This window comes from Oryza sativa, chromosome 9 (assembly GCF_034140825.1).
Source record: "Oryza sativa Japonica Group chromosome 9, ASM3414082v1".
NCBI classification, from domain to species: Eukaryota; Viridiplantae; Streptophyta; class Magnoliopsida; order Poales; family Poaceae; genus Oryza; species Oryza sativa.
In genome coordinates, this window is record NC_089043.1 from 17,584,949 (window position 1) to 17,640,007 (window position 55,059).

Sequence of the window (55,059 nt, forward strand, 5' to 3'; positions counted from 1 at the left end):
CTCCTTGGCGACTAGTCGGTGCCGGGACTGGTGCCTCGCGACCTGGAGGCGCAGTTACACCTTGCGTGCGACGATGGTGAGCCTCGGTCTTTCGTAGAGGCCGAGAGACATGCGGAATGGCGTGCCGCGATGCAGTCGGAGATGGACGCGGTTCAGGAGAACCGCACCTGGGAGCTTGCTGACCTCCCTCGTGGTCACCGCGCGATCACCCTTAAGTGGGTGTTCAAGCTAAAGAGGGATGAAGCCGGAGCCATCGCCAAGCACAAGGCTCACTTGGTGGCACGTGGTTTCGTGCAGCAGGAGGGGATCGACTTTGGTGGCACGGATGGAATCCGTGCGACTCCTTGCGCTAGCTGCTCAGGAAGGCTGGTGCGTCCATCACATGGACGTCAAGTCAGCGTTTCTAAACGGTGACTTGAAGGAGGAGGTCTACGTGCACCAGCCGCCGGGATTTGCGATCCCCGGCAAGGAGGACAAGGTGCTACGCCTGCACAAGGCCCTCTACGGCTTGCGGCAGGCACCAAGGGCGTGGAATGCCAAGTTGGATTCCACGCTCAAGGGGATGTGCTTCGAGCAAAGCCCGCACGAGGCGGCCATCTACCAACGGGGCAATGGAAGAAATGCCTTGCTGGTGGGTGTCTACGTTGATGACTTGGTGATCACCGGCACCAAGGATGCGGAGGTGGCAGCGTTCAAAGAAGAGATGAAGGCCACCTTCCAGATGAGTGATCTGGGGCCTCTGTTTCTACCTGGGGATCGAGGTGCACCAGGACGAATTCGGGATCACGCTTCGACAGACCGCCTATGCCAAGCGCGTCGTTGAGCTGGCTAGGCTCACCGATTGCAACCCAGCTCTCACTCCGATGGAGGAGAGACTGAAGCTGAGCCGCGACAGCACGACGGAGGAGGTGGACGCCACGCAGTACCGACGTCTTGTGGGGAGCCTTCGCTACCTCACCCACACACGGTCGGACTTGGCATTCTCCGTCGGCTACGTTAGTCGGTTCATGCAGCGACCGACGATGGATCACCAGCACGCCGTGAAGAGGATCATCCGCTACGTTGCGTGGACTCTCGACCACGGTCTCTACTATCCGAGGTGTCCTGGCAAGGCAAACTTCATCGGGTACAGCGACAGCGACCATGCCGGCGACATCGACACCATCAAGAGCACGAGTGGGATTCTCTTCTTCCTCGGCGAGTGCCTCGTTAGCTGGCAGTCGGTCAAGCAGCAGGTGGTGGCCCTATCCAGCTGCGAGGCCAAGTACATAGCGGCCTCCACCGCTTCGACCCAGGCACTCTGGCTGTAGGAATAAGTCTTGTAGGAATAAGTCTTGGCAGGTTGGTCTTGGTCTTGTGGTGTTCTTTCTTGCTTTTCAGCTTTCTAGGACAACATCTCTACTTTTCAGCTTTCAGTTTGGATGTTCTAGGACAGCTAGGACAACAGTTTGTTGAGATGCTCTAGGACAGTTTGTTGGGATGCTCTAGGACAGCCCCCCTCTCAGACTAGCAAGCAGCTATAAATATGTATACAATACCCCTTTGGGAGGATATGGCTTTGAGTTTGTGAATGGAAGAAAACCAGAAAATTGCCCCATCTAGAGTGCCATCCTTTTGTCAATGAGAGTAACCATTGAGATACTAACATCTGGTATCAGAGCTACACTTTCCTGTAGGCTGTACATTTCTTGCTCCTCCCCTTCCCAAGCTCGAGTGAGCACTCAGCCATCTGCAGCAGTAGCACCGGCTGTTCCTCCATCCCCTTTCCCTTTCCCTTCTCCACACAGCAGCCCCCCAGAGGCGTGCCATGTCCGATGTACGGTCTTGGCGTTCGGTCGCCTCGAGCACACGGCGTCAGCAGGATGCCGAGCTCGCCGCAGCAGAAGAGCGCAGGCGAGCAACAGCTCAGACCGCTGCAGCAGCAGCGAGGGCGGCCAGACTAGCGGCAGCAGAGTTAGCAGCGGCCAGGGCAGAGGCGGAATCAGAGCACGTGCGGCGGAGGTAGAGGTTGAGACCTTGCGCAGCAGCATCAACGGCTCCATTGCCGACGACATCACCGCTGACAGGGAGCTTGAGGAACTGGCAAGAGGGAGGGTGCGGGAGCGGGCAGAGCGGTGGGCAGCAGCCCACCCCCACGGCGGCGGTGGCCCAAGGGACCGTGCGCTCGCCGACGGGAACCCAGACGGGCGCGGGCGTGCCGGCAGCAGCCCAGAGCGCGCGCGTGGCGGCGGTGCTCCCGGTGGAGGTGGCTGGTTCGACGGAGAGCGCGGCCCTCGCAGGCAGCGCGGCTCTCCCTCCCCTGACCGGCGCCATGGCCACCACGGCGTCCAGATGGTGGTCAGGGACTTTGGTCCCGGCGGTGGGTGGCCTACCCTCTGTTAGCATAATCCTTGCTGCTGCAGTCCTTTACAGGTTCCTTAGCTAGTAAGAACGTACAGTTGCTTAACAGCTGGTAGTAGTAGTAAATTTTACTTTAGCTGTAAACAGCAAGATGAATAGTATGTCCGTTACTGTAGTATACTGTAGCACCGACTTAAAATCCGATAAAAGGACATGTACCCCTCTTGAGTTAAGTAAGCTTTTCAGCTCATTTTCAGTTTCAGTTTCAGCTAGACTATTGAGTGTAGTTCAGAAGTGATCCTACCAATAATTGGTATCAGAGCTAGGTGAAAGAAGTAAGAGAGAGATGGAGGGAGTACCAGCTGCTGGAGCCAATGCTTCCAGGTCGCCACAACACCGAGGCCGCCGTCACTCGTTATCGCCAACACCACGGCGAGGACGAGGTCGAGGCGCTGCTGTTCGAGAGGTCATTGTGCAGCGGACTGTCAGGGAGGTTGGCAGCTCTGCTGCTTTCCCCACCCTCACGCGAACCAACTACACCGAGTGGTCGCTGCTGATGAAGGTGATGCTGCAAGCCCGTGGCCTTTGGGACGCGGTGGAGTATGGTGATTGCGACGAGCAAGAGGACAGGATGGCAATGGAGGCCATCCTGCACGCTGTCCCCAGCCAGATGATCCCGCTGCTCGTCACCAAGGACTCCGCGAAGGACGCCTGGGATGCCATCATAGTGATGCGTGTCGGCGTGGACCGCGTGAGTAAGGCGAAGGCGCAACAGCTGCGCCAGGAGTATGAATCCATCTCGTTCCGTGATGGTGAATCGATTGACGATTTCGCCCCACGGCTTACAAGTCTAGTGTCTCAGCTTGGGACATTAGGAGACCGAATCGAGGAGCAGAACGTCATCGAGAAGTTCCTGTGCATCGTCCCAGTGCGATTTTCCCAAATCGATGTGTCAATTGAGACCCTGTTGGATCTCCCGACACTCACCATCGAGGACGTCACTGGGCGTCTCAAGGTGGCGGAGGAACGGCGACCAGCTCCAATGTCGTCGACTACTCTAGCTGGAGGCCAGCTCCTCCTCACGGAGGAGCAGTGGCTCGCACGGCAGAAGGAGCAACAGAAGGGGGAGGAATCCTCCAAGCAGTCGCAAGACGGAGCTCGCCAGCGACCTCGCTCCCACCGAAAGAAAAAAGGCGCTGGTGGCGGCGTACAAGGCGAGAAAGGGAACAACAATCAGGACACGGCACCAAACAGATGCCACAATTGTGGCCGTCTTGGCCATTGGGCCAAGGACTGTCGCCAGCCCAAGAAAGAAGCCGCTCATCTAGCCCAAGGTGATGACGATGACGACGTCCTGCTGCTTTCACGGGCCTGCGAGCTTGAAGATGACGATGCCGCTTTGTTGATGGCCCACGCTTGCGAGCTCAATGATGATCCCATCATCACGCCATCTCCTGTCTCCCTCGTTGAACCGCGAGTGCAGGTGAGCCTAGGAGCCACAGACGTTGAGGACAAGGAGGAGGCGTGGTACCTTGCACAGGAGCCACCAACCACATGACGGGCCGTGGCGACGTCTTTGCTGAGCTCGACCGAAGCGTCACCGGCACCATCAAATTTGGAGATAGCTCCATCATTGACATCAAGGGTGCCGGTAACGTCATCTTCACTGGCAAGAATGGCGAGCACAAGGTTCTCAGCGGCGTCTACTACATTCCACGCCTCAAGAGCTCGATCATCAGCATCGGTCAGCTTGATGAAAGCGGGACGCGTGTGCTGGTCGAGGACGGCATCATGCGCATCTGGGACCGCCGCCGCCGTCTCCTCGCCAAGATCAAGCGGGGACGAAACCATCTGTACGTCCTACGCCTCGAGGTTGCTAGGCCGATTTGCTTGGCTACGTGACATGATGATGTTGCCTGGCGTTGGCACGAGCGCTTTGGGCACATCCACTTCAGCTTGCTAGAGAAGATGGGCCGACAAGAGCTTGTGTGCGGCCTGCCTCGACTTGAGCATGTCAACAGCTTTGCGATACGTGTGTCATCACCAAGCATCGGCATGCTGCCTTTCCAAAGGCAGCCAAGTACCACGCTCAGGAGCCGCTAGATCTCGTCCATGGCGACATCTGTGGTCCCATCGCGCCGGCAACACCAGGTGGCCGCCGTCACTTCTTGCTGCTGGTCAACGACACCACACGATACATGTGGGTGGCGCTCCTAGCAGCCAAGAGCAATGCACCTAACGCCATCAAGAAGATTCAGATGGCAGCCGAGACTCGTTGCGGGTGCAAGTTGCGTGTGTTCCGCACGGACAACGGCGGCGAGTTCACGTCGCTTGAGTTCGCCGCCTACTGCACTGATGAGGGTATCCAACGTCATTTCTCCGCGCCCTACGCCCCACAACAAAATGGCGTGGTCGAGCGGCAGAATCAGACAGTGGTGTCCATGGCGCGCGCCCTTCTCAGACAGAGGGGAATGCCTGCGGAGTTTTGAGGGGAGGCTGTCAGCACGGCTGTCTTCCTCCTTAGTTGCACACCAACCAAGAGCCTCATTGGCAAGATACCATATGAAGCTTGGCACGGCAAGAAGCCGATGGTCAGCTTCCTACGCACCTTCGGGTGCCTGGCGTTCGTGAAGGAGTTAAACAATATGCGCAAGCTCGACGACCGCAGCACACACGGCGTCTTCATCGGCTATGAAGAAGGGATGAAGGCATATCGTGTCCTGGATCCAAGGACACGACGTGTACGTCTCGCCCGTGATGTCATCTTTGATGAGAGTCGTGGGTGGGACTGGATGGCAGCAAGCGGCACAGGTGCGCCACCGAGCAGCGATTTTTCCATCGAGTACCATGTTGAGAAGATCATGGGGCATCCTATGCCTGGTTTGGGGGGAGGAGCGGTGACCCCATCAACATCCCCAATGCCACTGCAGGAGACTTCACCGGCAACCCCTCCCACACCAGCACCAAGTCCTAGCACAGCCCCAATAGAGTTCGTGTCACCTCGCTCACACGACGAGGAGAGGATCGTCGCGGCGCACTCCAACACCCCTGTCCGCTACTACATCATCGACAACTTGATCGAGGAGAATGCCCCGACACCAGGGCTTGCACAACGGGAGGTCGAGGAGGCGTCTTTGCTCCTCGCTGGGCCTGGTGAGCCGTGCTCGTTAGCAGAAGTTGAGCGTGACGAGACATGGCGGGCCGAGATGCAAGAAGAGATGGACGCGGTGAATCGCAATGGGACTTGGGAGCTTGTTGATCTCCCACATGGCCATCGCCCAATTGGACTCAAATGGGTCTATAAATTGAAGAAGAACAAGGCCGGGAAGGTGGTCAAGCACAAAGCTCGTCTTGTCGCTAGGGGATTTGTCCGGCAACCTGGGATTGATTTCGACGAGGTATTTGCGCCCGTTGCGCGCATGGAGTCAATTCGTCTCCTACTTGCGCTCACCGCCCAAAAAGGGTGGCGCGTCCATAACATGGATGTGAAGTCTGCCTTTCTCAATGGAGATTTGGCAGAGGAGGTGTATGTGAAGCAACCCCCTAGTTTTGTCGTCGCCGGAGAAGAAGACAAGGTACTTCACTTACGCAAGGCTCTTTATGGCCTGCGGCAGGCGCCAAGAGCCTGGAATGCGAAGCTTGATCACATTCTGAAGGAGCTGGGCTTTGACCAGAGCAAGCGTGAGCACGCCATGTACCGGCGAAACAATGGTGGCTCTGCTCTACTCGTCGGGGTCTATGTAGATGACCTTGTGATCACCGGGCCATCGACAAGAGCAATTGAACAATTCAAGGAAGAAATGAAGGCAAAGTTTCAGATGAGTGATCTTGGCTTGCTCTCTTTCTACCTTGGAATTGAGGTGAAGCAAGGAGATGATGGAATCTCCCTGAACCAGGTCGCTATGCTCAGCGCATTGTGGAGTCGGCTGGCCTCAAGGACTACAATCCTTGCGCCACTCCAATGGAAGAAAGGCTCAAGCTGAGCCGTGATAGCACGGCACCTCCCATTGATGCGACAGTATATTGATGGCTGGTTGCTAGCCTTCGCTATCTTGTGCACACACGGTTAGACATAGCATTTACTATTGGGTTCGTGAGTCGCTTCATGGAGCGGCCAACTGAGGAGCACATGTTGGCCGTGAAGCGCATTTTGCGCTATGTCGCTGGTACGATGAAGTATGGTCTTCATTACAAAAGGGAGAAAGAGGAGCAGCGGTTGATTGGTTACAGCAACAGCGACCTCACCGGCGACATTGATACAAGGAGAAGCACAAGTGGCATGTTGTTTTTCCTTGGTTCAAGCTTGGTGAGTTGGCAATCCATCAAGCAAAGAGTGGTGGCTCTATCTTCCTGTGAAGCAGAATATGTTGCAGCCACCAATGCTGCCACACAAGGAATCTGGTTGGCTCGATTGCTCAGCGAACTCCTTGGGAAGCAACCTAAAGCGATCGATCTAAAGGTGGATAGCAAGTCCGCCTTGGCGCTGGCAAAGAACCCTGTCTTCCATGAGCGCAGCAAGCATATTGATTTGCGCTATCACTTCATCAGAGGCTGCTTGGAGGAAGGAAGCATCAACGCCAGCTTCATCACCACCATGGACCAGCTCGCTGACATTCTAACGAAGGCATTAGGGCGGGTGAAATTCCATGAACTGCGAACTAGGATTGGAATGGTCCAAATCAATCCAAGTCTGATGTGCAAGGATTAGGGGGAGAATTGTTAGCATAATCCTTGCTGCTGCAGTCCTTTACAGGTTCCTTAGCTAGTAAGAATGTACAGCTGCTTAACAGCTGGTAGTAGTAGTAAATTTAGATTTTACTTTAGCTGTAAACAGCAAGATGAATAGTATGTCGGTTACTGTAGCATACTGTAACACCGACTTAAAATCCTATAAAAGGACATGTACCCCTCTTGAGTTAAGTAAGCTTTTCAGCTCATTTTCAGTTTCAGTTTCAGCTAGACTATTGAGTGTAGTTCGGAAGTGATCCAACCAACACCCTCACCAAAACCAACTACATCGAGTGGGTTGCGGTCATGAGGGTGAGGCTCCAGGTGCGGCACATGTGGGAAGTAGTTCGGTACGCGCGACGTCGACTATGACGAGGATCGACGGGCGCTGGATGCCCTCATCGCTGCAGTCCCGCCCGAGATGCAGTTCTCGTTTTCCCAGAAGTGAACTGCCAAGGAGGCCTGGGACGGCATTGCTGCGGCACGCATCGGCAGCGACCGCGCTCGCAAGTCCACACTGCAGGCACTCCACGAGGAGTGGGAGAACCTGGCCTTCAAGCCAGGTAAGGATGCTGATGACTTTGCCTTCCATCTCAACACTCTTTTGCAGAAGATGGTGTAGTACGGCGACGACACCTACGACAAGGAGAGAGCCGTCGAGAAGCTCTTCCGCTGCGTCCCAGAGAAGTATAGGTAGATCGCTCGCTTGATCGAGTCTCTGCTGGACCTCTCCACGATGTCGATCGAGGAGGCGATAGGTCGCCTCAGGGTCGTCGACGGCGATGAGCCACAACCTCTCTCGGGGCCTATCACCATTGGCGGGAAGCTTCATCTCACTCGGGAACAGTGGGAGGCTAGCCAGGGTGACCGGAGGAAGGAGGAGTCCTCCTCCTCGACGGGCGACCGCAAAGCAGCGCAAGGCGCGCGGAGGCGTGCAGCTGCGGTGTGCGTGAAGACACGCCGAGGGTGGCGCTCGCAGAGGCACCTAGGGCGGCGCCGCCGGCAACCACAAGCCGGCACAAGACGACGCCTGCCGCAACTGTGGCAAGCATGGCCATTGGGCCACAGACTGTCGACAGGCTCGACGCAGCCAGGCCCACGTTGCACGGGTGGAGGAGGAAGAGCCGGCTCTGCTCCTGGCACACGCAAGCATCGAGCTATCTCCAGCGGCACCGGCCACAGCAGTTTTCCTCCACCTCGACGAGCCGAAGGTACACGCCTTCCTTGGCAACAGCTCCAGCAACGACAAGGCTGATGGGCGGTACCTCGACACCGGCACCACCCATCACATGACTGGCCGATGGGAGTTCTTCACCGAGCTTGACTCCAGCGTCCGAGGCTCCGTCAAGTTTGGGGATGCCTCCGGCGTGGAGATCAAGGGCGTCGGCTCCGTCACCTTCACCGCCAAGTCCGGTGAGCACAGGCTGCTCACCGGAGTCTACTACATCCCCGCGTTGAGAAACTCTATCATCAGCGTGGGGAAGCTGGATGAAAACGGCTCACGCGTGTTGGTCGAGCACGGAGTCATGAGAATTTGGGATCGTCGTCGTCGCTTTCTTGCCAAGGTAACCAGAGGCACTAATCGACTCTACATCCTCAGTGCGCAGTTGGCACAACCAGTTTGCCTCGCCGCTCGTCGGGACGACGAGGCGTGGAAGTGGCACGAGCGCTTCGGGCACCTCCTCTTCAAGGCCCTGAAGCGGCTCAGTGCCAAGGAGATGGTGCGAGGTCTGCCGTGCCTTGACCATGTGGAGCAGCTCTGTGACGTCTACGTGGTAACGAAGCAGAGGCGGCTCCCCTTTCCCAAGCAGACGAGCTTCCGAGCCAAGGAGCGGCTCGAGCTCGTGCACGGGGACTTGTGTGGCCCAGTGACACCGGCCACACCAGGAGGACGACGTTACTTCCTGCTACTCGTTGACGACCTCTCCCGCTACATGTGGGTGATGGTCCTCGGCAGCAAGGAAGAGGCTACGGACGCCATCAGGTGCGCGCAGGCTGCTGCGGAGGCAGAGTGTGGCCGCAAGTTGCGCGTGCTGCGCACCGACAACAGCGGCGAATTCACGGCGGTTGAATTTGTGTCGTACTGCGCTGATGAGTCCATTCAGCGCCACTACACCGCGCCATACAGCCCGCGGCAGAACGGTGTCGTCGAGCGGCGCAACCAGACGGTTCTGGGGATGGCTCGGCTCTCCTCAAGCAGAGGGGGATGCTGGTCATCTTCTGGGGAGAGGCGGTAGTGACGGCCGTCTACATCCTCAACCACTCGCCTACCAAGGCCCTCGACGGCAGGACACCGTACGAGGCTTGGCATGGGCGCAAGCCGGCGGTCTCCCACCTGCGGGTCTTCAACTGCCTCGTGTTCACCAAGGATCTTGGCCACATCGGCAAGCTCGACGACAAGAGCACCCCAGGGGTGTTCATCGGCTACGCGGAGGGCCCGAAGGCCGACTGCATTCTCGACCCGGAGACACAGCGTGTGCGCACGGCGCGCGACATAGTGTTCGACGAAGGGCGAGGGTGGGCATGGGAGAAGGCGGTAGACGACGGTTCGACTCCGATGTATGACGACTTCACTGTCGAGTACGTCCACTTCAAGGGAGCTGGGGGAGTAGGCAATTCTCCTTCACCGAGCGTGCCTACCCCAGTCCCCGAACCTCCACCAACCCCGACAGCGACACACTTTCGAGCTACGACCTCGGCTGCAATGAGTTATTCACCGACACCACCACAGTCGGCGACCCAACGCACTCCAGAGCCAGCAGCCACCCCTCTGGGCACGTCCATTCCGACGCCAGCTCGTGATGAGCACAGCCCGGTGGAGTTCGCTACTCCGCTCTCCCACGACAAGGAGCGCATCGACGCGTACCACGACGACGAGCCGTTGAGGTACCGTACGATGGAAGACCTTCTCGGTGGCCAGCCACTGCCAGGCTGGTGCCTCGTGACTTGGAGGCGCAGTTGCACCTTGCGTGCGACGACGGTGAGCCTCGGTCTTTCGCAGAGGCTGAGGGACACGCGGCATGGCGTGCCGCAATGCAGTGAGAGATGGACGTGGTTGAGGAGAACCGCACCTGGGAGCTTGCTGACCTCCCTCGTGGTCACCGCGCAATCACCCTTAAGTGGGTGTTCAAGCTGAAGAGGGATGAAGCTGGAGCCATCGTCAAGCACAAGGCTCGCTTGGTGGCACACGGTTTCGTGCAGCAGGAGGGTATCGACTTCGACGATGCCTTCGCCCCCGTGGCACAGATGGAATCCGTGCGACTCCTCCTTGCGCTGGCTGCACAGGAAGGCTGGTGCGTCCATCACATGGACGTCAAGTCGGCGTTTCTGAATGGCGACTTGAAGGAGGAGGTCTACGTGCACCAGCCACCGGGTTTTGTGATCCCCAGCAAGGAGGGTAATGTGCTACGCCTGCACAAGGCCCTCTACGGCTTGCAGCAGGCACCACGGGCATGGAACGCCAAGTTGGATTCCACGCTCAAGGGGATGGGCTTCGAGCAAAGCCCGCACGAGGTGGCCATCTACCGGCGAGGCAATGGAGGAAATGCCTTGCTGGTGGGTGTCTACGTCGACGACTTGGTGATCACCGGCACCAAGGATGCGAAGGTGGCGGTGTTCAAGGAAGAGATGAAGGCCGCCTTCCAGATGAGTGATTTGGGGCCTCTATCCTTCTACCTGGGGATCGAGGTGCACCAGGACGACTCCGGGATCACACTTCGACAGACCGCCTACGCCAAGCGGGTCGTGGAGTTGGCTGGGCTCACCGACTGCAACCCAGCTCTCACTCTGATGGAGGAGAGACTAAAGCTGAGCCGCGACAGCACGACGGAGAATGTAGACGCTACACAGTACCGGCGTCTTGTGGGGAGCCTTCGCTACCTCACCCACACACGGCCAGACTTGGCATTCTCCGTTAGCTACGTTAGTCGGTTCATGCAACGACCGACGACGGAGCACCAGCAGGCTGTGAAGAGGATCATCCGCTACGTTGAGGGGACTCTCGACCACGGTCTTTACTACCCGAGGTGTCCTGGCAAGGCACACTTCGTCGGGTACAGCGACAGCGACCACGCCGGCGACATCGACACCAGCAAGAGCATGAGTGGGATTCTCTTCTTCCTCGGCGAGTGCCTGGTTAGCTGGCAGTCAGTCAAGCAGCAGGTGGTGGCCCTGTCCAGCTGTGAGGCCGAGTACATTGCGGCCCCCACCGCTTCGACCTAGGCGCTCTGGCTTGCTCGATTGCTCAGTGATCTGCTCGGCAGAGACACTGGAGCGGTGGAGCTCGGGGTGGACAGTAAGTCCGCTCTGGCCCTGGCAAAGAACCCCGTTTTTCACGAACGGAGCAAGCACATCCGGGTGAGGTACCACTTCATCCGAGGCTACTTAGAGGAAGGGAGCATCAAGGCGAGCTACATCAACATCAAGGACCAGCTTGCGGATTTGCTCACCAAGCCCCTTGGGAGGATCAAGTTCCTTGAGTTTTGCTCCCGGATCGGGATGGCTCAACTTTCCCACAAGACGGCGCACAAGACTTAGGGGGATGTCACGACCGGAAATAACCCAACGAGCGTTCCTTACGTGCGTGTATTATTCCTTGTCCCAGGAGGCAAGGTACACCAAAAGTTGATACAATTCAGAGTTTAACAAGCGGAAGCGTAAATAGTTAATTATTACATGGGCAGCGACGGCCCAGCACACTCAAAGACAACGGAGAACAGCGGAAGACTAGGGCGACGACCACAGGCACTTGACGGCAGGCACGAGCTAGACACCAAAGACTTGAACGGTCCAATTCCGAGTTCAAATGGCCAAGTTATAGCCATTTGAAGTTTATATGCTCTTTAAATGAATATTTGCGAATTTCCTTCATTTAAATTTTAATTTAAAATCAGATTTATTGCGTCAGCCGAGGGGAGAGGGCGCGCGGACCGGGTCCACGGGAGTGGGGCCCACGCGGCAGCCTCACGGTCCACGGTGGACCGGGCGCACGCGGATCACGCCGACCGGCGCCGTGGGCCCCAGGCGTCAGCTGCACCCGAGGGCGTGGGCGGCTGACGGCCGGGCCATACGTGGCAGCCGCTCGGTGCGCCCGGGGGAGGGGCGGCCATTGCGGCTCGACCGGCGGGAGGCGGCGCCCTCGCCCCGATGGTCGCCGCCGGCGACCACCGGCACGGCGGAGCAGTGGCCGAGGGAGGGGAGGGAAAGGGGAAAACGAACGGCGGTCCACGGATCACCCCGAGTTGACGGCGACGACGAAAACGGCGGCCGGAGCGGAGGAAGGCGACGGCGCGGGTCGGGTCGACGGGGTCGACGACGTTCCGGCGGTCGGTGAGCGAAGCGGAGGGGTGGCCGAGGTCGGCGGGGACGCGGCGAAGCCGAAGGAGGCGGCGTCGGGGCGGGAGACGGTCCGGAGCGACGACGGCAGCTGACCGGAGCTCGGCGGCGACGGCGGAGAGAGGGTGCGACGGCGCGGGCTCGATTCCGACGGGGAGGAGAGGCGGCGAGTGGCGGACACGGTGGAGGAGGGCACGGGGGTGGTTTAAATAGGGTTGGGAGTGAGGGAAGGCGGCCGGAGGAGATGGAAACCGGCGCGGAGGATCCGGCCGCCATTGATGGCGCCGGCGAGGTTTGCGGGAGTGAATCCAAGCGAATCCGAGGGAGAGAGAGAGGGAAAAACGGGGGGAAAGAGAGAGGGAATCGTGGGGAATATTTCCCCCCTCTTTATTGCGCGCGGGGACGGCGGGAGGCGGCGAGATTCGCGGCGGCGGCGGCGCTAGGGCACGGGCGAGCGGCGGGAGCGGCGGGAGGAAGGGGATGACGGGTGGGCCCCACCCGTCAGCGAGGGTGGCGGGCGGGCCCGCCCGTCAGTGGCGCGCGCGCGGGGAGGAGGCCGGGTGGGCCGCGGGGAGGAGGAGAGAGGGGGAGGGAACTGGGCCGAGCCGGCCCAAGAGGGGAAGGGGGGAACAGGACTTTTTAGAGCTTTTCTTTTTATAAAATCATTTTAACTTTGTTTATTTCTTAATAATTATTATTTGTGCTCTGAAAATTCCACTAAAATTTATTTACGCATTTTAGGCTTTTAGGAAATATACAAAAATCCTCCAAGCCTTATTTGACTTTTAACTTTGCACATTTTAATTGTTGGAGGCTTTCACACGGATTTTAATTATTCTAGGCATAATTTCGAGGATGTATTTTAGAGTCGTTTTGGGACGCGACAAACCTACCCCCCTTAAACGGAATCTCGACCCCGAGATTCGGAAGAACTGGCGAAGAGATCGGGATGGGCTGCCTTCAGCTCTTCTTCACGCTCCCAAGTAGCTTCTTCCTCGGCATGGTTGCTCCATTGGACCTTGCAAAAACGGATTACCCGATTCCTGGTCCTGCGCTCCATGGTGTCCAGGATTTTCACTGGTCTCTCCACGTAGGTCAAGTCTTCGCGAACTTCAATCTGCTCTGAGTCAGCCTGCTCGGACGGCACTCGAAGACATTTCTTGAGTTGCGACACATGGAACACATCATGCACGTTGCCCAAGGAAGCAGGCAGCTCCAATTGGTAAGCTACTTCTCCGCGTCGAGCAGTGATGCGGAAAGGACCCACGAATCGAGGTGCGAGCTTCCCTTTTGTCTGAAACCTGTGTACCCCTCGCAATGGCGTTACCCGGAGATACACAAAGTCATCCACTGCGAATTCCAGGTCATGGCGTCGGTTGTCTGCATAACTCTTCTGCCGAGACTGTGCCACCTTTAGGTTTTCCCGAATGGTTCTGACCGTAGCTTCGGCTTCTCTCAGGATATCGGTCCCGAACACTTGGCTTTCCCCAACTTGGTCCCACAATAGCGGTGTCCGACATTTGCGTCCATACAACGCTTCATAGGGTGCCATTTGTATGCTGGCTTGGTAGCTGTTATTGTAGGAGAACTCGGCATAGGGGAGACTCTTATCCCAGGTTTTCCCGAAATCTAGGACACATGCGTGAAGCATATCCTCGAGGATCTGGTTTAGACGCTCGGTTTGACCATCTGTCTGCGGATGATACGCGGTGCTGAAATTTAATCGGGTACCCAACTCTTCTTGGAGTTTCTTCCAAAAGTGAGAGGTGAACTGACTTCCCCGATCAGATACGATTTTCTTGGGAACGCCACGCAGACTTACGATCCTGGCGAAATAGAGTTCAGCTAGTTTGTTTCCTCCATATGTGGTCTTTACAGGAATAAAGCGAGCTACTTTGGTTAGTCGGTCCACAACTACCCATATAGAATCATATCCACCTTGGGTTTTTGGAAGTCCAGTGATAAAATCCATCCCAATTTCATCCCATTTCCATTCTGGTATTTGGAGAGGTTGGAGAAGTCCGGCCGGTCGTTGATGCTCTGCTTTGACACGCTGGCACACATCACAAAGGGCCACGAACTCTGCAATTTCCCGCTTCATACTAACCCACCAGTATTTCTCCTTCAAGTCTAAGTACATCCTCGTACTGCCAGGGTGGATGGAATAAGGACTTTCGTGAGCTTCCTAAAGTATCAGCTGTTTAAGTTCTCTGTTATCTGGAACGCATACCCGATTTCCGTTCCATAGGGTGCCGTGTTCATCCTCTGTGAAACCAGCGGCTTTACCATGTTTCATATTCTTGAGGAGTCCACGCATGTCCGGATCATTCTTCTGAGCCTCGCGGATTTGATCGAGCAAGGTAGGCTTGGCTTCCAACGCAGCCAAGAATCCGCGACCAACTATGCTTAGGTTCAGGGCTTCCATCTGTTGATTAAGTTCGGGTGGAATGCCACGGACGTTAAGAGTGTTGCAATGGCTTTTTCGACTTAGAGCGTCGGCGACCACATTGGCCTTACCGGGATGATAGTGGATTCCCACATCATAATCCTTGATGAGCTCTAACCATCTTCTCTGCCGAAGATTCAGATCCGACTAGGTGAAGATGTATTTCAAACTCTTATGATCGGTATATATTTCGCAGCGATTCCCAATGAGATAATGCCGCCAGATTTTTAGAGCATGAACCACCGCGGCTAACTCCAAATCATGGGTAGGGTAGTTGCCTTCATGAGGCCGTAACTGGCGGGAGGCATAGGCTACCACATGACCTTCCTGCATGAGCACGCACCCCAGTCCTTGGCGCGAAGCGTCACAATACACCATGAAGTCTTTGTGAGTATCCGGCAAGATTAACACTGGCGAGGAAACCAGCTTTTCTTTGAGTGTTTTGAACGCCTTCTCGCATTGCGGGCTCCACACAAATTTCTCTTCTTTCTTCAACAACTGTGTCATAGGTCGAGCGATTTTGGAGAAGTTCTCGATGAACCTCCGGTAGTATCCTGCCAAACCTAAGAAACTGCGAATTTGAGTGACTGTCTTGGGTTGCTTCCAATCGGTGACGGCGGTCACTGTTTCGGGGTCCACAGCGACTCCTTTAGCAGATATCATGTGCCCTAAGAATTTGACTTCGGACAACCAGAACTCACACTTGCTAAGCTTGGCATACAATTGATGTTCCCGCAACTTTCCCAACACCAGACAGAGATGTTGTTGATGGTCTTCCTCTGATTGCGAGTACACTAGAATGTCGTCGATGAAGACCACAACAAACTTATCTAAGTACTCCATGAACACTTTGTTCATCAAGTTCATGAAGAAAGCAGGAGCATTAGTCAGACCGAACGACATCACCGTGAATTCATACAGCCCGTATCGCATGGTGAATGCAGTCTTCGGGATATCTTCTTCACGGATGCGCAACTGGTGATATCCGGAGCGAAGATCAATTTTGGAGAATACCGTGGCACCTTTAAGCTGATCGAACAGATCATCGATCCGGGGAAGAGGGTACTTGTTTTTGATAGTAACTTCATTGAGAGCTCTGTAGTCGACACACATCCTCTTTGTCTTGTCTTTCTTCTCCACAAAAATTACGGGAGCACCCCAGGGGGAAGTGCTCGGACGTATATACCCCTTTCCTTTCAACTCTTCCAACTGTTTCTTAACTTCGGCCAGTTCATTTGCTGCCATACGGTAGGGTCGCTTGTACAGAGGAGTGGTTCCTGGAGCAAGATCTATCCGGAACTCAATCTCTCGCTTGGGCGGCATACCGGGTAGTTCTTCCGGAAACACGTCTCCGAACTCTCTGACGATGGGGATTTCTGACAGTCCTATCTGATGAAGTTCTGAACTACTGACAGAGGTTGGGGGTGCAAAGAAAACAACCGGTTGTTCTGGCCCTCGGTACAGAGTGACAGTGCGTCTTGCACAATCCACTACTCCTTGGAATTGAGCCAACCAATTCATCCCAAGGATCACATCCAAGTTCTTGGTGTCTAGAAGAATCAGATCCGAGGGAAACGGAATTCCCTGAATTTCTATGGGAATGGCAGGGCTATAATACTTCGCTGTCATAACCCCTCCAGGGGTGGTGATGAGCATAGGGTTCCTAAGCCTTTCTACACCCAACTGATTTCTCCCCACGAATGTCACAGATATAAACGAGTGGGAAGCTCCAGAGTCGAACAAAATGGTAGCAGGGATGGAATGGATGAGGAGCGTACCAACGATGACGTCTGGAGTTGTCAGCACATCCTCGGCAGTCACGTGGTTCACATGACCCCGAGCGACGTCCTTACCACCGTTGTTGGGGCGGGGAGGCGCTTGGCCTTGCTGGCGTCGTGGCTTCGGGCATTTTTCCGCAAAGTGCCCGGGTTCGAAGCAGTTGAAGCACAGACGCTGCTGACCTTGTACGTCTCTGTGGCCTTGACCAGGCTGCACAGCTGGCGCAGGAGGACGGGGTGCACGGGGCCCTTGCTGGCCCTGAGGTTGCTGCGGCTGGGGAACGCGCACCACAAATTGAGGTCGGGGCGCGGAGCGAGGTTGCTGCTGTTGCTGCTGCGAGGAGGATCCCCCTAGATAGGGATTGGTGTAGCGGACCCTTTGGTTAGCCCCCTGTTGATTGCGGAAATTCGCCAAGCGACGCTTGTGCGACTCCAATTCTTTGTGCTTGGCCTCCAAGAGGATGCTCTTGTCCACTAGACGTTGGAAATCCGGATAGTCCCCGGACACCAGACGTACGGACAGCTCAGAGTCCATTCCCGCCAAGAACTTCTCTTGCTTTTCCTCATCTTCCCGAACGTCCTCCGGGGCGTACCGGGCCAGGTTGTTAAACTCATGCAAATACTCCATCACGGAGCGGTTGCCTTGCTTCAACTCCCGGAATTCCCTTTTCTTAAGGGCCATGACTCCGGCAGGCACATGGGTTCTCCGGAAAGCGGCGGTGAAACGGGCCCAGGTGATAGGCTGCCCCTCGGGCTGCGTAGCCTGGAAGTGGTCCCACCATAGAGATGCGGGCCCCTGCAGCTGGTGGGTGGCAAAGATGACTTTCTCCTCATCGTTGCACTGCACAGTGTCTAACTTCTTCCCCACTGCATGCAACCAATCCAAGGCATCCACGGGGTTATTGGAGCTGGAGAAGGTAGGCGGGCGAATGCGAAGGAACTCGGCGAGCTTAGAGTGTTGCGGGGGTGGTGGTGGAGGTGGAGCATTATGCTGTGGTGGATTTTGGATGTGGTGGAGGAAAGCAGCCGTCATGTTGGCTTGCTGGGCGAGGATTTGGGTGAGGATGGCGTTGGTGTCTGGTGGTGGTGGTGGAGGCGGAGGAGGAGGTGGAGGTGGGCTGCCATGGTTGTTGAGGTTGATGCCTTCGGGTTGGTTGCCATCACCGGTATTAGCACTTCTCCTGGTCATCACCATCTGAAAACCCCACACGGAACCAGCAAACAGAGAGAGCTGACAATTAAATCTAACCACCCACGACTACCATAATTCTTGAATTTAATACTGCTATTAAATTGGTTCATTAAGGTTCAAATTGCTTAGGCAAATAAAATAAAGACAGGCTCCGACATAGTTATACCACACACCGGCATAACCGTGCCCCATATGACTCTAGCAAAACGAACAAACGAAAAGAACACACGCGCAAGCCTACTAACTGCTCGTCTACCGCTGCGACGGGCCAGGACAGAAGGTGAGCAGCAGCGCATCCTTCGTGCTACCAACGCCGGAGGTCTCCCCCTCCTGAGGAACCACGGGCGCGGGCTCGGCACGAGGGGTCTCCACGAAGCAGGTCCACGCCAGGGACTGACGAACAAGCTCGGGCCTGGAGGTACTCTTGCGAGCGGTGATCTTCTGGCTGCGGCAGACGCGGCGGCGCTTGGGACGACCGACCTCTCCCTGGGCGATCTTGAGCTGATGCAGCTGCGCCTCCACTGCATCTAGGTCCTTCTTCAGCTGCAAATTCTCCTGACGCAGCTCCAGGATCTTCAGGTTGTTCTCGACCAACCCACGGCGCACCATCTGATGGAAGTCGATGCGAGCCGCGTCGTACGCCTCCACCATGCGCGCCAGGTGCATGATGGTAGCGTCATCCTCCGAGCTAGCATCCCGGAAGGTGGCGTAGTCGCGGGCTCCTCCGCGGCGAGGGTGGTAGCGGTAGGGCGAGTGCTGCAACTCGTCCGGGTAGCGCTGGTGCAGAGTGCCGATGGCGAGGAGAGCGGCATTCTGGCAAGCGGCGGAGAAGGAATCTCCACCCGCGGTGACTGCCAGCGAAGTCCTCTCAGGTGAGAAGAAGAGGATCACTGCAGTGACCTCCCAAGCAGCGACGGGCTCTGCCTCGTCGCCCTCCTGCTCCGGGAGCGGCCTGCCCTGGTAGTCCACTCCATGTGGATACCCCAAGACAATGCACATGCCCCGCAGCTCCAAAACGAAGCCAGTCAAGTCCAGTCCACGACGGGTGATGCTGCCGGCCATCTACAAACAAAAACAAAATAGAGAAGCAACATTTTAAGGATTATATTTTGACAATAAATGAAGCAGTAGGACAGAGAAAGACTAGAGGATTTTCACAAATAAGAAAGGATTTTTATTTCGAAAATATCGCTAAGGCTTGGGATCTACGGCTCGTCCTAGGGTCAAGGGGGCTCTGATACCAACTTGTCACGACCGGAAATAACCCAACGGGCATTCCTTACGTGCGTGTATTATTCCTTGTCCCAGGAGGCAAGGTACACCAAAAGTTGATACAATTCAGAGTTTAACAAGCGGAAGCGTAAATAGTTAATTATTACATGGGCAGCGACGGCCTAGCACACTCAAAGACAACGGAGAACAGCGGAAGACTAGGGCGACGACCACAGGCACTTGACGGCAGGCACGAGCTAGACACCAAAGCCTTCATCTTCCAGGGGCTCCTCTTCTGGGTTTGGGAAAAATTGAGCAAGACTGAGTACAACCACCGTACTCAACAAGACACACCCACAAGTGCAGCGTAATTGCAAAGGAGTACAATGGAATTATAATATAGGGGTTAGGAGTTGCAGTAAATAGCATTAAAAGACACTTAGTTGCTCAAAGCTATGTTGTAAACACGATCCTAGAGCCGTACCATATTATTAATCAAGGCCGTGAACCCACACGAACCTGCCTTAACCCAAGGCCTACGATGATTCAGACCGAACTGGCAACCCGACCCTGGGTCCCAGCTCGTCCCAAGCCAACCCAGGCCAACCATTCCACATTTTAGTTGTTAAGCAGGTTTTAAGAATTAAAACACTAACTTGGGTACATTGCTCGGCTTGCCCATAACCGAGGGCGCGGCTATTCGAATAGGTTATACTCTGATCAAAGGTGTACATCTTTACCCGCAAGACACATCATCCTTGAACATATTGAATCCCAATTTATGAAATTATTTTGATTTAAATTATTGCATTATCGCTTTATTTAAATTCCCGCGTTATCACTGTTTTATTTAGCCATGCCTATTTACCTTTGTTATGACCTTATTATTATTGTTATTGTTATTATTACCTTGTTCACCCTAGAATAAACAAAACCCCCAACTAGTGGACACTCTACTTGTGGTATCACTAGTATGATTTTAGGTAGATGCTTCGCTGATTAATTAGGTAACATTAGGTGGTTTTAAAACTCTAGACTGTGGTAATATTCATATCACTTGGACACTGGAATTGTTGGATTATTGTGGAATTGGATTCACCCCGCCCCCTCTATTCAAAACTCTCAAAATGGTTTTAGGCTGGGCTCGGGGTGCATGGTTTTGATAGTCGCACCTCGGCCATATAAGGACCGGTCTTCGGGCCTCTGTTGCAAAGCACCACCGTACTTCCACATGTCTAATGGGTAAGGCTTAGTTTGTGGCTCAGTCTGGTTATAAACAAAAGTACACGGATGGAGATGGACGAAGTCGGGGGATTCGATGGACATCTCTAGGACAAATGAAGGCTACACGAGCTGCGGCCCGGTAGTCGAGATGTCATGGCACAGGGTTGGTGCCCTGCTGCTAGGGGCTCAGTCCTGCCTACCTGTCCCGGGGGTTCCGGCCGTAGGTGGGATTGGGTCGGTACTCTTGTCTATGGCTAGGATGGGTTGGGAACTATGTCACGTCTTTCGTCTGTATACCGTGGTGGTATGTGGCACGTGGGTACACGTGAGGAAGATGTGTCTTGTGGGTAAAGATGTACACCTCTGATCAGAGTATAACCTATTCGAATAGCCGCGCCCTCGGTTATGGGCAAGCCGAGCAATGTACCCAAGTTAGTGTTTTAATTCTTAAAACCTGCTTAACAACTAAAATGTGGAATGGTTGGCCTGGGTTGGCTTGGGACGAGCTGGGACCCAGGGTCGGGTTGCCAGTTCGGTCTGAATCATCGTAGGCCTTGGGTTAAGGCAGGTTCGTGTGGGTTCACGGCCTTGATTAATAATATGGTACGGCTCTAGGATCGTGTTTACAACATAGCTTTGAGCAACTAAGTGTCTTTTAATGCTATTTACTGCAACTCCTAACCCCTATATTATAATTCCATTGTACTCCTTTGCAATTACGCTGCACTTGTGGGTGTGTCTTGTTGAGTACGGTGGTTGTACTCAGTCTTGCTCAATTTTTCCCAAACCCAGAAGAGGAGCCCCTGGAAGATGAAGGCTTTGGTGTCTAGCTCGTGCCTGCCGTCAAGTGCCTGTGGTCGTCGCCCTAGTCTTCTGCTGTTCAACGTTGTCTTTGAGTGTGCTGGGCCGTCGCTGCCCATGTAATAATTAACTATTTACGCTTCCGCTTGTTAAACTCTGAATTGTATCAACTTTTGGTGTACCTTGCCTCCTGGGACAAGGAATAATACACTCACGTAAGGAACGCCCGTTGGGTTATTTCCGGTCGTGACAGGGGAGAATGTAGGAATAAGTCTTGACAGGTTGGTCTTGGTCTTGTGGTGTTCTTTCTTGCTTTTCAGCTTTCTAGGACATCATGTCTACTTTTTAGCTTTCAGTTTGGATGCTCTAGGACAGCTAGGACAGCAGTTTGTTGAGATGCTCTAGGACAGTTTGTTGAGATGCTCTAGGACAGCCCCCTTCTCAGACTAGCAAGCAGCTATAAATATGTATCCAATCCCCCCTTTGGGAGGATATGGCTTTGAGTTTGTGAATGGAAGAAAACCAGAAAATTGCCCCATCTAGAGTGCCATCCTCTTATCAATGAGAGTAACCAGTGAGACACTAACTTGCTCGACTGCTTGGTGATCTCCTTGGCAGAGACACTGGAGCAATGGAGCTCAGGGTGGTGTTAACAGTGAAATTTGGTAAGCCCGGAGTAGTCATCGGCTTAGAGTCAGCATCGACATTGAAGTCCTGAGATTAGCCGATGAGAGTTGTCAAGTCGTCAGTTGTCGGATTCTTGCTATATTCGGTTAAGGAAATTGATCTACTAAAGGAAGCTTATCCAGAAGAGACCGAGTTCAAAGAGAATGCGGCATGGCAAGTTATCTATTAATTAGGAATAGTTTGTTAGTTTCCTTTTATCTTTAGGAAAGTGTGTTTATTGTCCTATAAGGACTTTATCTTTTCCTTTTATCTTTAGGAAAGTTTCTTTCTTGTCCGACAAGGACTTGTATCAACCCATGGGTATAAATATGTACACCCGGGGTCTATATAATCTATCTCCACAGATCAATACAATTCGGCGCATCGCCACCTTTTACCTTTTCTACTTTATTTTATCGTTCTGGCGGAACTTGGCACCCGACGTGGGGCTGCATCGTCTTCGATCTCCGGCGAAGGGATAAGTCCAATGTTCAGCCGGTCCAGGCAATTGCATCATTTATATCGGCGTCGTTCAAGGCTGCATCAGTACATTCGACCTCTTGGATTGCTCTGGTTTGGATGGTATATTTGCCTACCTATTTATCATATGTCTCTATTAATCTAGTCTTAGCATATCAATTTAGCTCTATCGGCTGCTTCTCGTTTTAGGGTTTCTGCCGGTATCGGCTAAATCGTGTTGCTAGATTAGATTAGCTTAGACATCTACCACCCTGAAAACTTAGTCAAAGGCTTGATTGTCTAGATATTATGTTTCTTTGCATACTCTGAGTTGCATCGACCTTAGTCGTGCTTAGAACCATAGCCTCTAGCCTGTCTTTGATTACAATAAGGGTTTCATCGGGGTTTCAGCCGATGAGTTATCTAGACGTTGCATCGGCTTATAAGGATTTCATATATATATATATATATATATATATATATATATATATATATATATATATATATATATATATATATATATATATATATATATATATATATATATATATATATATATATATATATATATATATATATATATATATAAGTTGGATTTAGCTGATGACAACAAAGGCCTCACTGTTTAATCTAATATGTGGATTTTATAACATCGGACCTCGAGCCGATGTGTGCTTTAACCTTCGGATCAGTGCTTATTATATATTGTTTCTAGCCGATTGGTTTCTACTGGACTATATTATTGTTATACTTTGTTATCAACAGCCGATTGCCTTTATATCATCATCTACATTGCACATATAGCCGATTGCTTAAACCCTATCGCTATCGGCTGGTATCGGTGTCTGCTATTATCGGCTATCGGCTGGAACTACTCCATCAGCTTGTCAGCCGATCGGCTGTTTTGTCTACTATTTGCATATCTTGTCAGTTGCAGGATCAAACTGACTGGCACGCCCGCATCTCATCAAGATTTGGACCTGCACAGGAGCTAAGCAGATCTCCCAGGCCAGTGTGTTCGATTTTTTCGTCAACAGGTGGACAACAAGTCAGCTCTGGCCCTGGCAAAGAACCTCGTTTTTCATGAACGGAGCAAGCATATCCGGGTGAGGTACCACTTCATCCGGGACTGCTTAGAGGAAGGGAGCATCAAGGCGAGCTACATCAACTCCAGGGACCATCTTGCGGACCTGCTCACCAAGCCCCTTGGGAGGATCAAGTTCCTTGAGCTCTGCTCTAGGGCCAGGATGGCCCGACTTTTCCACAAGACGATGTACAAGACTTAGGGGGAGAATGATAGAACAAGTCCTTGTACGTCCTTGTGCTGTTGGTCTTTGGTCTTTGTGGTCCTTCTTTTGCTTTTAGGTTGTTTTCTCCTTTTAGGAGAGCATCTATTCCTATTAGGACAGCATCTTTCAGTTTTTGCTTTATGCTTTCAGTTTGGATGCTCTTTAGGACAGCATGCTTTATACTTTCAGTTTGGATGCTCTCTAGGATAGCATCCCGCTCATTTTTTAGAGTAGCCTGCAGCCAGCCAGCTATGGCTATAAATATGTACCCAACCTCCCTTGGGATGGTATGGCTTTTGTAAGAAAATAGACAGAAAATTGCCCCAACTCTCCTAGCGCCATCCTCTCAATGAGAGTAAAGATTTTGCTACTAACATCTTCTTCCCTCGATGTTGGTCTCCTCAGTGAACTTTCCAAAAAAAAACCTGCAAAGGAGAAAACCAACAAATCAGTTTTAGCCAAAAAAAAAAAGAAAGAAAAAAAAGGAAGGAGTAGAGCAGGGCACTGACACCGTTTTATCTTTTCAGTCTCTTTAGTTTTACCTTCTGCTGTCACAGAGAAGCCAGCACTGCCTTTTCCTTCCATTGCCAATAGAGCCATCTGAAAATTATAGATATATTCTGGGTTTTATTGTTGGGCTACATGTTATTTAAGTATTTGATAAGTCTACTCACAACTTCATGAACCACCCAGCGATATTTGATACCATGTGAAGTTGTTAAATGGTTACTGTGATTGAATGGGAGAGACCAACACATTCATGGAAAAAATTCTTCAAGTTGTAGCATATATTGGAACAATAGCTATAATAACATGCCATGTTGCCTCTACCACAAAAAAAATTATTAATGACAAAAAGATTGAATGAAGCAAACAACAAATATTTCATAAAGGGAACAGGCTGCAGGTAAGTACTTATTCAGAGCGCAGATGAAATACGTGAGCTACTGGGGACATATTTGTTTCCAGACCATATGCACAGACAACACTAAAAAACATCTATTTTGTCATTTCAATTCCTGCATCGATATGCAACGCAGTTCATAACACAATCAAATCTTCGAAGGAAAATCTGCATGGGTAGCATTTGCGTATCATGGAAGGACAATATTACCTGCTAATCACTGATAAGACTGTGAAGTTGGTGATGATACGGGAGCCAATTACTTCTGCATTTCAGCGTGAACACCACCAACCGCAGCTGTGTGAACAGGGTCACTTCCTTTACTTCTTGGAATACCAAATGTTACGAACATGGTTAAATGGCACATGAAAATTTGTTTTTTTTTACAATAAGAAAATGTGCCAGACAAGAAACTTCATGAAATCAATCTTCCATATTTGGTTGATGGAACATAAACAGCACCAAGAAAATTCCGTTTGAAATTAGCAAACAAAAAAAGAGGCTAACCATGCTCGAATTGACCAGGATCAGCACCTTTATGAAATATTTAAAGGTTATTTACATCAGCCAAGAATATTGAAAGGCACTTTTTTATGAAATATGCTCTGTCCAATCTCCAGAGGCACAGGCGGTCCTAAACAAAGAACAGTACCATCTAAATTCCATGATACCCTGAGCATAAAAAAGCAGTATATCCAAGTTATGACAAATGCCTTTCTCTTAGACATAAAAGATCAATTCAAAACCTTGCGATTTCCACAAACAGCAAAAGGGATCTGTTCATCCCTTCCCGGCAGTACAATGTGTGTTCCATAGATAGTGTTACAAAAGCATCATGAGGCATATTTGATCTCATCAAAGGCTCATCAAAGAGCAACAATGGCAGGAATCAAGTGACTTGTAACAGCCATATTATGGTGTATTTGTGACACATAATCAGCCATATTTAGTGGCATAAATCTCCCTTAAATTCTAGGAGAATCCTAGGCTTGTACACATACAAATCCTCACTATCAAAGGGGACATATTGAGATCAATAAAACTTGAAGGGATTCACTGTTTTCACTGTTCATCTATCGTTTTCTAACACGTTATCAGCACGCTCTACCGAGCAAGAACGGTGAAAGAACTCACCGGCACGTGCAGGGTAAGAATGGCTCGTTCTGTTCCTCTCACAACCGAATCCTCCCTTCCCCGCAACCTCCGTGCACGCCACCTTCATCGTCTCTTGCAGCAGCTTGAGAGGATCCTTCGGGCTCCAGTGCATCGTACTCGACGCAGCAGGGGCCGTGGTGCTGGCAATGCCGGCCGTGGCCCCCCGTCTCCTCCTCCTGGCTTCGCCGGACATGGAGGACGACGCCGCGACAACGGCGCTGCTGCCCAAAGGAACACTGGAGCCGGTAACACCGACTCCAGTACCCTCACCACTCGCCGAGGGTTTCCGGCGATGCTGGACATGTGCACAGTGCCAGAAAGAATTCTGGTGGATGTACCGCACCATTGTGCGTCGCATGGATGGACCGCAATGGTGCGACCGCAGCAGGAGATGCCGGACGTGGTGACGGCCTTCAGCCCTCATCACAGCTGGACCCGTCATCTTCGCCGCGTCATCTCTCCACCACCATCACCGGACTACACGCCGGAGACACCGCCGCACACACCGCTACACACACCGACACCGGCCAACCCGCCGGAGTTCCTCTTCAGAGGAACACTCGCTGCACGCCGCGGAGCCCCGCCGTTCTATATGGCAGCAGGGGGCTCCGGCGAGAGCTCCACCCCTCCACCGGCCCCATCGTTCCCCGACCCCCGCCGCATCATCAAGACTGGGCATGTCCCGGCCAAGACAAGCGGCGGCGGCAGGCCTAGCCATCCCCCACCCTCGGGTGAGGAGGAGGCCTAACCAAGGGGAGTGAAGGGTCCAGGAGGGGGGGAGGGCGCAGGGTGGCGGCGGTGGTGGCGTCGGTGGCGTCCACGGCATCGGCTGCATTCCCGCGGCGTCCACGGCGTCGGCTGCATCCCTGCGGCGTCAGCCCGACGTCCATAGCGTCGACGACAGCCCGGAGGCGTCGGGGGGCGTCCTTGGCGGCGGTGGCAGCCACAGCTGCACGGAGTCGATGGCGGCGAGATGGTGGCGGCTGCGGGTGGCGCCGGCGAGCCATAGGCAGCGGCGGCCTCGCCCCAGCTGCGCCGGCGCCCGATGGCACCACTTCGCGCCGCCCTTCCCACTGGCCGGCAGCGGAGGCGGCTTCAACGCCGGCGCCCGATGGCACCACGTCGCGCCGCCTCTCTCACTGGCCGGCGGCGGAGGCGGCTTCAACGGGCGGCTGCGCCGGCCAGCCATCGGCGGTGGCAGACGCGCCCTAGCTGCGTCGCCGCGCCACGGCGTCGCACCCAGGCTAGGCTGGCCTATTAGCCTCCCACACTAATGGGCCGCCACCCCCGCGCCTGCCGAATGGGCCAGGCCGCGCCCGCACCCCACCTCCCCACCTCCGTGGACCGCAAGGGGAAGTGGGCCGAAACCTTTATTTCGGCCCATTACCCAATTATATTTATATTTTTCAGCATTTACATTATAGTACTTGACCTTTTGGTCATTTAAATTTTAGCAAATAATTAGAGTTTTACATTTGCCATCAGCACTTTGTAATTCTCTGATATTGTTAATATATGGTTTTGTTTAAGCATTTCCATGTCTTTTATTATACAATTACTTTGCAAATTTATTCTCCTCGCCCTATGTTATTTTATTTTCCCAACTATGCCATAATTTCTCAAAATTTTGGCTATCACAATGTAGGTGAGATGGAAACCAAAGAGTTTGATATTCTCGCTCTCGATGGTTCCAATTTCCCTATTTGGGCGATGGATCTCAAAGTGAGTCTGTCAACCAATGGACTATACAGATGTATAGATGATACAACAGATGGAACCGTCCCCCCCTCTAACATGTCAAAATTCTCTGCCTTAAGAATAATAAGGAATCATATCCACCCGGATTTGAAAATGGAATACATGTTAGAGGAGGAGGACCCACAAGTTTTATGGACATCTCTGAAAAATCGATATGAACAGCATATGGCGATTATCCTCCCTGAGGCATCGCATGAGTGGAATCACTTACGTCTACAGGATTTTAAAACTATAGACGAATACAACCATGTTGTTCATAAGATATGCTCTAAGCTCCGGTTTTGTAAGAATGAACCTTCTGAAGCGGAGAAAATTGAGAAGACTTTGTCTACAATGCTCCCATCAGAACAGATCATCACTCAACAATACCGTGAGAAGAATTTCACAGTCTATTCTTCACTCATTCAGACATTGAAACAGGCAGAAAAGAACCATGAGCTCACTGTATGGAACTCAAACCAGCGCCCATTTGGCACTGCACCACTGCCTGAAGTACATGCAAATGAGAAGAAAAATATTCCCAATGGGAATACCCAGACTGGAAGTTCATCTGGCAAGCGCAAACGCTAGAGAGCCAAAAAGCAACGTGGGAACGCTCAAAAGGGAAAAGGCAATTCGAAGCCAAATAATGATAGTGACAACAAAACCGCCTGCTACAGGTGTGGTTGCTACAATCATATTGCTAAGAAATGCAGGACCCCTAAACATCTTGTTGATCTATACATGAAGTCTATGGGTCATACACAGACCAACCAAAAGCATGAAGCACACTTCGCCTCTAGAGTGCTGGAGACTGGAGCTATGGACCCCATTCCTGAAGGAGCGGGACCGAGCAAAATCCAAGGCTCCGGCAAATGAAGAGGAAGGCTCTTTGGACATCGACGACATGCTCGTGGAATATTCTTCCAACGACATTTATGGAGACCTTAATTAGGCACCATATAACTTCTATGTTTAATTTTGCATGAGTAAACATTGTAATAAAAGACATGATGTTGGTACCCCTATTTATAAATGTAATAATCACACATATTCATGTGTGTTTTTCTATATTTTGCTTTTATTCTTATGAATTTAAATTTCGCATTATATAGATTATTACGGGAATCATCCCGGCATTGGAATGATGGACATGGTATGAGTGACAGATAATTCCCAGAATCATCAGATTTTGTGTGCACCTCATGTGCAACTAGGAAATTAATTTTGAGACCCTCATATCTCAAAATAAAGGCTGAGCCACTAAAGTTTCTTGAACGCATTCAAGGAGACATTTGTGGCCCCATTCAACCATTGTCTGGGCCATTCAGGTATTTCATGGTTCTAATAGACGCATCTATAAGATGGTCCCATGTGTGTCTCTTATCGACATGGAACCATGTTTTTGCAAAATTGATTGCACAAGTCGTCAGACTCATAGCAAATCAACCTGAACACCAGATAAAATCAATCAGATTAGACAATGCTGCAGAATTTTCTTCCAAAGCTTTCAATGATTATTGTATGGCTTTAGGAATTGAAGTCCAACATTTTGTACCATATGTTCACACACAGAATGGTTTAGCCAAATCTCTTATCAAGAGAATAAAACTCATTACCAGACCCTTATTGCAAAATTGTAACCTACCAACCTCATGTTGGAGTCACGCAGTCTTACACACTGGTGACTTAATACAATTGCGCCCAACTGCATACCATACAACTTTCCCGTTGCAATTGGTTCGTGGTGATCCTCCTAATATTTCCCATCTGCGGAAATTCGGTTGCGTTGTATACGTACCGATCTCACCACCAAAACATACATCAATGGGCCCTCATAGGAAAACGGGGATCTATGTGGGATATTTATCCCCGTCGATTATTAAATACCTGGAGCCCCTTACAGGGGATTTACTCACGGCCCGGTACGCTGATTGTATCTTCGATGAAGATCATTTTTCCAGGCATTAGGGGGAGAATTCAAGTATCACACTGAATGCCCGGAAATAAATTGGGATGCCTTAGACACCCTAAAGGAGGATCCTCATACCACAGATCATTGATTTGCAGGTAGCTGCAAACAATTTGCCATACTCATTTAGTGTGAGTAAAAGAGTCACAAAATCATACATTCCCGCAAGGAATGTGCCGGAAAAAATAGAGGTACCAAATAAAACAATTCAACTCCCTTCCTCGAAAGAGAGTGGGAGAATTACGGCAAATCCTCGAATGTGCACGAGAAAACAAAGGATAGAATCCTATGATACAGTAAATGAAACTCAACCTCAAGTTGAGAGACACCAAGTGGATTCATCGGATCCACTTCCCACATCAACAGTGCACTCAATTTCTGATGATGGGATATTGGAACGCCCCAACACGATCATTTGGGAAATACTGAGTCGTCAACTGGGGTGCATGAAATTTTTGTAAACTATGTTGAATCTGGAGAATCATTCAACCGTAAGACTACAATTGTCGACATATACTTTGCATCATCAGTTGCAGATACCATCCAAAATGATCCAGATCCAAAATCCATGGTAGAAGCGCTCGGCCTGGAACAAATGGAAGGAAGCAATTGAAGCAGAGTTAGCCTCCCTTAATAAAAGAGAGGTATTTTCACAAGTAATACCTACACCTCCAAAAACCTTCCCCGTGGGTTTCAAATGGGTTTTCATCCGGAAACGGAATGAGAACAATGAGGTGGTGAGATATAAGGCGAGGCTTGTAGCACAAGGGTTCACGCAGAGACCCGTCATTAATTCCAATGAAACATATTCTCCAGTCATAAGTGGAATTTTGTTCCGATATTTGATTTCACTAGCAATTCAAAAGCGTCTATCTATGCAGTTGATGGATGTCGTGACAGCATATTTATATGTGTCACTAGATTCGGACATATATATGAAGGTCCACGATGTGATCTCTATACCGAATGGAAGCTCAAATCGCAAAATATATTGTGTAAAGCTCAAAAGATCACTCTATGGTCTCAAACAGTCGGGCAGAATGTGGTATAACCGACTAAGTGAGTACCTTCTACAGAAAGGTTACTCCAACAATGATGATTGCCCCTGCATATTCATCAAAAGATCCTCCACATGATTTTGCATTATATCAGTGTATGTAGATGATTTGAATATCATTGGCAACACACAAGATATTAATGAAGCCCGCCACCACCTTAAGGCGGAATTTGAGATGAAGGATTTGGGTAAAACCAGATTTTGCTTAGGTTTGCAAATCGAGCACCTTCACTTAGGCATTTTAGTGCACCAATCTGCCTATGTCCAGAAATTATTGGAGAAATTCAATATGGACAAAGCACATCCAAACAAAACTCCCATGGTTGTTCGATCACTCGATAAAGAAAAAAACATTTTCCGACCACGGGAGGAAGGAGAGGGGATATTAGGACCAGAATATCCCTATCTCAGTCTCATTGGAGCACTTATGTATCTTGCAAATAGTACTAGACCAGACATTGCGTTTGCAGTCAATTTGTTAGCAAGACATAGTGCCGCTCCAACTAAGCGTCATTGGACCGGAGGAAAAGAAATCCTCAAGTATCTAAATGGCACTAAGGATCTTGGCTTATTCTTTTAGAAAACTGCTGATCCTAGCTTGGTTAGGTACACTGATGCTGGCTATATGTCTGATCCCCACAACGCCAGATCACAAATAGGCTTTGTATTCCTCCATGGAGGAATGGCCATATCGTGGAAGTCATCTAAACAAACATTAGTGGCTACCTCCACAAATCATTCAGAAATCATCGTACTGTTTGAAGCATCACGTGAATGCGTGTGGCTCCGCAGGATGATAAACCACATTGAGCAATCTTGTGGCATTGGTTCATCAGAATCACCTACTATTATCTATGAAGACAATGCTGCTTGTATTACATAGATGCAAACAGGCTACATCAAGAGCAATATCACCAAACATATTGCTCCTAAGTTGTTTTATCCCCATGAGCTTCAGCAAAGTGGAGAATAAACATCTTACAGACAAAGTCTTGTGATAATCTGGCAGATCTCTTCACTAAATCCCTACCTACTTCCTCGTTCGAGAGATGTGTTAAGGGAATTGGTATGAGACTACTCAGAGACTTGCAAGCTTCAGGGGGAGACTCTCTGAATGATGGACCTTGTTCAAATACATCACATTGTACTCTTTTTTCCTTTTGTGAGTTTTTACCATCCGGTTTTTAATACAAAGTTTTTAATGAGACAATGTTAGATACAAGCTTATGCCTTATCTCATGTTTTCCCCACAGGGGTTTTTCCAGAGATAAAACAAGGCATGGATTACTCCTTAAACCTTACAGGTTTCTGATAGAGTAATCACCAATCACAGTATTCCTTTTTTTCCCCACAGGGTTTTTCGAAGGAATTAAACAACAAGTTGATCTCAAGATGGACTCGATCAAAAGGGGGAGTGTTACAAAAGCATCATGAGGCATATTTGATCTCATCAAAGGCTCATCAAAGAGCAACAATGGCAAGAATCAAGTGACTTGTAACAGCCATATTATGGTGTATTTGTGACACATAATCAACCATATTTAGTGGCTTAAATCTCCCTTAAATCCTAGGAGAATCCTAGGCTTGTACACATTCAAATCCTCACTATCAAAGGGGACATATTGAGATCAATAAAACTTGAAGGGATTCACTGTTTTCACTGTTCATCTATCGTTTTCTAACAGATAGAGTAAGTGGCAGTAAGAAAGAGAGAAATCGATGTGAGAAAATGCTATGAGACGCAGTTAAGGTGAGACCTTTGAGCTCTGGGACACGGGAGGCGGCCTCGAGCATGCCGGTGACCTCCTTGCCGGCCTCGGCGGCGCGCGCGAAGAGCTCCTCGATCTCCTTGAGCACCGCGAGCAGCTCGTGCCCAGGCTGCGTCACGGCCACCTACAGCCTGCCGCCACCTAGCCCGCACACGTCTTTGGCCTCTTCTTGATTGGCCACTCCGAGCGGAGTTTCTGCTGCTTTGGGGGTCTCGGCGTTCGCCGACGTCTTTGCCCCCTCGTCTCCGCTTCCTCCAGCTCCGGGATCCCCTCCCGCTCCCTCATCGTGCGCATATCCTCGTTGCTGATGGCTACTGCGGCCACCTCCTGCACCACGTAGAACAGGTTAAAGAAATCCCACCCTCCAACCGCCGACGCCGCAGGAGGCGGCGGCGGCATCGTCGTCGTCACCTTTTTCGGTGGAGCGTAGTAGTAGGGGCACCCCAAATCTGGCGTCCGCGCGTAGCCGCCGCCGCCACCGCCGTCATCCACCTCCGCCTTTTCCTCGTCGTCCTCCACCCCCTGCGCCACTGAGGCGAGTGCCGCCGGCGCGGGCTTGGGGGACACGGGAGGCGGGTTCATCGGGGTGGGGCGGCCGGCAGGCGTGGAGGTCGATGTCGTGCAGGTGGAAGAGTGACCGGCGATGGCGGCGACAGAGGAGGTGGCGGAGGCGCGAGGGGGTGGTGGCGGTGCTCGGCGACGAGGACGGCGCGAGGGGGAGGCGGAGGCGGCGGCGTGGGAGAGGGAGAGCGAGCGGGTGGCAGCGGCGCTCTGCAGCGGCGGCGGCGCGAAGGGGTGGTGGTGGCGCTTGGCGACGGGGACGTGTCACACCTATCGGTGTAACCGATGGTGACCAACGAAGCAGAGAAGGATACAGGGGAGGCGGGTTCTCAGTAGACGCTTTCCAGGAGAGATTACGTATTTATGTAATGTGTGTGTTGCCCAGTGTCTGGCTTGTGGACCTGGAGGATGTGTGTGTTGGGTTAAATTATGCTGTACTGGTACTGTCATCCCTTGTCGAATAAGAAAGAAAAACGAAGAACTCTCCCCAATTTCCTTTCGTGTTCACACTTGTCCGGCGGCTCACGGCGAGAAACCTCGACGCCGGTGAGCGGGGCATTACACCTGGTATCAGAGCAAGGCGAACCGGCGCGCGCTTCCTCGTATTCTCTTGATCCGGCGGTAATATCCCATAGTTCAGTTGGTGATACCCGTAAGGGTTCGTCGCCGTAAATCTGTTCGAGGGTTCGTTGGATTCGGTGGAGGAACGCCACGGCACCCTCTAAGCAGAGTGTGCAAGTGAGGCAAGTTGTGGCGGCGATGGGTGAGATGGAAGAGAGGTTGTTGGCGGCGGTGGAAAAACTGGCGGAGAAGGTGGAGAAGGTGGGGCTGATTCAAGAGAAACTGGAGGTGATGGACAAGAAGTTGGAAAAGCAAGGAGAGAGGCTCGATCAAGTGCAGGCCAAGGTGGATTTGTCGCTAGAATCGCTGGGGCAAGTTCTTCAAGAACAGATCCATGTCATGCAAGCTGTGAAGCGCACCGTGCCTGCGACGCTGGTGATTCCAACCAGGACAATGGAAGCAACCTCATCTGTGACAAGGGAGCAACCTCAGGTAACCATTCCCATGCCTACACTCACACCACCACCTAGGGTTGAGACAGGAGAAACACATGCGCCACACTTGGGAGAGGGAAACAGGGGAGTAGCCCATGAGAACCATTTCAGAAGAAATATGCCAAAAATGGATTTCCCGAAATTTGATGGGCCAGATGCTAGTGTGTGGGTAGACAATTGTGAGACATACTTTGCTATGTATCAGATCCCAGCAGGTTTTAAGGTGTCAGCTGCATCACTGAACCTGTTAGGAAAAGCATCGCACTGGTATAAAGCCTGGAAACAGAAAGTTGGCCTTCATGTTTGGGAAGAGTTTAGAGATGCTGTTGTGAAAGAGTTTGACTGTGGAACCCATCACATCAAAGCCAATGCCATGTTCGAATTGAAACAAACGGGTTCTGTGGATGAACATAAGAGCCAATTTGATGACTTAATGTACAAGCTTTGTTGAAAGATTTAAAACAAGAGTTTGCTCTCAAGGATTTAGGTGATTTGCACTACTTCCTTGGTATAGAAGTCAACAAGGTGAGAGATGGTATTTTGTTGACTCGGGAGAAATATGGTTCTGATCTACTAAAAAGGGCAGGTATATCAAGTTGTAAGCCTGTTGCTACACTTATTTGTACTACAGAGAAATTGTCAGTTCATAGTGGTTCCACCCTATGGGAACATGATGCAACTTGATACAGAAGCATTGTTGGAGCTTTACAGTACTTGACTTTGACTAGACCAGATATTTCCTTTGCAATAAATAAGGTTTGTCAGTTTTTACATAATCCTACCACACAGCATTGGATGACAGTCAAGAGGATTTTGAGATATATTATTAAGTCTTCTGTTGGTCTTGGTCTTAAGATTAACATATCTCCTTCTACTCTTGTTAGTGCTTTTTCTGATGCAGATTGGGCAGGATCAGTAGATGACAGAAGGTCAACAAGTGGATTTGCAGTCATTTTGGGTTCAAATCTGGTGTCATGGAGTGCTAGAAAACAGGCTACAGTTTCCAGGTCAAGTACATAAGCTAAATATAAAGCAGTAACAAATGCTACAACTGAGGTAATGTGGGTGCAAACTTTACTTAAAGAAATTGGAGTTCAGGTTCCTTCAGCAGCCATGCTATGGTGTGATAACTTAGGAGCTACATATTTATCAGTTAATCCTGTCTTTCATGCTAGAACTAAGCATATAGAGGTAGACTATCATTTTATAAGAGAAAGGGTTGCTAGGAAACAGTTGGAGATAAATTTTATCTCATATGATGATCAAGTAGCAGATGGTTTTACTAAACCAATCTCTGTTCAGAGATTTTAGACACAATCTTGACTTAGATAAGTTATGATTGAGGGGGCTGTTAGAGTTAGAGATATTTCCGGAAGGATTCTCATGCGATAATCTAAAATAGTGAAAGCAGCAAGCTTTCATGCAAATTAACACACCATGTCATCAAATAAATAGGAGCCGTTCGATTTTTACCGCAAACGTTGCAAGCCATCGGATCTCTTTATTGGCGAAACTACGGGTAAAAACGGATCGGATAATATCCGATCTTGTAACACCCCAGAAAACCACATAAGCCTGGGATGCTACTAAACAACCATACATAAGTGCCAAAACAAGCAAATTTCGGCAACAACTACCTTAGACAAGAAAACATCACGGAAGCATCAACATATAGATTAAGGTTATGTTACAACAATTGATGGACATGCAGGGATATCCTTGAAAGAGTAGTTAAACAATGGTCAATAACTCTAGTATTTAATTAACCCATTATGTCTAAACACAAGTAATCTTATCAACATATTACAATAATCATGACTAAGTGAGTTCATGTCGTGCGACAGTGTAGCTAATCCCATCCCTTCATGAAAACATGTCATGGCATGTACCTGAAAAGACTGTAAGGGGGTGGGAATAAATCTCAGCAAGCAAACGGCTTTAACAAGCTATTTAAACCACAGATTTATTATATAGCTAATTAAATGCCAAGTTATGATTCACATAAAGACAAGTTGAATATCCAAGGACCAAAACATCATAACGTCACCAATCAAATACATATACTCACAAATCCTAGAGATGAAAACACTTCTCAAAGACATCTTCGATCGATAATATTCATAACATTCTGCAATATGTGCATATGCAATGCAATGATATGTACTCCTACCTTCACACCCAACAAGGTGTGAAGCTGCATCGTATTACGACAATATACGATGCTGTACCGGTACGGTCGCAACCATAGGTTCATGACATAACTTCAAATGCAATGCAAGTGATGCAAATGCAGTATGAATTCCAGAGTATAACATCATAACCACATTCCTTCGATGCAGATCAGTATAAGGTTATTATAGCCAAGAGCATAAAGTATAACCATAAACAGTGTAAAATCAATAAGTATGATTCAGATAGGTAAATCCTCTGTGTAACATATAATAATATCTTGGTTGATGATATATAATTTCAAAGTGGAGGTAGAATCAAATAACAAGTCAAAGCTGTAGCAAACCACCGCTACGTTTACTTGCCTCGAACAACGAAGAGACGATACCAAGCATTATCCGGAGCACCACAACCTATTTTCATAATTATAACCTTAGCATACAAACTCCCAAATTCATACAATGCAATAAATAAACACCCGCAGTCCACAACCCAAGAAACGTACAAAACAACGAAAGTCGTTCTCAAACTACAGCACTGCTGCTTCACATTTTTATATCTATAAAACTACAAAGATTATGGATACAAATAAATATACTCTGAAGATCTACAGACAAAGACCTACAACATGTATGTGCAAACAATATTTTAATTCTGACATTTTGAGGGGCTAATTCCTACTTGAAAACAGGGTTTATCATCTGTCTAGAAATTCAGACAGCAGAGAGTAAAAACTCTATATCTCAAGATTTAAAAATCCAATAAAGATGTACTTTACCAATATGGAAAGATCAAAGCAATACCTACAACTTCGTTTATAGTTACAAAAGCTAATTCATCTGTTTAGCCCCTCTAAAAACAGTTTAATCGACTACTATCCAGATTATGACATAAAAACAACAGTCATACTAAAAAAATTCATATCGCCTAAACCACTTGAGATAAAATCGCGCCCTTTGGCGAGAAGATAGATCCAAACATTGTCTACAACTTACTAGTTATACACTTTTCCGGAAAAAGCCGTTTTGATATCCTAATTGATGAAATACCAAACCCCTGTAAATCTGCCCGCGAGTAGAATTACCAATCCGAATCATAGCAATAAAACCTCCTTACCTAAACCCTAATTACCACGAATTAAAACTCTCAAAACACCCAAAAACAACATTAAAACAGTGGGGAAGTCTCACCTAGGGTTTTATGGAGAACAAAAATAAATATGACGGAAAACACCAATTCACCACTCCTCTTCTTCCTCTCCTCCTCCTCATTCCGTTTTTGCAACTAGTTTCTTGATCCATCATACGGTGCAAGAGATCATGGAAGAGGAAATCTCGTGAAGGGGAAAGAACACCTAACACCGTACATAGGAGGGAGGGGGCGGCTGTCTCGGCGTCGTGGGGTGGGGGGAGAGAAGAGGGAATCCTGTCCCTCCTCCTGTAGGGTTTTAGATAGGGGCAAGGAAGTGGGCTGGGCTCATGGGCCTAGGTCCAAGCCGAGCTGGCCCACTTACAAGGGAACTTTATTTAACTAATTATTGTTGCTACCTCAATAAACCAAAAACAACATTTTTTTTGGGTGTTACAGATCCGATCCGCTCCGAATCCGTCGGAAACGAGGATATGGTATGGGATTTTAGAAATCCGGCGAATATAGATGCGGATGCGGATAGTATGATGCAGATGCGGATGCGGATATGTTATCTCTAAAATCTGGCAGATGCAGATTATCCGACATTTCTACCGGATTATCCGATAGACCATTTGCCGGATAATCTAAAATTATCAACACATATAACCACTCTACCTATTTCATATAACATAAGGTTTTCCATCCAATAGCCTAATTCATCAATTAACCTAGATTTCTTAGTATGAGGCTTTCACCATCATATGTCACACTTGCGTAGTTGAATTTTTATATTATGGACATCATGTATTCATGTTGTTTAGCACCTAAGCATATAATTATTATGATGGGTTGTTTATTCATTATTGTATTATTGTTCCTTGCATTGCCAACTCGATATTGTATTGATTGCATACACAAGTAACATCCAATAAATTTAATCCATTTCCGAACCGATTCCGCACTGACTCCGACATCCGAAACAATCCGCTCCACATCCGCATCCATACACTCACTACTGGAGAAACGCTTTTCTCTCCCGGGTAGCGAACCGGGAGAAAGAATCCGGGACTAAAGATGCCAGTCTTTAGTCCCGGTTCAAATACCCGGGACTAATGATGCGAGTCTTTAGTCCCGGTTCAAATACCAGGTTGGTCCCCTTTTCTTTTTTTTTTTAAATTGTTTCTTTACTACTTGCCAGGGTTAACGCTGTATTTCCTCCCAAATCAATTGGGATGCATATGCCAAATCAAACCCCAAATCATTCACATCACAAAGCCTATGTTACTTATACGAACAAATCAAATACATCACAAATCATTAAAAAAATTACACACAAATCAAATACACCACAGATTATACATCTCAGATCCATGCAATGAATCACAAATTTTTTTAAAAAAGAAATTATAAATCACAAATTATCAAAAAAGAAAAAAAAAGGACGCCGCCTGGACGCCTCGCATGCGCGCCGGCCGCCGCCTGCTGCCGCTGGCCGCCTACCGGACGCCACCGTCGGATGGGAGGGGAGGAGGGGGAGGAGAGGGGAGAGGAGGAGAAGGAAGGGGAGGAGGGGGGAGGAGGAGATGGGAGTGGAGGAGGAAGGAGATCGGATCTGAGGGGAGGAGGAGAGATGATCCGATCTTATCTAAATATCTCGTTTGGAAAGATATGGGAGAAAATATTTACTCCTGGTTGGAGTTACCAACTGAGGCTAAAGATGTATTTTTAAGTCCCGATTGGTAGTATCAATCGAGACTACAGATCTAAAGGGACTAAAGTGGTAATCTTTAGTCCCGGTTGGTAGTATCAACCGGGAATAAAGATCCTCAGCCCCCTGACATGCCTCTGACATGGGATGAACCGGGACTAAAAATGATCTTTAGTCCCGGTTGGAAATACCAACCGGGACTAAAGATCAAAATTTTTTTTAACCGGGACTAAAAACAATCTTTAGTCCCAGTTCTTATTAGAAACGAGACTATTGTGAAAATTGTCCGTCCCTCCAAAGATCACTTCTCCAGTAGTTACTATCCGTACCCGCTCTAAGTCTGCTTAAAAAATATGGTTTATAATATGGTATAACCACTGTCCGTCTGAATCCACTTTGTTTTCACCCCTGGGCGAAACCTCCTGTTGACCCATCAGAAAACTTCTTTTGTATCAAGGTCCTTCCACATCTAGTCTTACTATTTTTCATTTGATCCCCTACAACCCTCCTGTGCGACAACGCATCTTGCGTCCTCCTCCCTCGTCGGTACGCTGCCTCCACTGCCGAGAGATCGAGACGGCGCTCGCCGGCTCACGTCTTCCCCAACCCCACCGCCGTCGTGCCCCCACATCCCCTCTGTCCACAAATCCCACACCTCCCCGCACGGCGTCGTGTTCCTCCTCCTCCCAATCTCCACCGCCTCTAATCGGGGGTTCGTGGCCGTCCAAATCCGGGCGTCGCACCAACGAGGACAGATGGATGGGGACTCACCAGCCATGAAGTAGAAGAGGCCTGCGGTGGAGAGAGGCAACAACCCGCTGCGCTCTCCCCAATCTAGTCCCCTGGAGGGCATGTGCGTTGGTAATGAAACTAGAAGTTTTAGTCTAGAATCCTTTCCCCTCCCCATAACACATATGTGTCTGTTCGTTAATTCTGAGTGTATGCTCATCTTCAGATTTAGAAAGGGCGTAGTTTCTTCATAAGAAATATCATATGACTGAAGTTTTTATAGAATTTATAAATTTGCCGACTGCTGATTTATCTCCCTTATTTTAATTTATTTGTTTTTAGCACTACTGGACAGGTGATCTTTGCTGGGTCGGCCGATTTCCATAATAGTCCCAGTTACTTAAAAAGCCGGGACTAAAGATAATCTTTAGTCCTGGTTTATTTGTCCAAGGGGACTATACGATCTTTAGTCCCGGTTCATAGATCATCTTTAATCCCGGTTCACCTCGTATCAGAGGCTGTCAGGTCCTCAAAAATCTTTACTCCTGGTTGGTGTTACCAACCGGGACTAAAGTGATCTTTAGTCCCGGTTGTTGTTTTCAACCGGGGCTAAAGTTTATATCGATCTTTAATCCCGGTTGGTATTACCAACCAGGAGTAAAAATGAATATACCGTATATAATCCCTTTGCACGTATCCTCAAAAATTTCTATCTCGTATTCCTCCTCACTCTTATCCTCTCCTTGTCTTCCTACTACTCCTCTCTCTCACACAGTTCTTATCCTCTTTTCTCACAGAGCCGGCGAGGAGCGGGCTGCGGCGGCGGGAGACGCGCGCGGAGGAGGAGATTGGGAGGGCGGCGGGCCGCGGGAGACGGCGCGGCCGGCGGCCTGCTCAGCGATTTTTTTTTTTTAGAATTTGTGATTGAAGATCTGAGATGTGTTTTATTTGTGTGTGATGTATTCATGTGATGTATTTGTGATGATTTTTTACAACTTGTGATGTAAGTTTATAGAATTTGTGATGTATTTGGAGATGATCGATTTGAGGATTTGGATGTATCTTTTGTTATGTGATCTGTTGGATTTGTGATCTGTGATGATTTATTTGGGATGATTTGGGGATGGAGTGAAATCAATATTCAATGTTAAAAACAATAAAAAAAAGTAACAATTGGTCATGGCCTGGCTACATCTTTAGTTCCGGTTGGTGTCACGCCCTGAAGTTTTCCCCTTCTTTCTTGCTTTAAAATTTGTTGAATAAATCCTTCGAAGAAATTGTTTAAATTAACCTAGAGCAAATTCCTTAATTAATAAATACAATCAATAATTGGAAATGGCATTGTGGGATTTTTCTTGGGTTCCACATGTCACAATGTCACAATACATTAACAGGATATTTAGTGAAATTTTCAGAGCCCCATAAATATTTTTAAACAAATTAAAATCCATAAACCGCAATATTTAAATGTCGTAGGCTCTCCGAACCTTCTGAGGGATGAAATAAATAGTTCAAGTCATTAAACAAACAAAATGAAACATCCGACGTCTCGAGAGAAGAATATTGGAGACATTGTTGGGCCTTTGACCTTCCAATAAACTTCAGCCTGACATGTGCTCGTCAAACCACTCGAAGGATGTGTTACACATTCAGGAGACTTGACAAAAATAACTAAACATCCGACGCCTCGAGAGAAGAATATTGGAGACATTGTTTGGCCTTTGACCTGCCAATAAACTTCAGCCTGAGATGTGCTCGTCAAACCACTCGAAGGATGTGTTACACATTCAGGAGACTTGATAAAAATAACTAAAGATCTACAACATCTAAAATATTCTTAACTCATACTCATCTAAATCTATGTGCACTAGATTCACACTTTCATCTTAAGCATGAAAATACATAGCAAAATACACTTAAGATGAAATGATCTAAATCACAACTACTTCATAATTACATAGGCCGACAGGCTGAATATAGATATTAGAACAACAGAAGCTTGACTACCCAATCCTCAAGCACACCGACTAAGGGTTTACCCTCATTAAGTTCAAGTCCTAGAAAAAGCAGTCGATTACCCTCATCACTCAAAAGACTAAGTCTAACACCTGCAAGCAAATAGTTAATCCAACAGCAAGTGTCAGTACATTATTAGAAATAATGTAATGGTAAGCACCAAGGCAAGCCTAATATTCTACTAGCAAGGCATATAATCAAGGAAGGCATAGTAGGCTTAGTATGGTTCTTTTTAGCACAAAACAAGTTTTATTTGCATAAAACGTATTCAAATCAGATTTGCTTTCAAATAAATTTCAGCAAGCTAGCACTTAGCATTTGGGCATCAAAGTAGGCATTAATCATGTAAAAATATTCACCCCATTGCCATCCATGGCAGTAAGAAGATCATTCTCAAATCTCATCACAATTTGAAGGTGAATTTCAGCATTTAGAAGAATAAACACAAGTCTATACTCAATACATATCCACACGCCGCTCATGCCGCTCATGACCGCAAGCACGGCTTATCAATTAGTTTTAACTCTGCAGAGTTTGTACACTTTACCCACATGATGCGAAATAATAATCATGCAAGAGCATGGCACGCGATACATAAGTACCCGATTTATTATCCGCAACAAAGCTTTTCCAAAATTCATGATTTAGCCTTACACCAGCACGATACGTGTCTCTCCATCCTAAGCCATACACGTTATATGACCTAGAACCGTTAAGTGGCGGGCCCACGCCTTAAACTTAACGCCGTGGTGGCAGACACAACGGGAACCCACTACGTGGCACAATACCGTTGTATTGGACACGCTTAGTCACTTAAACTACCACATCGGGGTAAATAGGAAGCTCCTCTGAATTATTTGAAGTCATACACACTGGCCTATCAGAATGTAGAGCTAAACCATAAATAATTTACTAAGCTTGGACTATCCCATACCAGCACATGTGGTTTACGAAGGCTTTGGTAGATAATCAAAAAGTGGTACTAGAGTTCTAACAAGGTACATTATGGAGAAATTCGTTCTAACAAGGTACATTATGGTATATATTTTTGGGATCTATGGCCAATGATCTATCTTGGTTAAGCCCACATTTACAAAATTTTAAAAATTTTGGACAACAAGCACAAAAGCTACCAATTTTAAAAATAAGCGGGTTGCTTGATGGCATGTAGGGATGGCAATGGGGACCCGAACCCTGAAACCCGGTGGGGAAAAACTCTATTAAGGGCTCAAAACGGGAGCATATCATCCCCCATGGGGCTGTTAACGGGGAAAAACGTCCCCCATCGGGTTGAGTGGGGGCGGGGACGTTCCACAGCCCCCCCGACCCCGAATGCCCGTGGGCCCCCGAGTACGACCCCAAATACCCGTGGGCCCCCGAGTAGGTTGGTACATATTAATATCTCTATGTAAAAGCTTACAGCCCATATAGAGAAAGCCCAACTTTGAAGGCCCAGTTCGTATTATGCTACATATACTCCCTCCATCCCTAAATATTTGACGCCGTTGACTTTTTTAAAAATGTTTGACCGTTCGTCTTATTTAAAAAATTTAAGCAATTATTAATTCTTTTCCTACCATTTGATTCATGGTTAAATATACTTATGTATACATATAGTTTTACATATTTCACAATAGTTTTTAATAAGACGAACGGTCAAACATGTTTAAAAAAGTCAATGACGTCAAATATTTAGGGAAGGAGGGAGTATATACCAAGAAAACCTAGGCAGGGACTCCACTCCCCACACCAGATCCAATCGGTCAAGCCACCAGGTGACCTCCATGCGCCGCCGGCGCATAGGCGCGCACAGCACACTTCTCTCCTCGACCGCGGCGACTCCCATCTGCCGCGCCCTCTCCTGCTCCACCTCCGAGCCCAGCGACTCACAGCGGCGCCGGCCTCATTTTCTTTTCTCCGCTCTTGCTGACCAGCAGCGACGGTGCCGTCATCAGACAAAGAAGCTACTCATGCAGCTGGCTCCGCAAGCAACCTGGACGACATTAACTCGATCTGATTTTTACTTATCTATTGCTTTAGTGTCACTCATATTCACTAATCACTAGTGCATCAAGTTTCTGTTTTTATTGTACAACTACCTTGGATTTTGAAGTTCTTCACTCTTGCTTCATTTCTTTGGTGTGAACTGTGAACTCTTTATCATCTGTTTCTCTTCAATTGCTCTATGTATTTTGATGGTTGTTGTCGGGGGCGAGAACCCGCGGGTGCCCCGTACCCGCTGCGCGGACGGGGACGGGAGGAAACCTTCCCCCGAGCACAGGGGTGGGGACTGGGGACGGGGGTTTTCCATCACCTCGGGGGCGGGGACGGGGTAATGAAACCCGGCGGGTGCAAACCTGTTGCTATCCCTAATGGCATGTATAGCAATAACTTTATTTAGAAAAAAAATGACATGAATGTATGCTATGATATCATGTTGAATGAATGATACGATGAATGTATGCGAATGATTCAATGCTTATGAAGATATTTTTTTATTGTATACATGCCATAGAACAAGATATTTTTTTATTGTATACATGCCATAGAACAATCCTTTTTGTCCAACTGATTAGTATGTTGCGGTGGTATTTTTTTTTAAAACAAATGGATCATCTTAGAGAAGTTTTCAAAACCAACAAGTCAACTTTTCAAACCATGTTTGTGAGTTGCTTCAATGTACAAATCTTGCATCCAACCATAAAGGGGCACAAAATTCGCGCATTGAGCCATCTCAACATAAATCACATAGTTTGCTTATGACTTGCCCTTAGCATGGCATTTTCTTTTAGGCTTGTAGGACTGTCAAAGGTTACATGTTCTATCTTTGGGTTTGTATGGACATGGTATACTATCCCCTTAAATTAAAATAAATTTTTGCCCTAGAGTTTATCAACAAATCTCAATGGAAGGGAGCTAAACCAACACGTGTTAGATGCTGTCCTACATAGTTCCGGGATATAAACTGAAACAAAAGTCTATGCTAGTAAGATGATAAGCTATGAAAAATTTTATATTCATCATTCTAACAAAGTGGTCTTCAACCTGGAAAGGAATGGTGATTTTTGGACAAGTGGGTTATTTTAGAGAAAATGATCATGCCAAGTAGTGCAGTACTGGAATTCGTGAGTCTACTGTCTTTGTTGAACTTTTAGGTCAAGTTCTAAAGGTGCAAAAATTTGGGCAAAAACCAGAGAGATGGGTGAGTAAGGTTGTGAGCTACCCTGAGTAAGGAACCAAGATTTTATCACCTACAGTTTAGGCTACACAAATTCAACAACCAGGTTGACTACTGTTTTCAGATTTGGGACTTTACCGAGTTATGTGAATTTTTATGCCATGATGCAAGGACTCCAAAATTTAGCCAAAAATCGTGAAGTCTACTGGGTATGTCTAATAGCTACTGTGAAAAGATGAACATTTTATCAATTATGGTTTGAGCTACACAAAAAGATGAATGCAGCTGTCTACAGATTCCAGAACATAGTTTTGCTAACTAATCGATTTATTTTATTATGATGCAGAGGTCTAAAAATTATGCCAAAATTCATGAAGCTTTCTTAGTTAGTCTACATGTTTCCTTTCAAAATTCTCAGGTTTATCACCTACAGTTTAGTCTAGACAAAAATAACAAACAGACTGACCTAAGATCCAGAAAAGAACAACCGGCACAAAATAAAACTTTATGCAAGTTTTAAGGTGTCTAAATTCATCATCTTTTAAATGCATTATGTTAGAGTGGTCCAGAAGCTATATGAATTTTGGGTGGTACATCTAAGCAAACAATCTAGAGGTATAAGCACAACAAATTATATCCTTCACAAACTACTTGGTCTAGGCCATATCGGTAAAATTTTGAAGTGCCGGGAGAAACGGAGTTCAGAATCAACCCAATCCATTTTTAGTGTAGAGATAACACAAGGAGATGAAAATCTTGTCATGTCTATCAAGTTTTAAGTTTTATCAACCCATTTTCAAAACCCATTTACTAGTGGTTCTTTCTAACCCGATATTTTGCAAATCCGTACTAGTACATAGGAGTAGTTTGCAAATGTTTTTTTTCAAAACTTTTCAAAACACTTTGGTATTGTTTTGTATTGATTATTGCGTGATTTCAAACACATTTTCACAGAAATACAAACTTTCAAAAGGTTTCTTCTATAGAAGAAGGTAAGAGTTTTGGAAATTAAAATAGAGGTATAGAGGAAAAATAATCTCTACAGAAGGATGAGATTATAAGCTTGAATATGATTTTCGCAGATAAGTTGTAGCTGAGAGCGAAGCCCTCAAAATAATTTTTAAGAATCAATCCTAAACGACCAACTTAAGGTGCTCCTATAGTCGGTATTTGCTCTGATACCATGCTGTCGTAGACTCTCCGGACCTTCCATTATATTTGAGAGATGAAATAAATAGTTCAAGTCATCAAATAAACATAATAAAACATCCGACGCCTCGAGACAAAAATATTGAAGACATTACTGGGCCTTTAGCCTGCCAGTCAACTTCAGCCTGAAATGTGCCCGTCAAACCACTCGAAGGATGTGTTACACATTAAGAAGACTTGATAAAAAAGGCTAAAGATCTACAACATCCCAAATATTCTTAACTCATACTTATGTGAATCTAGTTCCCAGGATGTGCACTAGATTCACACTTTCATCTTAAGCATGGAAATACATAGCAAAATACATTTAAGATAAAATTGATCTAAATCACAACTACTTCATAATTACATAAGCCGACCGGCCGAACATAGATATTAGAACAGCGAAAGCTTGACTACCCAATCCTCAAGCAAACCGACTAGGGTTTACCCCCATTAAGTTCAGATCCTAAAAGAAGCAGTCGATTACCCGCATCACTCAAAAGGCTAAGTCTAACACCTACAAGCAAATAGTTAATCCAATAGTAAGAGTCAGTTATAATGTACTAGCAAGCACCAATGCAAGCCTAACACTCTACTTGCAAGGCATATAATCAAGGAAGGCATATTATGGTTCTTTTTAGCAAGGAGATCATTCTCAAATCTCATCACAATTTGAAGGTAAATTTCAGCATTTAGAAGAATAAACACAAGTCTATACTCAATACATATCCACACGCTGCCCATGACCGCGAGGACGGCTAATCGATTAGTTTTAACTCTGCAGAGTTTGTACACTTTACCCACATGATGTGAAATAATAATCATGCAAGAGTATGACATGTGATACATAAGTACCCGATTTATTACACGCAATAAAGCTTTTTCCAAAATTAATGATTTAGCCTTACACCAGCATGATACGTCTCTCCATCCTAAGCCATACATGTTATATGACATAGAACCGTTAAGTGGCGGCCCCACGCCTTAAACTTAAGGCCGTGGTAGCGGACACAACGGGAACCCACCACGTGGCACAATACCGTTATATTGGACACGCTTAGTCACCTAAACTACCACATCGGCGTAAATAGCAAGCTCCTGTGAATTATTCGAACTCATATACACCGGCCTACCAGAATGTAAGGCTAAACCATAAATAATTTACTAAGCTTGGGCTATCCCATACTAGCTCATGTGGTTGTACTATATACGAAATGAACTGACATTGAGTGCAGTCCTTAGGTCGGTTTGGGCACACTCTCCCCCTATCGGTACACAACTAATCACCATATGTGCACCACTTGAGGCCCAAACCTAAAACCCATGTTTTCCATCATTTTATTTGTCAAATACTTTATTTATTCATCTCTGTCTAGAATCTTAACAAAATTATTTTTCCTGTTAATATGAGCCCAAGTGATAAGTAAAACCATTCTAAGCATGGCTAAGAAATATAGTAAACTAGTGACAATGTAACTCATATTCCAAATTCCAAGTAGTAACAGGATATGATTCATAAGGTTAGGAATGAGGGATATGGATATATGTGGGGTTAAGGTGATAATGCAAGTAATAGAAGTTTGTAGTTTAAATTTTTTTTTAATTTATTAGTGTACAATCGACATGCAAGATTTACAAACATTTTCAATAACCTCCAAAACATAGGTTCAAAGTGAACAAAGAGAGAAGTGATCAAAGAGAGAGGGAGGTGGGACTTTCCTTGTAACTGAAAAATGTCAGCACCTAATTCACTTCTTCACCGTTTAAGCAATCATCTAAACAAAGTACACGTTATGCGATTAAACACCGAAATATGCGAAAAATCCAAAATGCTCTAAAATGCATGTGCATAACACCGAAATATGCGAAAAATCCAAAATGCTCTAAAATGCATGATTTATGCACAGTGGATAGGTACTGGTCTAAGATGAATTTAGATAAAAGAATTTCTATTTTATCTCTTTTTATTTGGGAGTTATGAATTTTAGAAGTTTGCTGATAGCATTTACCTAGGTAGTGTTGTAAAATATTTTTATAAAGTGATGTTTATTAAGTTTGACTTCACAGAGGTATAGAGAAGTGTTTTCTAAGTCTAACACATATGGTTTCACAATTTTTGGAGTTAATATGAATTCTTTATGTATTTTACAAGTTATAACGTGTTGTAGGCGTATAGTCTCTGTGTACATGGCTTTAGAGATTTAGGTCCAGAACTTGCTCCATCTTGCTAGTGATGTTTAAAATGAGTATTTTAGTTAACTAATCTAATCTTAGTTCATAATTTTAGAGTTACTACACATTTTATAAATAGGGATGTTCTATGTTAGTTACTTAACATACCAACCTAGAGATTATTATATGAGTAAAGGGATTATTATATGAGTAAAGGGTACTAAGTTTTGGTGGAAGGGGATGGATCTATGCCTTCACTGGACCAACAAGTTTTATTTGGGTTTCATTATAGTTAGAGTGTATTTCTATATACATTTATATATACTTATTGCTTAATCAATACTATGTGATTAGCACCTATCCTATAAATTTAAAGTTTAGAGCTATAACCTGTACAGAAGGTGCCATATTTTATTTTACTATGTTGAAGCTCACCATTTGCTGGTTCTATAAAAACCTTGTTCACTCCATTTGGAGTGAAGATGAATATTCTACAGAACTTGGGTTTACTCAAAAAGGATATAAGATGAATTTTATATAAACCTCTAAAATTCAGTTTATGTAAAACTAATTATTTTAAAGATAATAGTTTTAGAGACATTGATTTAAAGTGTGTATATGTTTTATTTTACTTTGTTTTTAGAGAATATGTTGGTGGATCTGTAGAAACTGAATTTTGCCTCTCTTTGAGTTGTAATGAATTTCCTATGCATTTTATAAGTTTGTGCAAGCTTTATGTATAGTTTTTCTTGGATAAATTTTAGAGGTGAAATTTGTACTGTGAGTGCAAGTTTTTATTCCATTAAAGTTCATAACTTGATGAGTTCACAGAAATTTGAATCATCTCAAAAGGAGTTATATTTGATTTTATATGGAGTTTACAAGTTTTAGGTACTTTTCTTATATAATCTCAGATTTTGTTTCTAGGGGTCCACTGTCAGTCATACGACCGATATGCAAAAAGGCCCTTGAGATTTCTATAAACCAACCCGCAGTTCTGGGCCCATACGTCAGTGAGTATAAAATTTGCACATTGAACCTTCAGTTGTTTAAATTCTCGAAATGAGGTCCCTGTCTCCTACAGAGGCAGAGCAGCCATGGTTGAGTTCGATCTCGGGCTCGCCGGCGGCGATTGGTGGCTCGGTTGGGGTTGAGGTCAAAAGATAAAATGAATATCACGTCAATGCGATTCCATTCCTCTACTTTTATCGGTTTGGGGACTTCGGAGTAGCGTTAGCGGCGAGTCCGAGCGGTGGAAGGTCTCGGCTGTGCGTGCATGTGTGCTAGAGACCGATTGGAGCTAAATGGATGCATGCAGGTGAGTTCTTGGGTTAATAGAGTCTCATAGAAGCTTTACCGTGGCTTCTAGAGGCCTGACAGGGTCTTGGCGATGGACGGAATTGGCGGCGGCGGCAAGAACCTCCGGGGTGAACGGTGACGGCTCGATCTACTTGAAGAGTGGCCATGCATGCCTGTCCAAGAGGTTTATTAGATCCCAGGGATGGTGCATGCACGAAATAATCGACGAGGGAACCGGCGAAGGAGAATTTGGCCATGGCGACGGTGGCCGGAGTTGTAGACGATGGAGGCCGTTCTCCTTCCTCGATACGTCATTCTTCGGGATTTTTGAGGGGAAATAGAGAGGACTTCGCGAAGCTGGTGGGTGGTGGCTCGCTCCGGCTTGGTCTAAATCGACGGCAACGGCGACGATGTCGCTGCTGCGGCGCTCGGTGCACGCACTGGAACACTCGTGGGCACGGCGGCGTTCCCGTCGCTACAATGGATGAAATGAGATGGTGTCAAAGGGTAAAGTGGTAGGCATGAAGTGAGGAATATGGAACGAGAAAGAGTTAGTGATGACGATGGCTCGACGATGAATGCGAGCTCCTCCTTCTTGGCGGTCGACGACGAGCAAGAGGTGGAGAGGGAGAGCTGAAGCTCTCTCCCTCGGCTTCCTCGGTGTGGAAATGAAGTGGAGACGAGGGCGACGCGTCAGGGAGAGGAGTAGAGAAGGAGCTCGGCGTTTTGAGGGCGTCGACACGTCGCAGCCACGCGTCGCGCGCGTCCGGACTCTGGAGGGCGGCAGAGCGTGCTCCCTCTCTCTCGATCTCTCTGGTCGGCGGGAGGAGATGGACAGGGAGTGGGCAAGCTAGGGAGGCTGCCAGGTGGGCCCAGATCGATGGAACCAAGGCTAGGGAGAGTGGGATGGGTAGACATCTGAGTGTAAAACGATTTTTGGATTTCTCTTCCCCAACTTTGTTAATTCATAGATTAGTTTATGGTGCAGATCAATTCACGTGGATTTTACTTGAGGTAGGTGTATGTACCTAGTTTCTATTTTTTTTGGTTGCACTAAAAAATTTATAGATAGATTACTCACAAAAATTAGGAGAAAATGGGCTCTTTGAAAAAGTTTGAAGTTTTAGGAGACCTAAACATAGAAGAAAAAAATATATTTATTCACGATAATTAACCTAGTATTTGAATAAATTATTTCACTCATACACTTGTATACAATTTAATACACATTTTGGTGAGGGTAGGTTTTAGTCGATAAAAATTATAATTAGTCTTTTATTTGACTGGTTTGACTGATTTATTTGAGGTATCAAATTTAGTTATTAGATTGTACCAAAATTATAGTGAGTTGTATATGTTAAGTAGAGCCTACATGAATTTTCCCATGATTTTATCTTGCACGAATTCTTTTAGATAATTCGCAAGACTTATCCCTTATATGCATTTTCCTTTCCTAAATGCATGTAAATGTTTATAAAAGTTATATTTGGACTCTTCTCAGGTGACGTTGATATGTTAGAATTAGAGTTTATCTTACATAGGTCATAAGCTTCTTACCTATTTATGTATAAGTTCACTTTAGTATTAATTTAAGAGAATGCTTATAAAGATGATTAAGATAGAATATACCCTATATGAGTTAATTTATTTGTTCACTTCCATGTTCATGACATGTCTTTAGATGGGTGGCCAAATTAGTTTTGTGGGGCTTGACATTGGCCTTGTTGATATATTTTAAGGTGCATTATGGTTCCTATGTATTACTTTTCATTAGTTAGCACTAGGCCCTAATGGTTTAGTTGTTTGTCTAGATTTTAGTTATTATTCATGAGACCTATTATGAAATGCAAATCGAAAATACAAATGTATCTGAAGGACTCAAGTCAAAACATGTCCTATGAGAGTATGCATGCTTACACATAAGTTTACATTTTTGTCCTAGGTTAGAGATGCAAAGGTTTTAATTTGTTCTCAAATTTTATTCATGTAAGAGTTAGATCAACTTCACTTAGGTTTAAAATGGAAATTTTTGGCTCTCAAAAATGGAAAAGTTAGCTTCTTTCTGGCAAGAATTCCATAACCCTAGGATTTGGGTATGTTAAGTTAAATCCTGGAAAATCCTTTTCTTTTTCCTCTTTTTCTTTTCCTCCCTTTTTCTCTTGATGGGCTGTCGGCCCATCTCCGCCAGTGCCCGCCCTCCTCTCGGCTGGGCCGGCCCAAGCCGCCTCCCTCCTCTCTCCGGGTCACCGACAGGTGGGGCCCACCTGTCGGCCCCGTCTTCCTCCTCCAGCCGGCGGCAACCGCCACCGAAACCGCCCACGCCGCCGCGCCCACGCCGGTCCTTCCGCGCCCCACTCCACGTCCACAAGCCCGCGCCCACGTCGCCACCCACGCCCCGCTTTCCTGCCCGCGCGCGCGCCCACAAGAGCCCGGGATTCGTTTGAATCTCGTCTCTCTCCCTCTCCCCCACCTCTCCCACGTCGCCGGCCAAATCGGCCCATCCCCGGCCACGTCAGCCTCCCCCTTTGCCTATAAAACGCTCCTCCGATCCCCTCTTACTTTTTACACTCTCGCCGCTCCCTCCCGTGCCTCCTACCACCGCCGCGCCGCTCTCCCCGAGCTCCGCCACCGCTGCCACACTTCGGCCACGCGCCACCGCCGTGCCGTGAAACTACCGCCGTCGCGCTCGCCAGTGCCGCCCGCTCCTCGGCCGCCGCTTGGTTGTCGCCAATCACCCCCGAATCCCCGTTTCCCTCGCTCGCCGATGTCGCCGCCACCTCGCGTCGCCGGAAACCCACCGGAGCCCACTTCTCCTCGCGCGCCGGTGAGATTTTCCCTCCCCTCTACCTCCGACCGTCAATGGTGACCGCCGTGGTCATTTCCTCTATCCTTAACTCCTCTCCTCCCCTCCTTTAGGTGTTGCCGCTGCCCGTCTGCCCCTCCGCGTTGCCAGGCCGTCGCCGCCACCTTCATCCTTCGCGCCGGCCACTATGCTCGCTGGTCAGGACCCCTTCCCTCCCCTTCCTCTCCTCTTCCGCACGCGCCGCCGCTCCCCACATGCGCGCTGTCACGTCTGCGCCGCTGTCTGTTCCGTTGCCCGCGTCGCCGGACGCTGCCGTCGGCCGGTCGCCGGTACCTGCCGTGCGCCATGCCCGGGCTGGCCTTGACGCCGCCCATCCCCAGCCGCCTGATCTGCCTCTCGGCAGATCGTGGCCATCCATCCCATGGCCCGCGTGGTGCCCCGTCGGCGCCACGTGGCGCACCATCCTCGGCCCCGTGGACTTGGTCCACGGTGGACCGGCCCCTTTGGTCCGCTGCTCGGTGGGGCCCACCAGCCAGCGCCCCTCGCTCTCCCTTGAGTCACTGTCCAGTGGGGCCCGCATGTCGGCGCTACCACCCCCTCCTTTGATGACGTCAGCCCTGGGAATATAGCGCAATAAATCAAATAAGGGTCTTTCATTATTAGTAAAAACACAGAGTATCATCTAAAAATCATAACTAATTCATCCGAGCTCCGTTTAAGTCCATTCAAGTCTTAGTAAATTCATAAAAAATCCCTAGAATCGATTAAAAATGGTTTTGCTTCCTGCTTTAGTAGTCTTATAGCATGTTTTGCTTGTGTGTTTTGTTTGTCGCGTAGATTTCGGCTGTTTCGTCAATCCGCGGTTCCTCGAAGACGTTGTTGAAAACTACCCAATTTACAAATGTCCCGCATTTCTATTAAATGTTGTATTATTTTACAATGTCATGTGGGATGGGTCCTATTACTCAGCTATATATTGTTCACCTTATGCCATTCATAACTTGGATATTAAAATGACTAGATGTTGGTTTAGGAAATGCTTAGCCATGCTTAGTTCAACTAGTACACAAATGGGGAATCACATTAATGCATAGACATGAGCTTTAGTATGACTTTGGATTGTTGCCACCAATGGTGGGCTGTGGGTGCATGGTTTTGCTGGTCGCACCAATGGCAATTAAGAACCGGTTCACGGAAAACCCTAGGAGACTTACCGTGCATACCACAAGCTGGAGTGGGTAACTGCTTGACTTGTAGTATAGCTCGACCCTTTGCTAGGCACCGGTGGCGAGGGTGGGCGTGATGGAGTTGGGTCGGCCGGGGTGTTCGGTTGTCCAGCTGCCGAATTCACCGCGGCGCACTAGGGGACTGCCCACTGCCTGTTGAGGGGTGGGGGTGAAAGATTAGCGTGGTGTGGATGGTTAGGGGAGAGTCATGCAAAGGGTCTTGTCACGATTTCCCCCTTTGCAGTGCCATGGTGGTACTTCGGGGCATGGCGACATGTGTGGAATCGTGTCTTGTGGGTACAGTTGTACACCTCTGGCCAGAGTAAAACTATTCGAATAGCCGTGCCCGTAGTTATGGGCGATCAACCAGATTCAAAACTATTCGAATAGCCGTGCCCGCGGTTATGGGCGATCAACCAGATTCACCCCTAGTTTAGCTTAATAGAACTGGTTAGTTCAGGTGGTGGTTTGGGCATGTCTCAATGTGGTATAGCGTTGAGCAGTGATTGGTTAATATTTCTTAATCAACTATAACTGTTTTACTATTTTCTACTACTGCTTTTAAATGCATGCTTTATGCAAATGAACCTTTAGCCTCCTTTGGTTATATCCTGCATCATACCTCCTCTTCCGGTATGACTTGCGGAGTACAATGGGTAGAACTCAGTCTTGCTCTCTCTTCCCCATACGAGAGCTGAAGTTCTTCCCAGCTGGAGCTGTCTTGGAGAAGTTGGTTTCGTCGCTGCCCTCAAGGATGCCTGTGGAGTGGAGTCGCCCGCTGCAGGAGTCAAGCTTTCACGTTTAGCTCGCCTTTATATTTTCGACTGCATTTGTAATCTTTTATATTTTTGTAATACGTGGATCTGTATGTCAACAATTGTCGTTTGTGTACCCTGGCTAGTCCTGGACAGGGGTTTAATGCACATTCAGCTTAGAAATTCTGGTTTGTGAATTTTTGGGCGTGACAAGTTGGTATCAGAGCCGACCTTGATCATAGGACAAGCCAACTGGAAACCCTAAAAGCCCTCTGAAACCTTTTTCATCTGCATATGCCTTTTTGCACTTGGATTTGTTTCGGGGAAACTTGGGATTTTGCTTCTTTGGTTTGTGGGAAAAATCTTGATCGCTACTTTAATTGGATTTCTCAACTAGGGACAGTCTAGGGTTTTAGTAAAATTTTAGTTGGAATTTATTCGACGGTCAGTCCAGCCTTTATCAGGGGATATGCACTAAGTCGTGTCTAGGTTCGATGGGGCAATTTTATGCGTATCCTTATAACTATGCATCTATTTTATGCATTAATTTATTGTTTAGTCAGTTGCATTAGTATCTTTATCTGGGTTCATAAAAAAAGGTTCTATGCATAAAAATCATCATGCTTGGCTAGTTACTTGAGTCATTTTTTGCTTTGTTTAATTTGAAATTGAGCATGCGTTGGTTCCTATCCCTTGGCTACTTTAGATGTCAGACCTGTTCCTTGATTGCAAGCGCCACTCCGAGCTTCAAAGTCGCCGCCTTTAGCTTTACGTCTCTCTTAGTCTGTTTGCTTGCTAGTTTCTGTGTTTAGGTTTGTTGCTTGTGGGTTAGACGGTGGTCGATATCATGTGTCAGTGGTATGGATGCCTGAATTAGGAGTTGCTTGCCTTCTTTTTAGTGTTTTAATTCGTCAGATAAATTGCACTTAAATTTATAAGAAAGATTAGTTCTAAGCCATTTGTTTTTCTTCTTTTCCTCTTTCTACCTATCCCCCTCCAGATG

At 47.9% G+C, this 55,059-nt stretch overlaps 1 protein-coding gene and 3 long non-coding RNA genes across 5 annotated transcripts; 1 reads left to right on the forward strand and 3 right to left on the reverse strand.

Annotated features, from left to right (window-relative positions):
• Positions 1 to 31,741: 31,741 nt before the first annotated feature.
• LOC4346954 (uncharacterized) lies at positions 31,742 to 32,958 on the reverse strand. The gene is made up of 2 exons (XM_015755804.3): positions 32,475 to 32,958; positions 31,742 to 32,390 (listed from the first exon to the last, which is right to left on the reverse strand). Exons 1-2 carry the CDS (start codon positions 32,643 to 32,645, stop codon positions 32,205 to 32,207), a joined length of 357 nt encoding a protein of 118 aa, XP_015611290.1. The 5' UTR covers positions 32,646 to 32,958; the 3' UTR covers positions 31,742 to 32,204.
• A 2,359-nt stretch (positions 32,959 to 35,317) lies between these two features.
• LOC136351734 (uncharacterized) lies at positions 35,318 to 37,252 on the reverse strand. The gene is made up of 3 exons (XR_010734864.1): positions 37,039 to 37,252; positions 36,214 to 36,261; positions 35,318 to 35,577 (listed from the first exon to the last, which is right to left on the reverse strand). It is a non-coding gene; the product is annotated as an uncharacterized lncRNA (long non-coding RNA).
• A 1,912-nt stretch (positions 37,253 to 39,164) lies between these two features.
• On the forward strand, positions 39,165 to 40,494 carry LOC107278897 (uncharacterized). Its single transcript, XR_001539814.3, has 2 exons — positions 39,165 to 39,548; positions 40,214 to 40,494. It is a non-coding gene; the product is annotated as an uncharacterized lncRNA (long non-coding RNA).
• A 5,396-nt stretch (positions 40,495 to 45,890) lies between these two features.
• Positions 45,891 to 49,967, reverse strand: LOC9268302 (uncharacterized). Of its 2 annotated transcripts, none has more exons than XR_001539727.3 (2): positions 49,331 to 49,967; positions 45,891 to 46,318 (listed from the first exon to the last, which is right to left on the reverse strand). It is a non-coding gene; the product is annotated as an uncharacterized lncRNA (long non-coding RNA). The 2 variants fall into 2 exon arrangements; XR_001539728.3 differs by having other exon boundaries at positions 45,891 to 47,576.
• Positions 49,968 to 55,059: the final 5,092 nt, after the last annotated feature.

Bases quoted from the DNA above. Each gene is read 5' to 3' on its own strand.
- LOC4346954 (XM_015755804.3), bottom strand. From the start codon at position 32,645: ATGAACCCGCCTCCCGTGTCCCCCAAGCCCGCGCCGGCGGCACTCGCC. The intron at 32,391-32,474 runs GTGACGACGACG...TACGTGGTGCAG, and splicing joins ACTACGCTCCACCGAAAAAG to GAGGTGGCCGCAGTAGCCAT.